General features: G+C 51.6%; 4 protein-coding genes across 4 annotated transcripts; 3 read left to right on the top strand and 1 right to left on the bottom strand.

The window, feature by feature from the left end:
- Positions 1–16339: 16339 nt before the first annotated feature.
- On the top strand, positions 16340–19271 carry FOXF1 (forkhead box F1; the record flags this gene model as incomplete). The annotated part of the gene is made up of 2 exons (XM_082290326.1): positions 16340–17399; positions 19111–19271. 2 exons carry the CDS (start codon positions 16340–16342, stop codon positions 19269–19271), a joined length of 1221 nt encoding a protein of 406 aa, XP_082146452.1.
- Positions 19272–32122: 12851 nt separating this feature from the next.
- On the bottom strand, positions 32123–45163 carry MTHFSD (methenyltetrahydrofolate synthetase domain containing; the record flags this gene model as incomplete). The annotated part of the gene is made up of 7 exons (XM_082290240.1): positions 32123–32692; positions 40463–40588; positions 40800–40912; positions 41686–41776; positions 43457–43570; positions 44299–44412; positions 45008–45163. The coding sequence occupies 7 exons, from the start codon at positions 45161–45163 to the stop codon at positions 32183–32185; spliced, it is 1224 nt and encodes a 407-aa protein (XP_082146366.1). The 3' UTR covers positions 32123–32182.
- A 6841-nt stretch (positions 45164–52004) lies between these two features.
- FOXC2 (forkhead box C2) lies at positions 52005–53474 on the top strand (the record flags this gene model as incomplete). The annotated part of the gene is made up of 1 exon (XM_082290308.1): positions 52005–53474. One exon carries the CDS (start codon positions 52005–52007, stop codon positions 53472–53474), a length of 1470 nt encoding a protein of 489 aa, XP_082146434.1.
- A 6430-nt stretch (positions 53475–59904) lies between these two features.
- Positions 59905–60789, top strand: FOXL1 (forkhead box L1; the record flags this gene model as incomplete). Its single annotated transcript, XM_082289906.1, has 1 exon — positions 59905–60789. One exon carries the CDS (start codon positions 59905–59907, stop codon positions 60787–60789), a length of 885 nt encoding a protein of 294 aa, XP_082146032.1.
- Between the last annotated feature and the right edge of the window lie 9285 nt (positions 60790–70074).

Genomic DNA, 70074 nt, shown 5'->3' with positions numbered 1-70074 from the left:
GTGCTCTGCCATGGAGCAAAGCGAGGGCTGAAATGGGGATGGAATCCAGGGATGCTGCCGTGGGTGGCTCAAGTGGGACAGGGACAGGATGGCAGGGAGGGGCAGCTGGACTGGGTGCTGGGCAAGAGTGATTTCCTGGGCTTCACTTCTGAAAATGAGCCACTCAAAAGGCTCAGAAGGAGTGGGAGTAACTTATTCTAGTGAGTTGTTAAGGAAGAATTCACCATGCACCCCTAGATTTTGGACCCTGAATTCTTACTTCACTGGGCAGTGGATCAGATCCTTTCTTGATACCAGCCCTCAGAGAAAAGGAAATTACGTTTTCCCCTGCATTCAAGAGGGATTTATAGACAAAAAGAAATAGTAACCTGATTTCCGTTTAGCAACTTGAGAAAAAGAATTTTTCTTGGAGCATTCCCTTTTCCCCCTTTTCATTCTCTTGACTGGGAATGGTGTCCTACACGGTCTCTCCCTGGTCCTGATGGATGGTCAGATCACACTCAGTGACCCCTTGCACAGCTATTTCTTGGATGAAGACACCTACTTGGCCCATCCAGCCGAACTCAACAGAGATTTCACAGAGAAACTTCACATGGAATCACTTTTTGTCCTGATCCCAAAGAACACCATTTCCACACGGGGGGGGGGAATGGTTCCTCCACGTGTGCAGAGAGGCCCCTCGCTGTCCCCGCTGTCCTTTCTGTCACCCTTTCTGCTGACGAGCTGGCAGGTGCTGAATCACCTCAACACGACATGAACTGTTCTGGGATGGATGAGGGAAATACACGGAGCTGTTTCTCCATGCATTTGCTTCCATGTGACAAAGCTGTCTCTCCCTTTCTCCCATGTGCCCCACTGCCACCTGACTTTCCTGCTTATTTATCCTTCCCTCTGGCTGCATCATGAGCTAAAAGCAGCCTTGTTGTCCTAGGAAGGAACCAGGGATACGATGATGCCTCACAGGGCTGGCTGCCACATCCCACTCTTCCTTGATCCACCTGGACCCATTAAATCAACCAAGGAAAAAGGTGCAAAGCCACCCTCCTCCAGGACACTTGGAAGCTGGAGCTGTGTCCAGATGCAGATTCCCACCAAATCTGGACAGGAGAAGAGGCTCAAGTCTCCACTCCATGGCCAGTGTAAACATCCCCCTAGTCTCCGTGCAGAGCCAGCCTTGAATCTCTCCCTGCTATTCCCCACTCCCCTTTTACCACCCAACCTCCTGACCTTGCAAAAATGTGGCACTGGAGGGTCAGAGTGTGGGCCTGGAGCAGATGCTGCTTCCTGGGATCAGGGATGGGTGGCCCAAGGGCTGGACAGGGCAACATTCCTGGTCTGGTTGAGATAAGGCAGCCCCACTGTGATTTACTCCAAGGAAGAGGAGCTGAGTCCTGCATGTTCCCTGGCAGATGAGGAAGGGAAAATCCTGCAGGATAAACGCCTTTCAATCTGTCAGTAATGGTTTGCCTTGGAAAAAAACTCGAATTTTGCACAGCTAAAAGCACCAGGTTGGGCTGGACCACAAGCCCAAATGCACTGGGATGCACCAGGATGTGCTGAGCTCATTTATTCCTGGTTTGCTTAACCCCGGCCCAAATCCTTCTGGGTTTGCAATCTTCTCCTGGTTGGATTTCAGTAGCAAAGATGGGACATAGAGCAGCAGCTTTTTCCGACGAGAAAAACTCGTGTGAGATGCTTAAAGTTCAGGGCTTGGTGGGGTCAGAGCTGAAAAAAATGATTGATCTCCCTCACCTGGCTGGAAAAGAGAGAATAAATTCCCAACCCAGAGGTCCAGCATATGGAAAGATAACACACAGTTAAATCCTTTCTCCAGGGGGAATTTCATGGATCAGTTTGGTGGGAGGATCATGTGTATGTCCCCACCAACACATCCTGCCTTTTCCTTCACCTAATCCCTCACATTCCCACCACGCTGCACGCACTGGGAAAGGGCAGAGCCAGCCACATCCATGTGCAATCCCTCTGGCCAGCATCCATGGAGAAAAACCTGCAGGAAAACTCTTCCAGCCCCATGCACATCCCCACTGGATCCCAAACATAACCCTGAGGCTCACAGCTGAGGAGACCTGAAGATATCGATGCATGGCCACCATGAAACCTTCAGATCTTCCCACACCTGCAGTGCTGGTCCCAGCCACCAGCCAGCCGCTTTACCAGGTGGGACTGGTTCTTCCCTGCATCCCATTTGGATGGCTCCAGATCCTTGCCTGGGAAAGCATTTCCAGCATTTTTGGGATGTTACCAAGTGTTGCCAACACTGGGAACTGTTGCAAAATATGTTCAAGGCGGGAGGAGCCCAGATCAGTCTGAGTTAGGACTTCACATTTGAGGTCACCCTGAGAATGTGACATCAAACACAGGATTGAATTCTTTTAATGCATACAAACATTTCACGGAGCACAACAGATGACTTTGGAATTTGACCTTTTACTCCTTTTGTTCCCATATATTTTATTACGCAACTTCTTCCCCCCAGAAGAACACCAAGTTCTCCTCCCAATTTGTGAACCAAAGCAGAAGAGGTCTCTCTCTGATAATCTGGTCCTCAGCCTGAGAGGGTTTCTTTCAGCACTTCCAATGATCTCTATCCCATCTCAGGGAGGTCACTGCAATGAGTCAGGTAACAAATAGAAAACACACAATTTATGCAACAGCCTGAAATGAAGGAATCTCCCCTTGGAAAAACAATAGGGCCATTGTATTCCCCATCGGAGCAGTCGGGAAATTCTGCTCCTGTGGGGCTGTGATGAATTAAAGGCTTTTCTGCAGCTGATGCAGTTGCTGTTTGCTGCTAAGAAAAGCTGTCTGGGTGTCTGCAGCACGTTAAATCCATGAGTTCATGTTCCCAGCACCAGCAGAACTTGCAAAATAGTGCAGGGGAAGGAGGTGACCAGAACTGAGTGACTCAGCTCCATGCTGATCTCTCCTGTTTCATGGGATATTGTTCCTCAATTACATGGTGGAGGGAATTACAGCCAAAACAGCTCCTGCTCTGCTAGCACAGCCTCCCAACCTGCTGGATGGACACGAGGCTGCAGACAGCTCCTCTGCTGCCTGGGCTGTCCATAGTCCTTGTTGTTGGACCCTGTCCTTGGAGGTTTGCAAGGCTCAGCTGAACAAAGCCATGGCTGACCCTGTCTAGAGCTGCTGATGGACCTGCCTTGAGCAGAAATTTGGGCTGGAGCCCTCTGAGGTCCCTCTGGATCATGCAGAGACCTCCTGAGTAGGCTGCAGGAGGGGGTATCAAGGCAGCAGGGCCTTCCCTTGACTATATTCCCATTTCTAGTCCGTCAGCCTGGTTTTTATTGGATGTGCCCTCCTCTTTTGGCTGGAAGAGGCCACCTGGCAGCAGCTATGGGACATTTCCAGTGGGCTCTGAAAAGCTGGAGCTGTTTGAGCACCAGCAATGGCTCAAACTGCTCTGCCAGCACTTCTGCTGTGCCCCCAGCAGCAGTTCAGGCTCGCTGCGAGACTGAAGAGCTCAAATCCTGGGGCTGGAAGTGAGGAAGCAAAATGCCAAGAACAATAAGCAGAACAATGTCATGAATTTCCTCTGTTGCAGGAGAGTGACGGGGAATATTTTGATGGGCCTGAACAGTTCTGAGCATTGGTTTCACTTAAGAAATTCCAACTGGTTGTGTTTTCTTTTTCCATGTTAGCAATGACTGGAATCGCTCTCAGGGGCACGAATCCTTGGAATGGATCCTGGGCTCCTGTCTTGCTGCTCCACGGGCTCCAAACCAGTGAAGCAGCTGGGAAAAGGGAGCTGAAGCCTGGGGAACTGGCTCTGTCCTGCATCCCCTCTCCCAGAGCACACACATCCCACGTGTCATGTGGAAACTGGATGCACCTGCTGGAGGAGCTGTGTGGGGGCAGACATTATCCACCAGTTATAAATCCTGTGGCTATCAACAGCCTTCAGTAAACATTTGGACAATCCTTCCTACCTCTCGCTCGTCCAAATATTTGCATCACACAGGGCTGCTGCCCGTTTCCTGACATGCTGCATAGCTAAGAATATCCTTGGATCCTAGGTCGGTTCCAGCTCGCTGTGATGGATGGACTTATTGGATGAAATAAATGGCTTGGGGAGAAAGAAAGGGGGAAAAAATCTGTCTCCTGATAATAAATCCAGGTCAGAATGGAGTGAAAGAGCTTTCAGTGGGGAATGGTGTTTTCAGGAGCTTTTAGGATCTGATCTGGAGCACCCAAGGGTTAGTAATGAACAGCCATGAGCTCTTTTAGTGGACTCAGAACACTTTGGCTCTTGGAGGAACAGTTGAAGATGCTCCTGAAAGCTCTTCCTTCCTGCTGGGTTGGAAATGGCCTCAGGCAGCTTTGGATGTAAACCAGGAACCTGCTGCATGAAGCCAGGTTTGGTGGCTCTTCCTCCAGGGCAGAGCCTCTTCCAGGTGAATCACACCAGGAATCACCAGTTTGTAACCTGTGCGCAAAACATTTCACGCAGCAGAGTTGCCAAGCAGAAATAAATCAATTTTTTTTCTCTTAACCTAGAGAGAGAAAAAACAACCCGAACTCTCCTGTAGCAGTTAAAAGGGTTTAGCAGTTAATTGGGTTTAGCAATTAAGAGTTCTAAACACGAAATCTGTGTTTTGTGATTTAAGACCGCTGTGCTAAATAACGACTTTAGGAAGATTAAGCCTCACAACACAATAATTTCAGTCTTTTGCTAAAGAACCGATGTGGCTGGGGCTTCAGGGCTGAACACACGCCATAATAAGCCAGTGGATTTTCTGATAGAGTAGTAAAGAAAATAATCAACCCTCAGCTTAACTGCAGGGTAAACACCAACCTGGGCTGGTGGAAGGTGTTGGAGCCCATGGCAGGGAGCTGGAACAAGATGAGCTTTAAGATCCCTTCCAACCCAAACCATTCCACGAGTTTATGATAAAACTGCTCAGGGCTTAAAGTGGCTTTTCCACTGCAGCTTCAGCTCGGACTTTTCCTTTTAATCTTCTCCCGGGTCCGTAAAACCAGCAAACCCACTACAAACAAGAGCAGTGAGAAAGTTGTGCCAAAAATGTGTTTTCTAATCGTGATGTGGGACAAATCACATGGAGGGTTTGCTCACCCCCAGGTAATTCCCCTCCACCACCCCCCAGCGCCTCCAGCATCTCCTCTCTCCCCCCATCGTGCTCATCACTTCCTTCTGGGAAGCCCCAAAACTCCGACCCCTCTTTTGGACAGACTAAACAACATCTGCAAAGCCGCCTGTCTCCCCTGCAGCCCTCCCGGGGGAGCAGAGCCGCTCCCAGATGGCCGGGAGAGAGCCGGTGTCACCGGGCAGGGCGAGCGGCGCTCCCGGGGGGTGCCAGCGAGCGGGGATGTGGCGGAAGCATAAAGCACCTGTTGGGAGGCTATTTAGGGATTAGCCGAGTGCTGACAGACAAATTGGCAAGATTAATAAGAGCAATCAAGGCTGTGTGGGCTCGAGTTGTGAGCTGACATTAATGTGACATCACTTTCATCTGCTCTTGCCTCGCCCCGCGCGGCATCGTTGGGGCTCCCAGAGAGCAGCGCCGTCGGATGCGGGGGTGACAGCCCGGGGGTGTCCTTGAGGCTGTCCCTGAGTGTGCGGCAGGGCAGGGGACAGCCCTGTGTGTCCCGGTGCCCACGCAGGGGCTGCCCACGGGGACCCACGGGGCAGGAGCAGCGCGTTTGGGGGACCCCCCGGCCAGCCCCGGTGTCCCCCAGCCCTGGCACCTCTGCAGGGCCTACCTGGCTCTCACAGCACCGGGTCACTTTTGGGGATATTTGCTTCAAAGCCTCTCGCTCTGCTGGGTTTGGGGTTTTTTTCTGTGCCTCCTACAGAACCGTTTAATGTCACCGAGAAAACGCAACGCTCGGCCGCTCAAAAAAAAAAAAAAAAAAGAAAAAAAAAAAAAGAAGAAAAAAAAAGAAATAAAATAAAAGGAAAGACGGAAAGAAAGCATCAGGGAATAAAGGTTAATTCCAGGTGCGAGGAGAGAACAAAGAAACTCCTCTGCTGTCGCTCTAAGCCCCACACTTCGAGTCTTCGCTGTCTCGGGGGAGATGGCTTGACACCCTAAAGATATTTTAAGGCTGAAAAAGCCGGTTTTAGAGCACTCCTCTGCCTCCAAAACCTAGGGGAAACTCTCCCCTGCATCTCTAGTGCAGCACAGCCACTGCGCGGGGAAAAAATCCTGTAGGGTTTTTTCATTTTCCCTTTTTTCCCTTGTCTTCTTGGACACCTTCCGTGCTAAAATCTCCCTCGCCCCGAATTCTGTTCGCATCCCCTTCCAACGATTTTCTTGGTGCTTCCCTCAATAGGGGATCCTTACAGGAGTAAAACATCTGAATGTCCGAATCCTCCAGGTCTGCCCGGCTCTGCCGCACGGGCTCCTCCGCCGAGAGCTTTTGCCCACAAAAGGAAAGTGTTGAAAAGGAGCGAGATGCCAAAGCCTGAGCGCACGTTCGCTCCCAGAGCTCCTGGGGAGGAAAAATCCTCTCCCTGAGATCTAAAGTGGATCCCTCCGTGCTGGGAATTTATCGAATATGGGGGGTGGGGGGGGGGAAATCTGTAAAAATCGGCTTTTTAGTTATCAGCTGTTCAAACTTTCAAATGCAGATAGGGATAGAAGCAGATGGGGGGGTCAAGAGCAATTTTGGAGAGAAGTTTTATTAAGAAAAAAAGAAAGAGACTGACCCCAAAACCAGACTCTGAAAACAAAGCCACAGGATGATGATTGCTGCTCCAACCTCCCAAAAAAATTAATTTAAAAACTCCCTATATTTTCATTTTAATGTAAATTAATTAATTTTATTTTCTTAGTCGTATTTAAAAGGACTGGAGTTATGTTACATATACAAACTTATATATCCCATTCTAACTGGGTAAATTAACGGGGTTTTTGGAGTGAATTTCAGGTTCCTCCAATCTCCACCGGCAAAGACAAACCCCTGAGCACAATATCCCAGCAGCCGGGGTTTTGGGGGGCATAATTCCATTGCCATTGGGACCCTTTGGGCGGGGTCCAGGTAGATTCAGGGAGGGCGAGATGAACCCCCCTTTTCCCTGCCCTCCCCCAGAATCCCAGGACACGTTTTTGTTGTATTTATGGCTAAATTTTGGAGATTTTTTTGCTTTCCCTGCAATCCTTCTCCATCCCCTCCTTCTACACCGGGAAACCACACGGAAGGGGCAGCCCCAGAGATCCCTAATTTCTCGCCGCTAAAAATCATAATTGCACATCGCTTTTTAATCAGATTTGCTGCCCCAAAAGTGATTAGGTTGAAAGTACACAGCTCAGACCAATCCGGCAGCAACAGCGCGGGCATTCAGGGGTCTGTTTGTAATCTCAGCCTTTTTCGTTAACATAAACACGACTTCAACCCAAATATACACGGCCACCTACGGAGCGAGCGCGGAGCCGGGCGCGCCGCTCTCCCCGCGGGGGTTAAGCCGGGCTTAGCGGCCGCGCAGCCCCGCGTGGAAAGCCCGCGGGGAAATCGCTGCCGAGCCACACATCTCGCTCGTGTCTTTCGTGGGGAAAGAGCAGGGAAAGAAGGAACCGCTGAACGCCATCTCCCCCCTGCCCAGAGCCGATCCCGGCGTGTTTTCCCTTCATCCTCCGGTCCGCGGGGCCCCGCGCACCGAGAACGGGACAGCGGCCGGGCCCGGGCCCCACCGGAGCGTTCTGCCCGCCGGAGCCTTTCCCTCCCTCTCGCACCCGTTTTCCAGGGGAAAAATGATATTGTCTAAGTCGTATCTTTGGTTTCGCAGGAAAATCATTCCCCTCTCCGTACTTGCTGAGTTGCTTTCTTTGGGGTTTTTGGTTTTGGGTTTTCGCTCTCATTCTGCCCTTTTTCTGTCTTTTTTCACACTTCTTTCTTTTCGTCTTTTCTCTTGGTCTTTTATTCTTTCTCATTGAATCTTTCTTCTTTTATTTTTCAATCCTTTCATTTTCTTTCATTTTCTTTCTTTCTCTTTCTCTCTTTCTCCCTCTCTCTCTTTCTCTCTGTCTTTTCTTACAGCTTTTCCTCTTTCTATTTTTCTTTCTCCTAATTTCTTCCCTATTCTTTTTTTCCTTTCATTCCTTCTCCATTTCCCTGTTTCTCCATTTTCTTTCACCCTTTCTCTATTTCTCACTCCCTTTCTCTTCATTTGTCTTAATTTTTTTCCCTCTCAATTATTTTTGTTTCTCTCTCATATTCTCTTTCTTTCTAGTTCTCGATCTTTAGGTAATTTTCTATCTCTATATTTTCTTTCTTTCTTTCTTTCTTTCTTTCTTTCTTTCTTTCTTTCTTTCTTTCTTTCTTTTTCTTTCTCTCTTTCTCTCTTTCTCTCTTTCTCTCTTTCTTTCTCTCTTTCTCTCTTTCTCCCTGTCTCTCTTTCTCTCTGTCTTTTCTTACAGCTTTTCCTCTTTCTCTCTATTTTTCTCTTTCTCCTAATTCCTTCCTTATTATTTGTTTCCTTTTTTGCTTCTCCATTTCCCTGTTTCTCCATTTTCTTTCACCCTTTCTCTATTTCTCACTCCCTTTCTCTTAATTCGTCTTAATTTCTTTTCCTCTCAATTATTTTTGTCTCTCTCTCATATTCTCTTTCTTTCTAGTTCTCGATCTTTAGATAATTTTCTATCTCTATATTTTCTTTCTTTCTTTCTTTCTTTCTTTCTTTCTTTCTTTCTTTCTTTCTTTCTTTCTTTCTTTCTTTCTTTCTTTCTTTCTTTCTTTCTTTCTTTCTTTCTTTCTTTCCCTCTTTCCCTCTTTCCCTCTTTCCCTCTTTCCCTCTTTCCCTCTTTCCCTCTTTCCCTCTTTCCCTCTTTCCCTCTTTCCCTCTTTCCCTCTTTCCCTCTTTCCCTCTTTCTTTCCCTCCTTCTCTCTTTCTCCTTCTTTCCTCCCTTCTGCCTTCTGTTCCTTCTGTTCTCTCTTTCACTCTTTTATCCTCTCTCCTCTCTCCCCTCCAGCACAATCTCTCTCCGTACCCATTTATTTATTGTAGTATTTGGAAACATTTCTGTTTTCCTTTCCTGGGGCTGCGGGACAAACCAGAACCAGGGCTCTGCTCCAGCTCTGCTCCAAACCCTCTTCCCGATGGACAGAAAAAGCCCTTTCCTTCTGTGCCAGCGCCAATTTCCCAGCCCGGTTGTGTTTGGCTCAATCGCAGCCGCTCCAGCTCAGCCGGGAGGGTTCTGATACCGGACCCGCTCCCACTCGGGCAGATTTCGATCGGTTTTAGGGCTCAGCCCCACTCCCAGGTGCCCGCACGCGTGGGGCGGGGGGACCCGGGCCCCGCACCCGCAGCAGCCCCGCGGTTCCGCGTGGAGAAAACTCCTTCAGCCCGCGGTGCTTTGAGCGAAGTGGTCAAATCCGATCGTTTCCAAAGGAGAAACGAATCATCCTGGAAGGGAAATTCTGATGCTGCAGCCGCAGCCCTCGGGCAGAGTCTTTGCCCGCAGGCATCCCGCAAACCCTACGGGAGAAAGGGATTTGAAGAAATTCCTTCATTCCTCGATTTTAAGGAGGTGTAATGAGAAATTATTTGGTGTATTTTAACAACTTGAATTTGAGGGAGATTAAGAGAGGAGCTGCGAGTGCTGCGCAAAACGCCCTGGGGTGTTCTGCAGTTTTGCCAGCGGTTCTTAGAACAGGAAAAGCCAAACCATTTCTGGGTTCATAATTCGAATTTTTAGTGAGTTCTAGGCCAGTTTGGGTGTTCAGTTTTGGTGCGGTTTTTCTTTCTTTTAGGTGGAGTTGTTTTGTTGTTGTTTTCAGTGGATCGTTCTTTTGGGGTTTTGCGGCTTGGGATTTTTTGGGGTTTTTTTACAGAATTCTTCCCAATTCCTCTTCGGCTTCCCCACATGCACATCTTCTACCTCAAAAGCCCCAAAAGAAGCACAGTGGGAAGACGGACACATGGATGCACCCGTTCCCTTCCCGTTCCCAGGACGGCTCTCTCCCAAATTAAAATCAATCCCTTCGCTGCAGAAATCGTTTAATTTCGGGGCACAACAACCCGTGCTGGGGAAAGTTTTCCCCACCTTGGCTCGGGCATGCCAAACACCCACAGCGCATCTTTCCCGGGAACGCCAGCCGAGCTTTATATTCCCTGCAGAACATTCTTTAAAGCCTCCCAAAATCGCTTTTAATATTTAAGTGGGAACTGGTTGTGCGAAAGGGGTCGATTTACGAGGCTCTCTTCTGTTATCAGGAGGTGAAGAAGATGATAAACTAATTTTTGGTGTCTTTAAACTCTCTGCTCCGGCAGCTGCAAAGCAAAGGGGTCCACGAATCTGCACCACCCAGAGCCCGCTGGTGCACAACATCATTTGTCGGGAATTCTAGCGATGGAAAACAGTTTTTGTCGGGAAAGCTTCCAAGGAAAACCATCCCCAGGTCTTTGCAAAGAGAGAATCAGCGAGAGCACAACTGCGGTTGTTTGCAGCGGGAATTTCTGACCGTGTTTGTGAGCGCGTGTCCCGAGCCCCCACTTTGGGCTGGGAAATGGGGGATCAGGGAGTTTCTGTGCGGGATTTACTGTAGAAATAAGGGTAAAAAAATGGAGGCTACCAGGCCGTTCTGCAGCCCAGCCCCTCTCCCGGGTGCTTTTCCTTGCTCCACAGGAGTATTCCGAGCTTCCCTACAGTAAAAGCTGCTTTTACAAGGGGGGGAACTTTCTGTGTCCCTGGGCAGCGTGGGCAGGGCCAAGAGGGTTCTGTGGCACCAGGGACCTTCTCTCACGGGGCTTTGCTCCCCCGGCCGGGCACCGGGCAGGGCGGTACCTCCAGGGGCATCCCTGTCCTCAGCATCCCTCTCTGTTCCTGCCGCATCCTTCCCCACGGGGCACTGCCTGGATGGCTCTGCCACCGCAGCTCCGTCTCCCCGCTCGGCAGGTGACAAAGCACGAGGGGTGGTGGCTGCTGGGGACCGCGGCACCTGCCCAGGGCTGTGCCCAGATGCTGGCACCCCCTCTGCCCCCGGGGCCGGGTGATGCTCGGTGGTTCCCTGTTGGCCAAGGTCATTTCTGCCTCCAAGGAGCCCACCTGGATCTGCACCCCGGGGCTCTCGTGGGTCCCCCCAGCCTCCCCTCGGGGTCTTCCTCTTGGAGATCCCGCTGTCCTCACCCCCAGGGTGCCGTGCACTGGAAAAGGGAGGCCGTTTTCCGCATCTCCCCGCGATATTTAGGAGCAATCCCCGCAGCACCTTGCCCGTCCTTTATCCCCACAATGGACACGCGTGGAATAAAACAATGCTCCTGCTTTATGCGGGACATTCCGTTTTAACTTCTCCCACCTCTCCGTGCAGACGGATTTTGTGGGACACCCCGCAATGGAGCTGGTGGCCTCCGCCTGCCCGAAGTTAAAACTCCCCCTTCCTCTAACACCGGCACATTGATGGGATTTCGACGGGGTTTTGGTTTAAACTTGGGGGGGGGGGAGGGGGGGGGGAAACCCCAACAAAAAAAAGGTTCCATAAGGCTGGAAATAAGGCTGAGCCCCGTGGAATTCCCTCGTCCTCCTCGTTTGGTGGACACCCCCGGCCCGGACTTTTGGCATCGGGAGTCGCCGGAGGCTGGAGGTGGTTCCCGAAGCCAAAAAGCTCAGCAGCGAATCGAAAGGTTTCTCCAGCACAATTTTACCTCCATCCTGAGGGAATTTGGTGCTGGAGCAGTTGGAAGTGGCTCTGCGTTTTGTTTGGATGCCACTGCTACGCCAAGTTGCTGGGAGAGGGGATATCCCTTCCCAAACGTTCTGTTTGCTTTACGAGCATCCCCAGCCCCGGGCCCCCAGGGAAGAAACCTCGTCCAGGAAAGCCTGGATGTCTCAGCAATGGATTTACATCTGGATTTACATCTGGATTTACACCTGGATTTACAATTCGAGCCGCATTTAAAGGCGAATTTGTGGGATGTGGGAGGGAGCATCACTTGCCGGGTCCCAGTTCTGCTCCGGCTCAGCCCCGCTGTTTCTCCTGGTACCCAGTTCCTGGGGTCTGAACCCCAGCCAGTCCAAAAGCATCCCCCGGGAAAGCATTCGAGCTATCCGTCCCTGAGCGGGGATATAAATACCCGGAGATATTTGGAAGATCTCTGTGGGAAGCGATTGTGTCTGAGTGGCAGCGCTCGGAGCTTATCATCGCTGGGACCGATTTGTATTGCAGGGACTGGGTCCTGCCAGAAAACCCGGCAGGGAAAAAAAAATCCCGAGCTGAAGAAGGCTGTAAATTCCTGTGCTGCAATATTTCATCGAAGGACGTCATGGAAAATCTGGGCTTGAAAGGCGGGGGGGGGGTGGGGGGGGGACATTCGGGACGGGCAGAGGGGGGAAAAGTGAGACAAAAAGGGGGATTAAGATTTTTTTTTTCCCTTTCTGACCAAAGCCTGAACTTCTGCCTGAGGCACGGCGGTGACAGCCAGCCCGCACCTCCCCGCAGCTGCCTCAGGCACTTGGGCAGCTCTGCTGCGCTCCCAATTTCGGCTTCTGCCCTCCCAAAATCTCCTCCGCGTCCCGTTCGGCCCTGGAGACCGGGCTTTGCCTTCAGGAATGCGAGAGGCCAAGGCTGGGACTGGGAAAGGTCCCGGGCACACGCACACGCGTGGGGAAAAGCGTTGCCGTGTGATGGACCCGCAAAAAAATATTTGGGGTGTGCGTATGTCTCCCTAAAATCATCTCTCCCTCGGCGCTTCCACCTCCCCCCAGCTCTCCTCTCCTCAGCCTCCAGCCCCTCGCTCGAACGCACCCCCTCGCCTTTAAATAAACATTTAGGGATCAATTCGCCGCGGATTTGGGGCCAGAGGCCACGGGGATGGCGGAGACTGCAAAAAAACCCCAAGGCAGCACCAAGGCTGGTGCTGGGGAACAAGGGGGGGTCCCGCGGGTGGTGTTAATGCAAAACAGGACAGCGGGGAGGGGGACACGGGGCGGTCACTCCCCTCGCCCTGGGTGGTCCGGGCTCGCAGGAACACCCCGGCCCCTCTCGGAGCAGCACCCAGCCCGCCTCTAACAATACCACCTATATCCATTTCCATCCTCGGGTTACACCCGGCCTGCTCGCCGAGTTGACTTCACTTAAGCAATTAGCTAGGAAAAATACCTTCGGCGCAGGAAAAGGAAGAAAGCTCGGATTTGTCTATTTTTACACAAAACACGGCCCGAGTTTCGGGCAGGGGGAGGGAAGGGGAGTGGGTTTGGGAAGGAGCCGGGTGGGAAGCGCAGCGGGGCCGGGGGTGCTCGCGGGGCCGGGAAAGCGGGCTCCGAACGGGATGGGCGAGGCTGATTGCGCCCGATGATAATTTAATTTTTGTCATTTCTTCTTCTTTTTCTCCCTTCTTTTCGTCTCTTCCCGTCGGGGGCTGGGGGAGGACCCGATTCACCCACCCAAACCACGAGCAGACAACACTAAAAGCGAGTCTCGTTTCCCCCTACACCATCCTCCTCCTCCCCCTCGGACTTTTCCTCCCCAAAACTCTCCTGTCCCCGACTCGTGGGGTCGCGTTTAAACCCTCCAACATTTCTGCTATTCCCACGGCGAGGCCTATAGGAGCCGGAGCGATATATTCCCATTTTAAACGTTTGCTGGCTCTGATAAATGCATCGGAAACCAAATCTTCCCACTCCTAAAAGATATTCTGAGAGCGGGAAAGGGCACTCTTGAAGGGACTGATTTTCTTTGAGGGGAAATAGTTTGATTTCCATGGAGAGTTTTGGGGTTTTTTAACTCGGAGACATTTTATTTCCTCGTTCGCTGCCGGTGGCGAACGGTTTGAACGTGGTTTTTCCACGGGTGCTTTGTGCTGTGTTTAGAGCTCCATCCCCGGGTGTTTTGGGGGCAGATCGGGGAGATTCGGTCGCAGAGTGATATAAAGCAAAGAAACTCATTCTTTTCGCGAGCCGGGGGGGGACATTCGATGCGGAGCAAAGCTCAGGGTCAGAGATGCTCTCCCACAGAAAAATAATAAGAAATTCAGCGAGAAGCAGAGGGAATACTCTGCACCAGCCGCCTCGCGGAGGTAAGCCCCGAGGAAGGTGATTGCTTCCCAAAAAAAACCGATTTTTGGGGCGGTTTTCCCCCTTCCCGAGCAGCCACCGTGCTGCACGTTCTGCTCCGCGCCGAGGGAGAGGCGGCCGCCGCCTCCCCAGGCAGCGGGAGCTGCTCGTTCTCCTCCTCCTCCGGGGAAAAGCTCCAGGAATAACTGTCCCAACCCTCTCCCACCCCCTCCCTGGCTACCTGCCCCCGGCTTGGGCTTTGTCCAGCGCTCTCCCGTGCCTGTCCCGGGCCCGTTTGCACCGGGAACGGGAGGGCCGGTGCTTTCTGCAGGATGACTTTTATTTTTTTTGGCGAAGGGGGAGAAAAGAGGAGAGGGGGGAGGATAGAAAGGAAAAAAACCCAAAAAGCCCTGATGTGAAATCCCTCTTGGTCGTACCACAGATGTGACAGGCGCCCCGGAGGCTGCTCACAACTGCTCGCCAATAACGCGGAGGGAGTTTGGAAACCCGATCGGTGCCTATCTTTCCTTTAAAAGGTATTAAATTATCATTAAAAACTTGAAAAGCGAAGCTGGAAGACGGGGGGCTTGGGGAGGGGGGTGTCCCCTCTCTCTCTTCGCGCAGGGATGCACCCACAGCCCTGCGGCGAGGCCTGCAACGGGGTGGAGGGAATGGGGTGGGATTTTTTCCCCCCTTTCCTTTCTCTTTTCCTCTCCCCAGTCTCGGGAGGGAGCAGGCGGCAGCAGCCGGCACATCGGCAGCCCTGAGAGCCCAGGCTCCTTCCCCCGTGCCCACCCACGATCCCACCACCCCCCCGCCGCGCAGCTTTCCACGCGCGGCCCGAGAGAAGGTGACAAAGGTTTCAAGCGACTTACCTCGAGTGACAGCGGTCCCGGTGGCACGATGCTCAGAGAGGAGGTTTTTGGGGGAGAGGGGAGGGAGAAAAGGGGGTCTCTACCTCTCTGCCTTTCTATTCTCCTTCCCCCCACCCGCCGGCTGTGCTCGTGGCAGGAGCTGAGCATCGAACTCCAGGCACGGAGCTGCGAAACGCCAGCACAGATTTATATACACCCCCGTCAAAAAATCCCCAAACAACCCAAAACAAACCAACCCACCCTCATCCCTAAAGCAGCTTCGGCGCAGCCGAGGGGTCCCAAGCCCGTTCCCGGCCCCGGAGCGGCGGCGGAGGCAGAAAAGGGCATTTCGCGAGGCAGCGGGAGTTTTCGCCGATTTCTTTTTATTAAAGCACCCCCGAGCCCGTGTTTACATTGTGCAGTATAAACATCCTGCCCGGGCCCGCCGAGCTTAAAAGAGCGCACGAAGAGGGGGTTTGAAGTGGGTGAAGCTGCGCGCAGCGCTGAGCCGGCGGCCGGGCAGCGCCTCCGCTGCCCCACGCCACGCGCGGAACCTCCGCGCTGCCCGCAGCGCGCCCCAGTCCCTTCCCCGGCCCGCGCGGGGCCCTTCCCGTGGTTTCCAGGGCTGGGAAGGGGGGCAGGGAGGAGATGGAGCAGCCCCGCGGGGCGTCGCGGTCACGCGTGGCATAAACCACACACACACACACACAGAGATACACGCGCGGTGCCCTCCGCGGCGGGCAGGGGTGCGGCGTGCAGCCCCCCCGGCTGGGGCAGGGCGGCGTGGAAAGGGCTCTTTAAACGCTGCCCACCAGCGGGGAGCGGCAGCGGAGGGGGCCGGCACGGGGCGGCGGAGGGGCCGCCCGGGAGGGCGGGGGGGAGCGGGTCGGGGCGGGGATCTCCGCTCCGCGCTTACGTCTGTCAAGGAGCGGCAGACGCCGCTGCGAGAGATAAAGTAGAAGGCGAGCGGCGGGGCCGGGGGCAGACTCGACAGCCACCGCGATGGGAAGCAGCTCCCCGCAGCAGCGGCAGCGCCAGCCCAGCTAAAGCCTCCGGGGGGGACGGCGGCGGCCCCGGGAGCCCGGCCCGCCGAGGGGCAGCGGGGCAGGCGCGGGCGGCGGCCCCGGCTCCTCTCTCGCAGCAGCCGAGCTCAGCTCGCTTCCACCCGCCCCCCCATCCCGCCTCCCTGCGGCCCCCCCCCGACCCTCCGCCTCTCGCTCGCCTTCTGCAGCCGCGCTCGGATTTAGGGATAAAGTGGGAGGAGGAGGAGGGAAAGGGGGGGGTGGGGGGGGGGGGTCGTCGCTTCCATTTGTTTATCCGCGGAGGGGTGAAGTCTCCCGGTGGAAAGCAACCCCGCCGGGGGGCCGGGAGGACGCCGGAGGGAGGGTGGTGGGTGAGTGGCGGCGAGCCCCCAGCAGCGTGGACTTTTGGGGGGGCGCTGGGGGGGCGGCGGAGGAGGGCCGGGGCTGGGGCTGGCCGCCGCGGACCTGGCCGTAGATGACTGCAGAAGCGCAGCAGGCTCTGTCCTCTCAGCCCCCTCCTCCTCCGGTGCAGAGCAGCTACGGCCCCATGTCCTCCGTGGCTGAGAAGCAGCCGCAGAGCTCGGCCATGGACGCCGCCTCCGCGGGGACCGGCGGCGCGGCCGGCAGCGCCCCGGGCAGCGGCGGGGCCCCGGGCAGCGGCGGCCCCAAGGCGAAGAAGACGAACGCGGGGATCCGGCGGCCGGAGAAACCGCCTTATTCCTACATCGCCCTCATCGTCATGGCTATCCAGAGCTCTCCCTCCAAACGCCTGACCCTCAGCGAGATCTACCAGTTCTTGCAGAGCCGCTTCCCTTTCTTCCGAGGCTCCTACCAGGGCTGGAAAAACTCGGTGCGCCACAATCTCTCGCTCAACGAGTGCTTCATCAAGCTGCCCAAGGGCTTGGGACGCCCGGGCAAGGGCCACTACTGGACCATCGACCCGGCCAGCGAGTTCATGTTCGAGGAGGGCTCGTTCCGCCGCCGGCCCCGCGGGTTCCGGAGGAAATGCCAGGCGCTGAAGCCCATGTACAGCATGATGAACGGGCTCAGCTTCAACCACCTCCCCGACAGCTACGGCTTCCAGGGCTCGGCCGGCGGGCTCTCCTGCCCCCCCAACAGCCTCTCCCTCGAAGGGGGCTTGGGGATGATGAACGGGCATTTGTCCAGCAACGTGGAGGGGATGGGCCTGGCGGGACACTCCGTGCCCCACCTGCCCGCCAACGGTGGGCACACCTACATGGGCGGCTGCACCGGCTCCTCGGCCGGGGAATACCCGCACCACGACAGCTCCGTGCCCGCATCCCCGTTGCTCCCCGCCGGCGGCGTGATGGAGCCGCACTCGGTTTACTCCAGCTCGGCCTCGGCGTGGGCGCCCAGCGCCTCGGCGGCCCTCAACACCGGCGCGTCCTACATCAAGCAGCAGCCCCTGTCGCCCTGCAACCCCACGGCCAACCCGCTGTCCTCCAGCCTCTCCACGCACTCCCTCGACCAGCCCTACCTGCACCAGAACAGCCACAACACCGCCGACCTCCAAGGTAAGGCGCGGCCACGCGTGGGGCGAATCCGCGACCGTGGCCACGGGGGTCGCCGGGGGCTGCCGGCCCCTCGTGGATCCCGGCAGTGCCGCTGCCAGCCGGGATCCCGCTCCGTGGGCGGTTTTAATGCTATTCCCGAGGGGAAGCTACCTTGTCCTCGCTCCTCCCTCCTTTCCTGGGAGCAGCCGGGCCCGTCGGGGCTCTCCCCGCTGCGGGGCTGGGAACGGCCGGGCCGGGGCTCCGCTCCCCCGGGCCGGAGCTCCGCTCTTCCCGGTGGCTGCTTCACCTCCAGGGCCGCCCCGGACCTAAGGCCGGTGGGCTCAGGCAGCGGGAGCTGCGGGAAGGAGAGGCCGGGAATGCACCCTTGGGCTCTTCCACCTCCATTGGGAGTTGGAGGATTCCGGAGGGACAAAAGGGGGAAATTCCCCATCGGGTGGCCCACCACCCGTGCCAACCCAGCCCGTCCCACCCCATCCCCTTCCCCGCCATCAGCTGTGTTTTTCACACATCTCAGGGCCGTGTTTTCTAGGCCCATCACCTCCCTCCATCTGTCGCCCCCGCCAAAGCCGGCGGCCCGGATCCCCCAAATCCCCCCGCGCCCCACAGCTGCAGTTCGGTCCCTGGAGCTGTCGGGGCTGCATTTGCCCCGAACCTTGGAATGGAGATGGTGTTTGGCCGGGAAGAGGCCTCGGGAGAGACGAGCCCAGCGCTGGGTTTCGCTTTGCTGCCCAAATTCCCCTCGGGGTGCGGTGGGTGTGGGACTCTCGGGACACGGGGGAGCCCCGGAGCCATGGGCAGGTGATGGGGCAGATTTGGGGGTCCCTGCACATCACCCCGGGCCTTCGGGGGAGCGGGATGCGCCTGACAGGAGCGGGTGTGAAGCGGAGAACAAATGGGTCAAAACCACAAAGTGAAGAGGGGGAAAAGCATCAGCTGGGCCGGGCCGGGTTGGAGCTGCAGAGCCCCAAGCCCGGCCGGGCAGGGGCAGCACCCGCCACGGGCACCCTCCGGCCCCGAGGCAGTGCCCGGAGCTCAGCGCATCCAGGGCCTCTGGAAAACGGAGCTGGGAATCCACCCCGAGGAGCCTCCGGGCCCATGCGCGGCCTTCACCGAAAGGCTCTGATTATCACCCAAACGAGCGGCGGGGAGCCCTCCCGGGCAGGGCACCCCATCCCCAGCGCACCCCGAATTCCCGAGGTGCTTTTCCATCCCGAGGTGGCGGAAGGAGCGGCAGGAACAGCCCCGCTCCCGGCGGCCTCTGGCCCCCGGCCTCCTCCCCGGTCCCCACCGCCGCTCCCGGCACGAACGGGGCTGCCCCGCTCCGCACCCGGCGGATTTTCCGCACGGGCGGAGGCGATGGGAAAAGCAGCCGGGGCGGAAATAAAATCTAAATATTGGGGGGAAAAAAAAAAAAAATCCCTAAACCCAACCCAAATCCCTTCTCCTCGCAGTCCCCTTGTGCCGGGCAGGGAAGCTCCGTCGCGGGGCCGCGGGGGTTTCGCTGCCGCACCTGCCCGCGCCCGCGGAGCCCCCGCAGTGCCCGCGTGTGCCAAAATAGCCCCAGTTCTGCACTCGCACCGGGGCGTGCGGACGGGCCGGCTTGTTGGGATTTTTTTTTCAACGCCATCCAGCCTTTTTCTCCCTCCCCCGCGCTCACTCTGCCCTCCTAAACCTCTTTGCGCTGCTGACCATCTCTCCCCCCGTCCCGCAGGCATCCCGCGGTATCACTCGCAGTCTCCGAGCATGTGCGACAGAAAGGAATTCGTCTTCTCTTTCAACGCCATGGCCTCCTCCTCCATGCATTCAGCGGGCAGCGGCTCCTATTACCACCAACAAGTGACATACCAGGACATCAAGCCGTGCGTTATGTGAGCCGGGGCGGAAAAACCCCCTCCTGGGGCCGGCCGGGCCTGAGGCGGCCGCTGAGCATCCCCCAGGACCCTCTCGGTGGCAGGGGGGTGTCCCAGCCTGGCTTTGGGCAGCAGGAACAGACTGGAGCCCCGGGAAGCGGCGGGAGCGCGGAGTGCGGCCCCGGGAATGAGCATCGGCCGCGGGTGCGAGCCCGCAGCGTCTCTGCCTTCTTCTGCTCGGGGAGGGCTTGAGAAGAAAGCAAAAGCAGCCCCCCCGTCCGTCCCGAAAGCCCCGACTGCGAGTTTGGGGTGAGGCTTTGCCAAATGAGGTTTCGATGCTTCTTTAAAAAAAAATGAAATTATAAACTCAGTTTGGGAATTGGTGGTGAGCGATGCCACCGGCTTGGCTGGGAGGAGCAGAGCCGGATCGGGCTGAGGGGGCTGGAAAAGACCCCGAACTCAAATCCCCTCGGTCCCGTCTCACTTCGAGCCCGGAAAAATACTTTTTAAAATTTTTTTTCCTTTTCTTTTTTTTTTTTCTTTCTTTCCTTTTTTTTTAATTTTTTTTTTTTTTTTTTTGCCGGCAAACACCCAGCGGGCAAAAAAAATCTCTCAGAGGGATTTTTTTGGAACTATTAATTTTGGGGTTTTTTTTGCCTGCATAAAGACTGCAGGATCAGACCCTATGCAGAGAGAACAAGGCACTTTGGAAAGAGACAGCCATGCTCATCCTGTTATTTATTCTACATTTCTTTTTGTTGTTGTTGTTGCTAATAATCGAGACACGAATAGTCTCAGTTGATCAGTATTAAATCGGGGAATCTCTGTTGGCAATATTTGCCATATAGATTTTGGGTTTTTTTAGTTAACCTTTGTAAATTTGAAAGCGACCGTGGTCTCTGTGTAAAGACAATCCTCCATATGCTTTTATAGAAATATATATATAATGAAGGATTATTCCCCTCCTTCCCCTCTCTATTTCCCCCCCCCCTCCCCGACATTGTACAGTTCGGTGACACCTATTTTAATTCTTTCTGCACTGTATAAAATTGTGATTATGTGGGTTTGGGGTTTTTTTTTGGGGGGGGGGGGTTTCGCTTTTTTTTTTTTTTTTTTTGTGTACGTTTTGTCCCTAAAGAAAAAAAAAATCCCGAAATAAAACCTGTATGTTATTTGTACATGGGCTTCACGATTGTATGAGCAGCAAATAAACGAGCATGCGGTGTAATTAAACTTAATTAATGAGGAGTCTGTGGCCTCCGCGAGCGCGGAGGGGCCGCGCAGCCCCGGCCCGGCCCTACAAACCCTCGGGCAATAATCCCCGACTCAAAACCGACTTTTTAGGGCTTTTTCACCTTTGCGGAGTCCTGCGTGCCAATTTCCCTGCTGGGAAATATTTCAGTTGCGGATATTGAAAGGCAGAAGGAGGAAAACCGGCCGTGCTTTTTACTTTTATCTTTTTATTATTAGGATTATTCCATTTTTTTCCCCTCTCAAGGAGAAGGCGAAAGGCGCTGTTTGACAGCTCTTTGCCTCTCCCTCGGATTCCAGGCGTGAGGCTGCCGGGATGGAACCCGCCGCTCCTTTTTCCTCCTCCTCCATCCCGGGAATTTTCCGAGCCCCGCATCCCTGCGGCACCTCCGCGGGCGGGGGAGAGCGCCGGAACTTCCCGTGGGCTTTTCCCCGCTTGAAAAAGAAATTTAAAAGTCATAAAGTTTAGGGAAATTTACCAAAATGAACCCAAATTATTAGGAATTAATAAACAGGAATCAAAATTAAGCAGATAAACTGCACCATCCCCATCGTGCATGGGACAGTGAAAAGTCTGCATTTGGAATATCGGTATTTTCCTAAAAAATTCGGGGGGATTTGGGTTAATTCAGGATCCTCCAGGATCCAGGAATTTTCGCTTTAATTCGTGGGCCAATCTGCCTCTATCAATATTCAATATCAACGCACATAAAAAAATAGATGCGGGCGAATTAATCTGATTACGTGGTTGTGGATTTCTGCCTTTATAGAGGGAAATTTAATCACTGCACGCTAATTAGCTCAGCTCCGTGTAATCAGCTTAATTAAAAGCCAAGTTCACTGTAACAACAAGGGACAAATTTGAAATATTATTGTAATTAAGGCAGGTGGGGAAAGGCTTTATTAGAGTTGGGGGAGACCTTTCCAGAGTGGGGTTTTTAATGTTGTTTTGTGGGGGTTTTTTGAGGAGCGTTGTGGGGTTTTGGGGTATTTAAAAAAAAAATTGTTGTTGTTTTGGGGGTTTTTAAATCTCTGTTTAGATCTCTTGAAGCCAGCAGCAATCTTCCCGCAGCATTATTGGTTTTCCCAGTTTTTATGCTTTTCTGGGCTGATCTTTCCCACATCTCTGCCCATCCCTGCTGGAGGTGAGCGCGTTGTCTCTGCCCTTTTAGGTACAAGCTGAAAACTTGGGTTTTTTTTGCTCCTGAAGCACATATCTGCACGAGGCGTGGCTGAGATAATGGTCCAGGGTTAGGAGTTCAGCCTCTGCCAAGTGCTCCTTGAAATCCCACTGTCACTCCTAAGGCTCCTTTTCATCCCTTTGCATTGATTTTGGATCCTCGTTGGCATTTGGCGCTGCTGGAGGCCGGGAAGGGCAGGCAGCACCTTGCGAGGCTCAGGCCCAGCTCGCAGGGGTTCGATATCTGCTCCCCAACAAAGCCTGACGTGATTCATTCTTCTCCCTCCCGTCGCTTTCCAAACCTGGAAAAACAGAGCCGCCGCATTCCGTGGACGCCACATATTCCTCAAGCCAGTGAGCGCAGTCTAAACAGGAGCTCTCCATCCCAGAGCCCTCCATCAGCGAGGAGAGGCCCAAACCCCACGGGCTCCTGCCCCCAGCCCTCCATCTGCAGAAGCCCAACGGGATTTTTCCCAGCATTTTTAGTCCCAGGGGATGGCAAACCCCGAGCTCACACTTTTCCAGGAGCGGTCAGGCTCCGGGAGGAGGTGAGGAGGGATAAACTCGCTCAGAAATGCTGTGGGAGCTCTGCAAGAGGAGATGAGGCAGGGCTGGCTCAGAAATGGGGGCTTTGCTCATGGAAGGGCCCAGAGCTGGCTGTGCTCAGCTGCTGGGGCTCAGCTCAGCACCGGCTCCCTGCTCCCCATCGCTCACATCCCGATCCGTAGGGGATCCAACTCATTTTCCTGTGGGGTTTTGGCATTTCTCCTTTAGGAAACAGCTTCTCATCGCTGATGCCCTGTGCAGGCCCAGGAGTTTTCTGCAGGGATGAAATGTTGGAGCATGACAAAAACCAGGGCCTGGTGTCTCCAGCCGGGTTTGGTGCCAGATGTCCCCTCCGGATCAGGGGACGTTGGTGTCCCCAGGCCCTGTGCAAGGGTTCTGGTGGCAAAGTGCTTCCCACTGCTCCTCCCAGGATGTTTCCCCCCATCCTTACAATGCCACCATGGAGCTGGAATTGTGTCTGCCACTGTCACCTGCTCAGGAGCTTGTGTCCCCTGGGGTGTTTATGAGGGACACACAATCCCATGTGTGGGCAGAGGTTGAGGGAGCACGGGATGGTGCAGGGATTCCAAGGAAACCCTGGAAGAGGGGATATGGTCCTGGGTCCCCTGTGGGGGGAACACACTTTTGGAGGGTCCATCGGGGTGATCTGTGGCCTTTTTTGGGAAGCAACATCGGGATGGGGATGGTGGTGAGGGGTCTGTTGGGGAGGAGGGGTTTGGAGGGACCCCGAGTGATTGGAGGATCCTGGTGGGATTGGAGGATCCCGGAGGATTGGAGCAATTATGGGGGTATTGGAGGGATCTCAGGGAGTTTGGATGATCTTGGGAGATGTTGGATGAATCACGGGGTGATTTGAGGGATCCTTGGGGATTTGGAGGATCCCGGTGGGATTGGATGGTCCCAGTAGGATGTGGGATGATCCCAGGGGGATGCTGGATGGTCCCGGTGGGAGTGGATGGTCCTAGTGGGATGTTGGACGATCCCGGTGGGATGTTGGATGATCCCGGGGGGATGTTGGATGATCCCGATGGGATGCTGGATGATCCCGGTGGGATTCAGATGATCCCAGAGGGATGTTGGACGATGCCGGTGGGATGTTGGACAATCCCGGTCGGGTGTTGGATGATCCCAGTGGGATTTGGACAATCCCGGTGGGATGTTGGATGATCCCGGTGGGATTTGGATGATCCTGGTGGAATTTGGATGATCCCGGTGGGATGTTGGACGATCCCGGTGGGGTTTGGACGATCCCGATGGGATTTGGACGATCCCGGTGGGGTTTGGACGATCCCGAGGGGATTTGGACGATCCCGGGGGGATGTTGGATGATCCCGGCGGGATTTGGACGATCCCGGTGGGATTTGGACGATCCCGGGGGGATGCTGGACGATCCTGGTGGGGTTTGGACGATCCCGGTGGGATTTGGATGATCCCGGTGGGATTTGGACGATCCCGGGGGGATGCTGGACGATCCCGGTGGGATTTGGACGATCCCGGGGGGATGTTAAACGATCCCGGTGGGATTTGGACGATCCCGGTGGGATGCTGGATGATCCCGGTGGGATTTGGACGATCCCGGGGGGATGTTGGACGATCCCGGTGGGATTTGGACGATCCCGGGGGGATGTTAGACGATCCCGGTGGGATTTGGATGATCCCGGTGGGATTTGGATGATCCCGGTGGGATTTGGATGATCCCGGGGGGATGTTGGACGATCCCGGGGGGATGTTGGACGATCCCGGTGGGATTTGGACGATCCCGTGGGGATGTTGGACGATCCCGGTGGGATTTGGATGATCCCGGGGGGATGTTGGACGATCCCGGTGGGATTTGGACGATCCCGGTGGGATTTGGATGATCCCGGTGGGATTTGGACGATCCCGGTGGGATTTGGACGATCCCGGTGGGATGCTGGACGATCCCGGTGGGATTTGGATGATCCCGGGGGGATGTTGGACGATCCCGGTGGGATTTGGACGATCCCGGTGGGATTTGGATGATCCCGGTGGGATGTTGGATGATCCCGGGGGGGCGGTGCCGTTCCCTTGGCGGCAGCGCCACCTGGCGGCGACGATCGGGCACCGCCGGCCCCGCCCGCGCTCCCCCGGCTTTCCCCAAAATTTGGCTTAAAACCCGACAAGTTCGAGCTGGTTTGGACTCTTTCTCCACCAGGTGGATGATCAAAGCTTGATTTGTTTCTTTAATTAATTATTTTTTTAAAAAAATCTCGTTTAAAATTTCTTTATTTCGGTTTTATTTTTCCCTTCTGGCATCCCGACCTGTGAGGGGGAACATCCCTTTATCCGGATACATCTTCACATCAGGGGAAACTCCTTTATGGAGCACTTCTGGATCAGACCTGTTCCGTGCCCAGGTGGGACAGATGGGAATACGTGGCATGGAAAAGCATGGAGTATCCCATGGATACAGACACCTGGCAGAGGATGCTCTCGGATGGGGTGGATCATCCAGATTTGCAGAAAACTGGGTACCTTGGAGACTTGATCAGTGGGAACAACATCTGGAATCTTAAATAGGTGTTTGGAATACCAGGGGATGAGTCTGGCACCACGTTCTTAGCAGGTAAAGGCTCAGATCCATAAGAATAACTGTGTGCCTGATTTCTCCCTGAAAACCAAGAAGTTTGGGATCTCTGGAACTCAGGGGATCCAAACAGTTCTTGTCACTTTTGGAAGGGGACTTCGATTTCTGCAATGCTTTGCGAGGCCACACCTGAACACCTGTTCCCTTTCCAAGCGTATTTCCATGCAGAACTCCTGCCTGACACTCAGCAGGAAAAGGCAGCAGGATGCTCCTGGAGGCTTTATCCCTGCCAAGAAATCTCTGTCACAAGGAGTCATCCTCAGGGATAAAACAGGTGGATGTGCAGCTGGAGGCTGATGTTATTCCTAGACGTAATTATCAGATTGCCTCCACCAGGGAGGACAGGCACGGGGCTCCCTTGTCCTCTTAAGTAACTTTCCCTGTCAGAATTCATCTCGCCCAGTAAGGAATTAAAATCAGAATATTAAAATCAGTGCTTGGACTGGATTATCCTGGTGTATCTTTTCCAGTCGAAATGATCCTGTGGCTTTATTATTAATGAAAGACAACAGAAGGAATAAATCTTATTGAGCTTCTGGCTCAACATCCCAGTTCCCATTATCACAGGGTGCCCAGAGAAGCTGTGGCTGCCCCTGGATCCCTGGCAGTGTCCAAGGCCAGGCTGGACAGGGCTTGGAGCAGCCTGGGACAGTGGAAGGTGTCTCTGCCCATGGCAGGGGGTGGGACAAGAGGAGCTTTGAGGTCCCTTCCAACCCAAACCATTCCATGACTCTGTGATCAGAGGTGGCTCTGATCCATCAAACTCCTGATAAATATTCCAACTCCAGTCTTAAAATGAACTAAATTTTTGCAAGGGAGCTGCAGATCCTTTGGAAAATTTCACTGAGGGAGTCACTGTGGCACAAATAAAGATTTCCTTTCCTCAGACACTTCTTCAGGTCCTCTGAGAGATCCCCAGGATCTCTGGAACAAGCAAATGGCAATTCTAGAGGTCAAACCACCTCGGTTTCATCATGGAAAGGGATGTGGGGACACCGGCAGTGCCACTTGGCTCCAGCAGAGTGAACACGAGCCTGAGCACAGACCTTCCTTTATTTAAAGCAGTGGGACTCAAAACCCCTGGAATGGCACAGAAAGTGCAGCTCTGTGGCTCAGCTCAGCTTCAGGCTAATTACTGCAAAAATAAGCAAACACACCTGGGAAAGCAGGATGACACAGCCTGGAAAGTTTTGCAGGGACTTTGGGGTACCAGGAGTTCACTTGGAGCAGAACTTGCTGCAGCAATTGTGTTCCTCTGTGGGGGTGAAGAAAAGCCACTGCAGAGCAGCAGCTCCAGGCGCTGCCTCCTCCAGAGGGATGGAAATGCCACACTCCAGAGCCTGAGCAGTGCAGGTGCCTGGAAACACTCGGAAAACACGACATCCCTCTGGAAAAACAGGAGTATTGCTCTTGTCTGAACAATTATTCACTCCAAAATCTGCAGGAGTGGAAGCCATGGGTATGGTAATGCTTCAAAATGTGGCAGCTTTTACCACATGAATGTTTCCCTTCTTTCCCTGCCCTTTTTTTGATCCCATCTAACTGCCCTGTGTGTTTGCTTTACTCCTTAAAGAAAGCTAAAGCTGGCTTAGCTCAATGTGTGGGAAGGATGGATCATAACACATTTGTGTGACTTGGAGACCTCTGGAGGTGGCACATTTTGGGAAAGAATTCTGTTTGGTGTCTTGTCTCCCAGCACAGGAGCTGAGGTTTGTCCCTGGAATGTGCTGGGTGCTTTGATGGGAAGTTCTGGAGCAGGAGGACCAGTGGGATTAAAGGCTCCCCAGAGCCACCACGATGCTCCAGGTATCCACTGGGAGACAAAATTCCTGTTGGGATCATTGGTACTGTCACACAGAAAAGCCCAACAGGGGCTTGGTTGGGGGTTTTTTGAGAGCTTTTGCTGGGTTTTTGGCCTGTCCTCCTGTTGTTTTCCAAAGTGCTGGGAATCACCAGTTGCCTGCAGTCTATCAGGAGCCATCTCTGCCTTCCCATCTGTAAAACGTGGATGTTCCTGGGGCCGCTGCAGAGATGGACCAGATAGATCCATATCCTGAACTCATTTCTCCCAGGCACTTCAGTGGGATGCCCAGCCCAGAACAATGGCAGGATACACGACCCTAAACATTTCTGCAGGGCTTTGAAAGATGAAAAGCAGTGACTTTGCTACCTATGTCAGAGGAGGGGCAGGGAAACGTTCCATGATGTTTATAGCAGACATCACGGACATTACACATGGAAACATGGGAAATGCTGCCCTTTTCTGGGAGGGAGATAATCTTTAAGAGATGGCAAGGAGGAAATCAAAGCATTTGGTACACAACAGCCTCCCAAGCAGGGGGGTTTGCCCGAGGAACGTGGCCACAGCCACAGATGTTTCCTCCAGAGCCAGAAGTGCTGCGAGGGGCTGTTCCTTCAGAGGAACCGGAACGAGAGAAATCCCTGCACACGCTTTTCCTCCCCCTCCTCGCCCCTGTGGAGAAAAAACACAGCCCCAGTGCTGGATTTTTCAATGGAAACATTCCCCTAAAAGCCATTTGTTTCTCCCTTTGGAGCACTAGAAGAAGATGAAATAAAAAAAGCACACACCAAAAAAAAAAAAGGCATGACTTGGAGACAGTGTTTAACCATCCCTTTCCTGACATTTTTTATTGGTCTCCACAGATAATGGGATAAAACCTCTGTCCTTTCAGGCTGCTGGTTGGGAGGGGATCAGGGAGATGCTGGAGGGTTGGATGTGGACCTGGAGGTGAGATCCAGGAAAGAGCCTGATGGTGAGAGATTTTCCCCCTGCCCTTTTTCCCTCCCTGGAAACAAACAGTCTCTGACTCTTGTCACTCAGAGCCTACCCAGCAACCCAGCTTGTTTACTGTTGTCTTTGGTGGCTTGAAGCTGTGTGGCCTTGTCCCTGTTCCAGGAAATGCATGGACACGGCTGGCTGAAGGAAAACCCTCACGCCCGTGCAGTTTTGGGGTGGCAGGGAGCCACCTCGGCCTCATTGTTAGCAGATGCCAGTGCTGCCTCACTGCTCTGTGCCACACACCACGCTGTGACCGATGGCCTCCAACAAAAACCCCTCCAAAGTCACCCTGCTCGCCATCATGGAGCTGGTGGAGGCTCCGTTCATCCCATCCTGGTTTCCCTCTGCATCCCTCCCACAAATGAGGGTAGGAAGAAGGGGAGAATGGCCCTGGGAAGGTCACGTCCCTTGTGGAACACCTTGGAGGTCACTGCTGATCCCAAACGCTCCCAGCTCCAGGAGTTCACTCCAGACCAGCACTGAACCCTCAAAAGGAGGGGAGTGCAGCAGCGACAGCTCAACGACAGCATCCCAAATGTTTGTGCCATGAAAGGAGCTGGAAAGAATGTGCCCCACCACATGACAGGCGAGGACATCGGGCTGTGTAGAGAATAGAGAGCCCTCAGCTTTAATTCTTTTGAACAAAGTTGGCTCAGGACAGCGTGTCCCATTGTACTGCTGAACGTTCCTTCTCATCACACAGCTCTGCTGCTGCTGCTGCTGCTGCACCCAAGGCTGTGCTAGGCATCACTTCACTCCCTATTAGAAGCAGAGTAGGGACCTATCAGCAGCATTTCAGACTTTTGTGCAGCATCCAGGCACTGCTTTGCCACTGTTGATGATTTTATCACGAGTCTTACGCAGTAAAAGCAGGCCAGGATCCACCTGAGGTGAGGCATGCTTTATATCCATGTGCACAGCCCACAGCTACAGCAGGTACAGAATGAGGAATTATGACTTGAGTAAATATTCTCCTCTTTAGGCTGCTCCTTCAGACAGAAAATTCCCCAGGGTATGGATTTTACGGTTTGATTGTTGGTATCTTGCATAGCCTTGGGCCAAAGTAAAACATAAGCAGGCTTCAATTCCTCGAGATTTCTTATGAGATCAGAGCCCAAAGGATTCAATAAAATCTCTTGCCTTTCAGAGTTTTGAGGACTTAAAGAAATCCCTCCCAACTTTGCTCTAAGTGATGCCTTCCTGAGCATGCAGAGAGCCTGGAACAATAGATCTGAGAGGGGCAGACTGCCCCATTCACTTTTTCTACACGATCTGCTGCTTCCTCCAGGAGGAACTTGGGTCAGCCCACAAGAGACAATCCACATCAGACAGCTGGAGACACCAGAAGGCTGGGCAGGGCTGTGCCCCGGGCACTCTCGTGTTATTTAATTCAGCAGCAGCTTGGCCTTCAAATGTCTTTTAGGTGGAGAGGAGCAGCAGCAAGAGCCCCATCCCTGCTGCCCTGACTCTCCGAGGTAGAACTGCACTGATTTCAGAGAGTGATTTACTGACTTTGAGATGGCAGCAGCTGAAAGACCTCGACATTTTTTAATAGCCTGGATCAAAAATACAAGGATCATTGCAACATTTTTCTAGTCCATTCAAAACGCTAATAAAGTAATTATTTTTCTTAAATAATTACTTGAAGTAGTTATTTTTCTTCCTCAGTTTAACTACAGCTCACAGAATCATAAAAGTTGGAAAAGAGCTCCAGGATCATCAAATCCAAGCTGTGACCCATCCCCACCTTGTCACCAGCGCAGAGCACTGTGTGCCACGTCCAGTCCTTCCTTGGACACCTCCACCAGCTCCCTGGGCAGCCCCTTCCAATTCCTGACCTCCTTTTCCATGAAGAAATTCTTCCTGGTGTCCAACCTGCTGCCTGCCCCTAGGTAGCATCTCCTCCCTAGTGTGGAGTTTATTTCCCAGCTGGGAAAGCAGCAGGATATTGGGTAAATACAGTGGAATACATGACAGAAAAAAGTGACAGGCTGGAAAGAGCAAAGACTTTGGACACTGCTCACCTGTGGAGCTTCACCCAGAACCACAACTGCAAACAGAAAAACATCCAGATGTTTGTCCAAACAAAACTGGCCCCTGGCTGCAGGCTGGGCTGACAGGAAAGTGAGCAAAGTTACCACATTTACAGAACACATAAACAGATCTGCACCAAAACTTCAGATGGGAAGAAAGGAAATAAGGCAGAGGATGTGATTCCCACAAATTTGACCAGAAAAGGGTGGTTCCATCTGTAGTGCAACAGGGGAAGTTTGAGATGCTGGAAGTTTTCATTGGCAGAGTCACTGGCTTTTAATTGCTAAGGTCACCTGGACATCTTCAGCAGAGCAAGAAATATCCCAGAGTCAAAAGGAACAGCAAACGCTCACATTACTCCATTTGCCATCGTTTGGAAGGGGCAGGCAGGGCTGGATAATTATTTTTTTGCTTTTCTTTCCCCTGCTTTGGAAGCTGATGATGCAGTGAGTGTGTTTGGGTAGTAACATAACCCCTGACTCAGCCCTGAATGCACAAGCCCTGAAATGAGACCCAGAGGGTTGTGCAGTGCTTGTTTGAATTCGGACTGAGTGATCCTGGAAATCATTTGGAGCTGTAGAAAGAATGGAATACTGATTTTTTCCAGAAACTTTTCCTTTGTTGACCTTACAAGAAGTTCATAGAATGATAGAATGGTTTGGGTTGGAAGGGGTTTTAAAGATCATCTTGTTCCAACCCCTGTGCTGTGAACAAGGACACTTTCCACTATCCCAGGTTGCTCCAAGACCCGTCCAGCCTGGCCTCGGACACTTCCAGGGATCCAGGGGCAGCCACAGCTTCTCTGGGCAATCTGTGCCAGGGCCTCCCCACCCTCACAGGGGAGAATTTCTCCCTAATATCCCATCTAACCCTGCCCTCTGGCAGTTTGAAGCCATTCCCTGTGTCCTGTCACTCCAGGCCCTTGTCCAATGGCCCTCTCCATCAGGAGGAGGAATCACTTCCATTTGGAAAGCCACAATCAGGTCACCCCCAAGCCTTCCTTCCTCCAGGCTGAACAATCCCAATTCTCTCTACCTTTCCTCCTCCCAGCAGAGCTGCTCCATCCCTCTGCTCATCCTGGTGCCTCCTCTGGACTCTCTCCAGCAGCTCCATGTCCTTCCTGTGCTGGGATCCCAGGGCTGGATTCAGCTCTGCTGCTCCAATGCTTTCCTTGAGCCCTTCCCTACAGAGCCACATGATAACGATGAGATTTCTTTATTTAATACTGAATAAATGTCTGACCCTTGAAGCATAATAACCTGCTTAAAATATACTTAACAGCACTCCCTGGCTAAAAAAAAAAGTTTCCAACTCTTACTTAAAAGAAAAAAAATCCCTTTAGATGCTTACTTTGACTACGTGCCCAGCATCACTGGCAAAAGAGCTTCTGTTTAGAAGGGATGGCTGGGCCAAAATTCAACTTGTTTTTCAGGAATAGGAAACCAAAAGGGAAAAGAGAAAAGGTAGTAAGAGGCACAGCAGATAAATCATTACTGGCCATTACACTGGAAGGGAATGTTCATGTCCAGGACAGTGCCTGGGAGCACTTTCACCTGGAGCAGTTGTGTGGTGCTGGCTCACCCTCATCACTGATGTCGTGGAAGAGCCACAGGGATGGTGACAAAGGCACAGAGGAACAGGATCTGCTACAATGTCCAGCAAATTCCCAAAGAATTCCATGCCAGACTAAGCACCAACGAGTTTTGACCATGGTGTGCCTGCTTTTCATTTCCACTCCAATAATTAATATAATTTCACAGAGGCAAAGGAATCACATTGTAGGAGACAATCAGGAAAAGCAGCTATTTTATAATTATCTGATCCATCAGAAAGGCACTTTTGGGGAAAGCAGAGGAAACTGGGCTTTGCTTTCCTCTGCCACACTGAAATAAGAAATGTAAGGTTTTCCAAGGGCTGATTTAGCAAAAAACTGAGCTATCTCTCCCACCTGATCATCACAGCTTTTACTAAGACTAGAACTAAGCCAGTGTTCCCACAACCACTCTTCAAGGCACAAAAAGGACAATCTCTCTCTGCCTGGCCATTTTTATAAAAAATAAAATTACAAATCCCAACAAGCAAAGCCCATTTTTCAGTAAACAGAATTGTAACCTTTAGGACAGATTTCCTGCTGCTGGCTTTTAACCTCACAGGTATAAATGGGCAGGTCTAGCCTTCAATGACTGACTGTAATCACCTTACTGCAGGTGCCAAGGGGCAGGGCTTTAAGCCAGGCTTAACAAAAACACCAAACAGCACCAAAACCAGAGTGTGGGTACTTTGTGGGCAACTGTTTATAGAGAAATGGCTCCTCTGTCACCTGTGGGGACAAAACCTTTGCATGCCCAAGTGCAGGAGTGAGGAAAGTTGTGCAGAAATTTGTTTTTTTTTTACCTGCAGAAACCTCAGGGTTACAAAAAACCTTGAAACCTCAGGTTGGCTTCTCACAAAATAATGAAAGCATCTTTATTTTTCTGTTGTTTTTCTCCTCCCTACTCATTTGTGACTATTGATTTCTCCTTGCCCTTTGTTCCTCTGGCTCTTGGCCAGCTCCACTCTCAGAGTGTTGCCCCCAAGGCTCAGGCCTTGCAAGGAGGACACGGCTCTGTCTGCAGTGCCTTTATCCCTGTACTCCAGGAATGCCCTGTGCTGTGCTCCCTGCCAGTTCAGTCGCACAGGAATCACCTGGAATTCCCTCAGAGCACTTTTCAGCTCGCTCACTCTCAGGCTGCCAGGCAAGTTCCCCACATACACAGTGGTGATTGTGTCGGATCCCTCTAATCTGGGATTTACAGGATCACTTTCCACATGGGATTGTCCCACTGGAGCTGAGCCTGGAGCAGCTCGTGGTTGGGTATTTGCAGGCATCACCTTCTTGTTTGAAAGTGCTGCTCTTGTTTGAAAGGCTGGGTGTTCATCTTGGAGGGTGACATCCTTGCCAGCCTGCTTCTCCCTGGATCGAAGAGTCTTTAGGATGGGGATTTTTCCCAACATCTCAGAGCTGACCTAAAAAGGAGGAAGATGGATGTAATAATTATAAAAGGATTTCTCGCCTTCCAGAAAAAGATGATGAGCATCAGGGCTCATTTGTGCCATAAAAAAGAGAGGAACCTTATTATCCTGCTGCCATGCAGAGTGCCAGAGCATTCCAAATGCTCCTAATTGCTGGCCTGATTGGGAAGTCTCTCCCTAAATACACACTGCAGGACAAAAATAAACATTAGTGACTCTTGAAGCGAGCAGCACAATGTGGATCCAGCGGGCAAATCCCAACCAAAGTCAGGACTATTCCAATTTGACATTTATTTATCCCAGTGCTTTCAGATCCGCATTCTCCTTGTTCTCCCTCTGTGTTTGCTTTGACTGAGGGCCTGTGCTCCTGCTCTGGCAGAATCCTACACAATCCCCTGCTCTGGCACAATCCAACCCAATCCATCAGACACTTCCATTCTGCAGAGCTCCTGGTGCTCTCTTCCCCCAGAACAGGATATCCCATGGGCTGGGTCACACAATGGTGGGAGCTGCAGCGGGAGCGTGCCTTGGAGCAGGGTTCCTATGGATGTGGGCCCAGCTGGAGGCACATTCCCTGCTTGGGGCACATCCCCTCTGTGCCATCCGACCTCACACACCACCCACAGCTCCTCAGATCCCACATGGATCTGCTGGGCTGGAGCGGGGAACGGAAGCGCTCGGACACTGCACTTCACACTGTGAGCCTGTTATTCCTTCCTTCCATCCATCCATCCATCCATCCATCCATCCATCCATCCATCCATCCATCCATCCCCAGTTCCCAAGGAGCTTTTCTGGAAGGGCTCCTCCTTTCAACAGCTGAACCCCATCCATGTGAGGCATGAGATGCCCCAGGCTGCACTCAGAGACTGGCAGGAAATGCAGTGGTTCCCCAGCTAATGTGGTCGAGCTCTTGGCTTGCACACTGCGCTTGGAAGGAGGAGGAATTCCTGCTTGGCTGCTGGACAAGCCCAACATCCATCAACTCCAGATCCAATGCTGAAATTTAGGGAGCAAAACAGAGACTGGGGAAGCGATGCCTGAGCTAGCAGAGACTCAGGCTAGTAGCCCAGAATGTGAGCGAGCCACTCTAGCAGGGTACCACCCTCAGCACGCTCGACTGGACCAGCAGCAGCACATCCCACCCAGCACATGCCTGCAGATCTCCCAGCTCAGACCTCACTCATCCCAGAGCCTCTGAATTCTTGCTCCTCCAGTTACAGTCACAGCCAGTCTGGATCTGCACAACGTCAAGCACAGCTCTCTGGGGACAGGAGCCCAGCTCTGCAGTGACTCGAGGAAAAGCCAAGCAATGAAGGCAATGTCAGGATTAGGTGACAGCAAAGTCACTCAGCAGAATTCTCTTAATGTTTCCAGGGCTCATCTTCTGAAGAGCAAACAAGCAGGTTTTATTTCAGGCTGGAATTAAATAAAAATATAATTTCCATAAAGCCTGTCCTAGATCTGCTAACACAACACCAAACAGCAAGGCCTTGCTCTGGGGCTCCAGGAGCCTCCACACTCAGAAAGGTGCAGATCATGTTCAGATTTTACAGTTATTACTCTGTGGATTCTGGGGCTGATTTGTTTTTCTCAGCCAAGAATTCCAACTGCTGTGTTTGACAGCAAGCTCTCCTTCCCCGAGTGATACAACATCAAACCAAGGGCTGAAGGATCTCTGTTTGTACTGGCCAACAATTAAGAACATTTGCTGTCCTCTGTCAAATTTCAATGTGAAATGCAAGCTCCGTGCTAATTAAACCAAACAAGAAAAACATTTTTCTGTTCTCATGCAACCAATCACTCCTGGGCCCAAAGCACCACCTCAGCCTCTTCCCAAGAACAGCTCCTTTCATCCCCAAATTAAACTCAGTTGCCATGGCATGGGCTGGGTGTTTGGTTAGAAAGGGAAATGCTACCAAGGGCATACCCTCAGGGTTTTGTAGATTAGGACAACCCGAGATGGGCACTGAGAGGAGAAACTCTGGAATTCCCAGGCTTTCAAGGACAATCCAAGGGCAGGATTTAGATCATCCAGGGAACAGCACAATCTCTAAGAGACTTCCACAAGGCATCTCCTCTCACTAAGCAGATTTTGGCATCAGTCTGGAGCTCTTGGAGCTACTGTTTCAGGCTGCTGGCAACCTCAGGAAGATGCAGTGACAACAGCATTTATGTTTTAGGAGGAATTTCTGCACAGAAAGGGGGATTAGACATTGGAATTACTGCCCAGGGAGGTGGTGGAGTCCCCATCCTGGAGGAATCCAAGGAACAACTGGATGGGGCTCTCAGTGCTCTGCTCTGGGTGATCAGTCACAGGTTGGACTTGATGATTTTGGAGGTTTTTCCCAACCTCAGTGATTCTATGATTTTTGTAAGGGCTATGAACTGTTTTCTTTAAAAGTCTGGTCAAACACCACCATGAAGTGATTCTGTCATTGCCTTAAAATCCAGCCTGTGCAGACACAACAGTAACAAACCTTCACAGCACCAAAGCACCAAAGGCAGCTGATCCAGGACTTGCATATTTTTCTACTAGGAAACACTTGTAAAAAACATGAGACAAGTTCTGACACTGCCAGCTGACACCCTCCTGTCACAAGAGACACACAGGATTTACCTGAAGGGTTTTTCTTCTCTGGGGTCTAGGAGAATATTTCAGCTGGGCCAAACCTTCTAAACCCTTCCCTATTTTCTCACACTTTTATGCCAAGGAAAGGCAGAAACTCGGTTTGGGGTTACAATTCAACAGACAAATCCATTGGGTTTTGGTGTGAGAACTAAAAGGGCAAAGGGGGCAGAGGGTGGCAGGGGAGAGGAAAAAGCTTGTTCTGCTCTGTTGCAAAAGAGCAAACAAAAGAACCCTGTGCTAGTACAATGTGTTGCTCATTACAATCATGCAAAAAGTTCCTTTTGTCCTGTGAGCTGTGGAGGATTGCAATGATTTATTTCCATGTGGAAAGAGACCAAAGATATTCCTCCTCTCTTTCAAACAAGATGCACACTTCTGGATGCTGTGCTGGATGGTCAGTCCTCCCCAGCCTTGCCTATCCCTGTCCCTATCCCTACCTACTGCTTTAGGCTAAGCCAGGATCTGAGGGACATTGCACCTCGAGTCTGGCTGATCCAGCTATATGGACATGGGCAAACCCAGCACTGGAAGCTTTCCCCATCCTTACAAAGTCAAGGTCAAACCACTTATTGATGTTTTTAAACTTCAGATTGAGTGTTGGGATTTAGCTTTGGTAGCGAAACCAAAGCTGAAGAAGTTTCCCATTATCCCTTGGCCACCAATTCCCAGAGCAGTTCCACACTTCAGCCCTCCGGGGTTGGCCAACAGAAGAGCTCGTGGGTCTGTGCCATAAACTCTGAAGTGATTTGGGTTAAAAATAACTCCACCAAAGGCAATTAATCATTTAGTAATCCTGCCTACTCCCTGCCATGGCTGGGAGAGCCTTAGGGAAAGAGGACAGCAGGCTGAATAAATTCTTCTGGCACACAATTACTGGGAAAGGAGCTGAGGAGGGAAATGTGGCCCCTTTCTGACAGAAACCTGAGGAAAAAAATCCTGGATGCTGAGTGCCAACAAAAATCTCCCAGCACTTAACCCACAGCACCCATTCCTATAACGCCTGGTTTCATCCCAAAACGTGGTGGCAGATGGACTCCTGCAGCATCCCTGTGGAACACCAGGGCTCTCCTCACCCTCTGCTCCCCCACAGCTGTGATCGGAGCCACACTCAATACTCTGCTGGGGAGAATGAAGGATGTGTTTGTCCTGCCAGAGTGAGTAATGCTGACCCCTGAGCCAGCCCAGGCCAAGGCAAACAGCACTGTGATTTCCCTGGAAGCACTGCATTCCTGGAGTCAGGCAGACAGGGAAGGGCAGACTGGAATTGGATTGGATTGGATTGGAGGGTGTGCTTATCCTGCTTTCATTCTGCTTCCCACAGCTCCTCATCTCACTGACACAGGAACACGTGGATCTTGTGAGACCCCACCTGGAATTCTGTGCACAGCTCTGGTGTCCCCAGCATAAGAAAGACATGGAATGTTGGATCAAGACCAGAGGAGGCCACCAAGTTGGTAGGAGGACTGGAACACCTTCCCTGTGGGGACAGGCTGAGAAAGCTGAAGCTGTTCAGCCTGGAGATATCAGAGCAGCTTCCAGGATCTGAATGGGCTACAAGGAAGCTGGAGAGGGACTGCTCAGCAGACAGGACAAGGGGGAATGGCCTCAAAATGAAAGAGGGGAAAATTTAGTTCAGATATACAGAAGAAATTCTTCCCTGTAAGGGTGGGGAGGCCCTGGCACAGGGTGCCCAGAGAAGCTGTGGCTGCCCCTGGATCCCTGGCAGTGTCCAAGGCCAGGCTGGATGGGGCTTGGAGCAGCCTGGGATAGTGGAAGGTGTTCCTGCCCATGGCAGGGGGTTGGAATGAGATTATCTTTAAAATCCCTTCCAACCCAAACCATTCCACAATTCTGAGACTGATGCTGCTGCCCTGGCAGGCTGCAAACACCACCAAACATCTCCTGTGCTGCAGATCCATCAGCCCTTCCAAGCAGGTGGGCAGAAGGTGTTTGAAGGGTTCATTTTTGGCTCTGACCTCCAGGATTGACCCCACTTTTCCTGTTGTTGTCCTTGTTTCCAGGAGCACTGAGCAAACAGGGATTGAAGGCACAGACAAGGCCAGGACAGCAAGGCCAGCACAGTTGAACATTTTATCATTCATTTGCACAAAATGTCCAAATATGTGCACACAATCCAAGGGCATATTTCTGGGAGCTGGCAGCCCGTGGAGTCTGCTGGTGTCCCTCAGGAGAAACTTATGCAAGCCACATTTGGAATCCATCCGTGGAAGCTGCATTCCGTGGACTCTGCAGCGAGGGTCAGCTCTGCGAAGGTGTGGAGATGTGTAACCACGTGTGGAAGCACTCCCTGCTCCCACTATCCCAAAAACCACAACAAACCCAACCCTTGGCTACACAGACTGCAGTTTCCTTCTGCCAAAGGATTTGCCAGCTTGGATGGGTGCATTTTTTTGAGCTTTCCTTTCCAAAGATTCTGTCACAGACCCCAATCAAAGCTGTTATCAGAAGGTTTCCATCTCTGCCATTATTTCAGCATTAGACCCAGGGATTCCCCCCCAGTTAATTTCATTTCAGGAAAAATCTTTTCCTGCTGCTATGAAATTCTCAGCAAAAGAATGATTTCAAAGCCAGAAGGAAATGCTTGCTAGAATACAGTGATTTTTCCACCAACTACTCTCATTTCCCTCTTCATGAACCCAAATATTTTAATTTGTCTGTATAGTTTCAATTTAAAATAAGCACAGCACAAATAACTCGATAATTGGGACAAATATAATAGCCAGTGTCCCAGATAAAGATCACAGTCACCCATAGAAAATCTTAAATGAAAAAGCAAGCAGTTTCATGAATTTAGAGTTCCCAGAAACAATGGGTTAGATTTTCAAGACAGATGAAGCCAAATAATTCCAAGCTGGCATCCAAATAAAATTTTCCAGAGTGCTCAGCTCTCAGCAGCTCTTGCTGTCCTCCAGTAACTCATACTGATGTCCCAAAACTCTGCCCTCAGAGGTGCAAAACTTCCCACAAACAGCCCCCAGCACTGCCTGTGGATTTAGAAGTGTTTCTGCAGTGCTTTGTGCTGATGTTGGTAATGATCCTTTAGTATTGATAATATTGTGGCTCTTCCACTTCCTTGGAGTCTTTAAACAGTACAGAACACACCAGAGCACCCAGGAAAATGCAGCACCTCCTCCAGCATGGAAATGGAGCCTGGAGCCATGGATTTGTTTGCTGGGAGAGCACCTCCTTCCCTCTGGAGCTGCAAACAGTGTGTGCATTACTGCCTGCTCATCCTGACAGCAACCCTCAGCTATAATCCCATGTTTGCAAACACCTGGAATTCCAGTTCCTAAACATTGTCCTGGCCTGATCCAGCCCTGTTCCCCAAGGATCAACTTTTTTTACAATGTGTTTTCCACCTCACACACCTTCACAATGAAGTTAAGCTACTTTGTGTTGACAAAACCCCGTATTTAGAAGTGGATGATTTATTTACTCACTGCCTCTTGGTTCATTTAGTTTTGCTCTGAGGGACAGGAATGCACCAGCAAAGCCAGGATTTGAAGGAGAAAAGGATGAAGAGAAAATGATGGAGAAGTAGCCAGGAAAATCCAAAGGACAAACACTTAAATAGCCCCTATCAAATCCTGCCCTTTTCACACCCTGGTGATTAACCAGACCTCCCACCTCCAAACCCCTCTGTGCAAGAGCTGAACATCCAGCTACCACCACAGGCACAAACAAAATAAATGTCACTCATTTCCCTGGGGAATAATGGTAATTTCTTCTTCATATAGACACCACACCTTGTTCTGGCTCCAAAAAAGACAGAAAAGTGATGATTATCCCTGCTCTGCCTGGTCTGCTCCAATATTCCTATTTCACCCACATGTGCTCCAAAGAACAGCCAAACCCAGCTTGAGGTGTTAAATCAACACTCAAATATTCAAATAAAGGGTCAATCATGTGCTCCATTCTCAGTGAAAGCTGTAGAAAATTCAGTTTCTTCTAAAGGCACAGAAAAAGAAATAAAAAAAGTGTTAGCAGGGCCACTTACTGAGAAGTCTGACACCAAGACAGACAAACTGATCAAAAGTATGTTGGCAAGATGGATGGACCACAAGGGGTAGGCCTTCAACACAATTACATTCAATAATATCCTAAAAAAAAATTACAATTCAAAAATAATTCAATGGAAAAAATGCACTTGGACAGACAGAGCTGTTATTTATTTATTTATAACCTCAAATCCTCAACCACAGGCAGCGTAAAATGCTCTCCCACCATTGGAATAAAAATAGTCCTGGCTAGAATTTGTTTGTTATAGATACATTACCTAAAGAAATTTAACTCTCTTTGCTGGTTGGTGACTTTTAACAAACAACTTTTGATTTCCTTAGGAGTATTCCCTTAGAATTCCTCGGTTTCTGCAAGATGCGGGTGCACAATTCCTCATTTCAGCATTCCTGCTGTACTCACTCATGCAGGATTGTGTCTGCTCCCTAACTGGAACATTTTAGGAGTGAAAATCCAATGACACAAAGTTTTCCCAGCAGGAACCTCCAGTAAAACAATTCACTGAAGGCTTTTCTGAAACCACTTGGGAAGCTGAGGAAGTTTCTGACCCTGGGAAGGGGGAAAGGCCAAATTCATAATAGAGGAGCTCTTAATAAATAAAGATTCATGTTTCAAGTCACTGTTCTTCCACCTGAAATCGAGCTCCAGCCACAGATTTATCCCTGGAAAGTGAATCCACTACAGAAACAGCCATGTACCACCAGCAGGTTGTGCTTTCCTTTCACAGAGGAGCACATACTGTACAGTTCCAACCCCTTGGGACACCTCCCACTATCCCAAGTTGCTCCAAACCCATCCAGTCTGGCCTTGGGACACTTCCAGGGATGGGCAGCGTGATAATCCATTGGCTACAGCAACCTCAGCTCCAGGGAAATATTTCTCCTCATCACCATTGCCACTTAAACTCCACTGCACACAGATGCTGCTGTTTTGTTTCACCTGACAAACACATTTGTTCTTTTCCCAAGTATTTTTATAAACATAAAAAATGTGTTTATATATAAAAATGGAGGGGTTTATCAGCAGATTATTGGTACCAGTAAGCCACCAGCAGCAGAGGTTTAAGATATAACTTGAATTAAGATTTGACTTGCCTTGTGCCACATTATTCCCTGAGGTTTTGGTCGTTTGCAGTTAGTCTGGATAGTTCTTGTTGGAGTGAGGATGTAATCCACAGTTAAATCATGATCATCCAGGAGCTCCTCTGCTATGTCAAGCACCTACAAGGAAGAGATTTGGTTAAGTAGCTAAAAAAAAATTCCCTAAAACTGTGCCCCATTCTTGATGTCTTGTCACATGAAAATCCATCAAAGACAATGGGAATAAAGATGCCAAACCAACATCATTCCATGTCTCCTCTCCAGACGGAGCAGGAAGTGTCACAGAGCTCCTTCCCCACTGGAGAGGGGACATTTGAACATCTGAGCTCACCTGGCAGTCGTGCACGATGGTAACTACGGGTGTGTCCTCCTGCACTGCACCCATGGACACCATCATTGCATATTCCATGTCTGCATAACCTTCCCCTTTGCCAATTCTCCAGCCTAAAGCACAGAAAAGTGGAAAAAAAACAAACAGCAGAGCAGAAAATTGTTAGAATAATGTAATTAACTGAGCAGCCTGCAAGTTGTAACTGTGGAAAAAATCAGGTCAGCATCTCTCACAGAATGCAACTTTCCTTGAAATCAGCACTGAAATGAAATAAAACATCAATTTCAATGACTCCTAAAAGATCCCAGAAGCTTCCCATTCTGAATAAACAAACTTGATGCAGTTAACACAGCAGCTTGTTTAGCCATTGTATTTAGAACCTTCTATTCATGTCCAACACAGGTTAATGTGGGTAAAGAGGAGTCTGGGTCACACATAAAAACTGTGTTATTTTAGGCAAGGGATAAAGTCAGTGGAAAATTTTTCAGCACTAGCAGGTTTCCAAAATACTAGAAAATGCAAAATCTGATCCCCAAATAGGTACTGAATCAGCAGGTCTAACACATGTCCTTTCACACACCCCGTGTGAGCAGAGCAGATCTCTGACCAGGGAGCCTGCTTGGATTCTTTTAAAACAAAAATAATTGCTCGCCTTAATAGTTCTCCTGAAGGCCAAAACATGCTCTGACCCACACTGCTGTGTGCCCACCACATCCTGGAGGCATTGCTGCTTCCTGCTTGGATTGGAAGCAGGGATTTGTCACACACAGAGGCAGAACCCAAGACCACAATTCAGCTCCAAGGATAAATCTGTCTCTGCCACGTGGTGTAGCCTTACTGACACTGGATTGGGATTGGGACCCTTCTGCTGGAAGTTCTTCCTTACCTTTTTCAGAGACAGCCACTGATCCTACAACAACCAGGTCCACTTGTGCTTTCCCATCCAGCCCCACAGGCACGCTGTATTCCTTTACACCCTGCAGGAAAAACAGCCTTGGAGGTTTGCAGAGTGCACAGTCTTCCAAGCACCGAGGCAGAAATCCAGGATATTTCGATAAATCCAAGTAACTCCCCACGTTTCAAAGTGTCTCTTCCATGTATAGCCAAGCTGTACATGTCTGGGAAGTTATCCCCTAGGGAATCCTAGAATAGATTCCTTACTACAGTGACAAGAATTTTGGCACACTGCAAGGAGAGCTGAGGGAGGTGGGCACTTTTATAAGCAAGGTTATTTATTTAGGATCAAAACCTGATATTTTGAAACACTTTTTTTGAAATCTATTCCTAAAAATGAGGGCAAGTGACACTTCTTATCTACCCTTCTTTATCCTACTACCAATTTTAGGAATAACAGAGCATTACAAATGCTTGGTTTAATTCTCACACACAAATCACAAAGTTAACTTAGACAGTTACAGCACAAAGAAACCTGAAGTTACACAAAGTGACACAATGATTTTTCTTCTACCCTGCTCAACCCCACCCACCCCTCTTCAATCTGTTCCCAAAATTCTGTCCAGATTGCAGAAATTAACAATTATGTTTATTTGTGCTTTTAAAGATCAGAGGTTTCGAACTTTTAAAGAGATATCCTGTGATCTTAATATGTGTACAGCACAATGTAAATGCTCCTCACACCAACCCAACTTCGTGCTAAGTATAAATTACCAATATTAAAATCACAATAAAGAGCCAAACTTTTTCTGTGCAGAGCACAGAGCCCAAAAGTTGAGTTATTTGTGGCTGCCTATCAGCAATAATGCCCGTCAGGCACTTCCCAGCAGTGTGGTAAGGATTGTTTGCACAGCGCTGTGTAAATACAAACTGCCAACAGCATTTTTTCATTAGTGGGCTGGGGGAAAAACCAGACACATAGTGGTAAGATCCCAGATCAGACAGCAGGCCAAGAGAAAGGTCTCTTTCAGAAGTGCTCTTCAACCCTGAACAGCTTAATTAGTTAATGACTCCAATAGAACTTCCAACAAAGAAAGTCACTACTAATTACCAGCCATTTACAAGCTCAGTTGTTTATGGGGTTACTGCAGAACTTTATTGCCTTTTGCAGGAGATTAAGGAGGAAATAAATCGATATAGTGAGCTATTCATTGTGTACCAGCTGGGGTTTCCTAGCATGAAGATGGGTATAAAACCTGCCAGGTTTCTCTGGCAAAATCCTTCAGCTGTACAGTGTGAGATTGTAACACGAGAGGGCAGCAAGAGACCGCGCTGCAAACCCAAACCTCACCACGTGTCTGGGCCTCACTGCCTGCAAATGCCACAATTCGTGTTCCTTTGGATGTTGTATTCCAGACAAACCTCATCTTTCCTACCTGGTAGCACCTAACATTCTACTGAGATTATGCAAAAAACTGTGAGCACTAAAGTATTTCTCAGAGGCTTCAGCAGCTCAAAACTGCAGAATGTAGGAGCATGAATAAAGATCTAACTCACCTCAAGCTGCTCATGATTTTCCAAAAAACACTGAGAAAATAAATTTTCTCCTGACTTAAAAATGATTAATGGCAGTCGTGTGCACAAAACCCAGGAATAACATCCTAACAGGAAAATATTTCAGGTTTTCCAACTTCCAGCTAGTCCATCCTAACACCACAGTGTCCCACAGGTTAATTCAGCCCTCCCTGATCCCTCACTCCTACCTGAGACGTGGCACATTTTCTCAGGACCTCCTTGGTTGCACCTGGAGGAGGAACAATCCTATTGAACAGCCCAGTCCTCAGACGTGGTGTGGGAACCAGCAAAGTCTTCCTTGCCTGGGGAACCGCAGGAAAAGGTTCATTTTACACTAAAGAAATATTTTTACTGTCACACAGTTAAAAACTACATGGCCAAACATTTAATTTGTTACGTTGCAGTTAGCGTTGTTGATTGTGTAGTGCTTGTACATTAATTCCCTCCAATATGGGAAAAAATCCATTAAAAGACTTATTGAAGAAATAAAAGGTAAGGCATACATTTGAAGATATTTAGGGACAGAGCTTTAAAGACATCCCTCCCTTTAAAGCTATGTCTCTAATTAGCTTTATAAGTGATAATGGCTTCCCACTGACAGAGGGCAGGGTCAGATTGGATATTAAGAGAGAACAGAGTGGATATTAGGGGAGAATAGATTGGATATTACGGGAGAATAGAGTGGATATTAGGGAGAAATTCCTCCCTGTGAGGGTGGGGAGGCCCTGGCACAGGGTGCCCAGAGAAGCTGTGGCTGCCCCTGGATCCCTGGAAATGTCCCAGGCCAGGCTGGATGGGGCTTGGAGCAGCCTGGCTTAATGGAAGGTGTCCCTGCCCATAGCAGGGGCTAGAACTGAATTATCTTTAAAATCCCTTCCAACCCAAACCATCCCATGACACCTATTGATCCAAAGTCCACAAACGAGCTACACACAAGAACTCTTGAAGATGCAGTGCCAGGTGTTGCTGAGATGCTGCCAGGCACTGCAGCTCCTCCCAGCTCCTCCTCGGAGTGCCGAGGTGCCATTACCTGCAGAGCCGCCAGCCGGGCACCTTCCAGAGGTTTGTCAGGATCCACCTTCAGCTCCCGTGCTCTGCTGAACACATCCAGCTCCCTAAGGGAGCAGCAGGCCTGGAGAGAGCCCTGAGAGAGGGAAGGAACCAAGAGGAGAATGTTTGCACTTACTTCCAGCGTTAGGAAGCGAGCGTTCCTCTGGGGAGCATCGGGGTTTATTTTTACTGTCCGGGCAGCCTGGAACTCCTGCAAGCCCAGAAGCCTCGTGGCAGCATGGGGGGCACCCTGTTTGCATAAAATATCAGTGTTATCATCGAGGAGCCCACAGCAGAGATGGGCAGTTGATCACCTTTCACCCTCTAGGGAGGCTGATTTCTGCAGATTTTAATTGAGGGGCTGTTAATTTTCTGTTAATCCCTGGAAATGTCCAAAGCCAGGTTGGATAGAGCTTGAGGCAACCTGGGGTAATGGAAGGTGTCCCTGCCCACGGCAGGAATGGGATGAGCTTTAAGGTTCCTTCCAACCGAACCATTTAGGGATTCTGTAACTCACAAGGCAGTTTTGTTTTCTTTCCTTCGAGGGCTGCGGGGCGCTGGCCCGGGGAACTGGGGGTAACTGGGGGCCCCTCCGGGCCTGGGCTGCGGGCTGCAGAGCGGGCGGGACCCGAGGCGGGTGAGGGAAGGAGCAGCAGGAGGAGGCGGCCCAGCGCCGGCAGCCGCCGTACCTTGAAGTTGGGGATGCGGCCGTGCACGGGCCGCGGGAACTCGGCCAGCCCGGAGGCCTCCAGGTGCTCCCACACCTTCTCCCGGATCTCCCACTTGGAGGCGGCCCCTGAGGGGAGCCCAGCGAGCGCCGGGAGCCGCCGGCCCGGCCCCGCCATTGCCGCCCTCGCCCGCCCGCCGTGACGTCACCGCCATCACCGCCCTCACCCGCCCGCCGTGACGTCACCGCCATCCCCTCCCGCTCCCTCCGCCGCGCCGTGACGTCACAGCCGCCACGCCCCTTCGCTCTCCGCGGCCGTGACGTCACCGCCACGCCTCACGCCCACCCCTCCGAGCCGTGACGTCACTGCAGCCGCGTCCCTCCCGCCAGTCGAGAGGCGGAGCCTCCGCCCTAGCCACGCCCCCTCCGGGTCGCGCGGCCGCTACGGCGGCGCTGAGGGGTCAAAACGCCTCGAAGGCGAAGTGGGGGAGGCAAGGTGAGGGAAAGTCTCTCAGGGCCCCGCTTGTTTCTGGAATTAAACATAAAAAAGGCTGAGCTGGGCCGTTAATGTGAGACTGCTGCCCGCATTATACAAACACCACAGGCTTTCCATCATGTCTTATGGCTGGGGGTAAAAACCCGCCCTGCTTTTTGTAAAATAATCCCTGCCCATTAATTATTTTTCCATTTAAAATTGGCTGGTGGTGAATAAAACAATATCCAGCCTCTTCGTGGGTTTCCCAGACTGCCGGCTTCCCGAAAGTTCACTTCTTGCTCGCCTTTAATAGAATAATAAATGATTTGTTTGCATGATTTATTATTTCTAGAATTAGTGCATTCGACAAGTATCCCAAGAAGAGGGAGGACGTTGAGAATCCCGACATTCCTGAGCGGAGTGGGATGGAGGGGTCATGGGAACAATGAAACAAGGAAGGTTTATTTTAAAGTGTGGCGGCGAAGGGGGGAAATGTCCTTGGAGTTTGCGCTTGGCTTGGATGCTGCGGATCCTCATCCTCGTCAGAGCCGACTGTGGCTGTGCCAACCCCAAAAAGCGGAACAAATTCGGATGCTCCTCTCTGAACACTTGCAGACGGAGCTGGGCAGATGCAAACTCCTTTTCTCACTGTTGAACTGAATTTTTTTTTTTTTTTTCCCCACAAAGGCCAAGACTGCTGAGTTCAGGGAGTTCAGGAGTCTTTCCCCCTCCAGCGCTGAGTGATATCCAAATTTGGATTAATATCAGCATATTGGTGTCAGGAAAATCCACAAACGCCAGAGGTTTTTGTCCAGAAAGGAGACAGAGGAGTCCTGCAATTTTATTAAAATGAAGGGAGAGAGTCCACTGTGCACATACCAGTGGGGTTTTCTCTCTCGAGGTTTCGGAGGGCGCAGCCTCCCTTTATCCCGAACTCCCGGCCGCACGTTGCCCTCTTCCCTTCCCCCCCTTGGCTGAGGTACCAGGAAGGTGCAGCCTTCCCGAACCGCCTGCCCCATATCCCCCCTAGAACCTGGCATTTTACCCCAAAGGTCAGAAGTTCAGAAGGTCTGCTTGTGCAGACCCACTTGGCTATTTCAGGAGCCAAACTGTCTGGGCTCTGCACCCAACCGGCTGCCCAAAGTCAGCAGAGACATGAAGACCCATTCCAGAGAGTTCAACACCCATCAAACTGCTTGTGAAGACACTGGCACACATCTTTCCTCTCATTGGGATAAATGCTGTGGTGAGGCTTCACCTTTTCACTCGTAAGCATCCAAAAAAATAAAATAAAATAAAATAAAAGGTTTGGAGTCCTGGTCCTACAACGGGGTTTGGGAAGAGCCTTTCCACTCGCTCTCCGAGTGCTGCTGGAGCCAGTGGGAATCCTTCCAGGCACAACAGACCACCCATGTGGAGCTGGGCCGAAATGTTTGAAGCTCATTCCTGCACTTCCTACTCACGGAAAACTCCCAGTGACTTCGCCGTCTCTGCGGGGAGTTGGGGATCAGGCCTTGGGTGAGCAATTTACGCTGCTGGGGCTGGGCTGGGAGTGCCAGCACTGCCTGTCCACTATCACCCAAAGTCCCCACCCCAGCTGGGGCTTGTTTCCACCCCAACACACCCCCCTGTGAGGAAGGGAGAGCGAGGGGGGGAGAACAGTGCTGGTAATTAATCCATTAACAACCAAGCAGGGCTGAGATCCTTCTAGACCACCTACATCTCTCTCCAGCCATGCTCAGCAAAGCTGTTCCTTCTGTGGATTTGCTTCCAGAAAAGAGGCCCTGAGCTGTTTGCTACAAATCAGGGTAGTTTGCCTTAAAAAAAATGAGGGGTTTGCTGACAGGTGGCATCTTTTCTGCTGGTTCAATTCTCTTTTTTTTTGTCTCCACAGGGCTGAAATTTGCTCCAAATTCCTTTTGCAGGGTCTTTTCTGTCACTGCAGCCTTTAGCATCAGCTCCAGCAGCCTGGAGCAGCTCATACGGATGGCACGGGAAAGCCTCTTTCCCTTGGGAAGCAGACAGAGCTACCACATCTTTAGAAATTAAATTAGGCTTTGGATGTGCCTGAACCACTTTTAAAATCCATTTTTACCAAGCTGAATCAAATATTTCAGTGAAAGAGGTGAAAAAGATCCGGATTTTGAAACAAACGAAACGCAGCTTGAAACACCCACAGTTTGTGGAAACACCTAAAAAAAGGGAGGGACATATGAATCAGATTAATCCAGACCCTGGGAAAAACGCAGGCAGAAACATCTTGTGCTGTAGGAATCACTCCTTGGAACTGCAGGCTGAACACACCAGGCCAGCCACAAAAATCAGCCCGAATTCACCCAGAAAGAAGCATTAAACCAGCCATAATGCCCTGCTTAATAATACTGAAATTTAAAACTAGGCTACAGATTTTAAAGGCAAGAGGTTTTAATGAAGTTTTCAATAGTCAGGTACTAGAAACTGGTTTATGGGCCACTGTAAAGTGGATTTCCACGTGTGAATAAAGAGTGTGTGAGTGAATTGTTGTGCTTATGGAATAACCTGGTGAAGGAAGCACCTTAGGGCAGCTGGAGTAGGTCTGGGCCAGTTTGAGCACAGCAATGGCTCCTGCTGCTGGAAAATTGGTGTGGATCAGCCCCCTGCAGTCAGAGATTCCTGCCCTCTCCAGTACAGACGCTCACCAGTACAGATGGAAAACTGGGGAAAATTTATGTGCATCAATGGGTCTTGATTGCACCGGTGCCAGACAGAGCCTGCCTTTCTCTCTTTCCTTCTTTCTTTCTTTCTTTCCTTCTTTCTTCTTTTCCTTGCTCTTCTCTCTTTCTTGCTCTCTCTCCATCTTTTTTCCTTTTTGTCTCGTTCTCTTTCCTGCTTTCCTTCTCTCTTCTTTCTTGCTTTTTCTCTTCTTCTTTCATTCTTTCTTCCTTTATTTCTGTCTTTCTCTTTCTTTCATTCTTTCTCTTCTTCCTTCCTTCTTTCTTAATCTTTTTCTCCCTCTCCTTCTCTCTCACTCCTTTCATTTTTCTTTCACGCTTTCCCTCTCCTTTCCTTCTTTCTCCCTTTATTTCTGTCTTCGTCTTCCTTCCTTCCTTCCTTCCTTCCTTCCTTCCTTCCTTCCTTCCTTCCTTCCTTCCTTCCTTCCTTCCTTCCTTCCTTCCTTCCTTCCTTCCTTCCTTCCTTCCTTCCTTCCTTCCTTCCTTCCTTCCTTCCTTCCTTCCTTCCTTCCTTCCTTCCTTCCTTCCTTCCTTCCTTCCTTCCTTCCTTCCTTCCTTCCTTCCTTCCTTCCTTCCTTCCTTCCTTCCTTCCTTCCTTCCTTCCTTCCTTCCTTCCCTCTTTCCTTCCCTCTTTCCTTCCCTCTTTCCTTCCTTCCTTCCCTCTTTCCTTCCCTCTTTCCTTTGCTGTTTCTTCCCTACTTTTCCTCTCTGCCCCCTTCTTTTCTCCACTCATCCTCTCTCCCACACTTCTCCCTCTTTCCCCTTTTCCCGCTCAGTCTCTCATTTGTCCCCATCTCTGCCCCGTGTCCTGTCCCCGTCCCAGGCCGGCCGGGCGGTGCCGGGGAGCGCTGCAGTCCCCGCGGTGTCCCCCGGGGGGCGACACACGCCGCGCGGAGCCCCCGCGGGCAGGTGAGCCCGGAGCGGCCCCGGGAACGGCCCGAGAACAGTCCCGGGAACGGCTCCGGGAACGGCCCGAGAACAGTCCCGGGAACGGCCCGAGAACAGTCCCGGGAACGGCTCCGGGAACGGCCCGAGAACAGTCCTGGGAACGGCTCCGGGAACAGCCCGAGAACAGTCCCGGGAACAGTCCCGGGAACGGCCCCGGGAGCGCCCCGAGCGCTGCGAAAGCTCCCCTGGCGCTCCCGGTAAAGGCTGCGAGAGGAAAACCGGCGGCTCCCCCGGGGAAGCGGGCGAAGGGAGCCCCGCGGAGGGAATCCCGCTTTTCCAAGCGCCTCCCGCTCTCCTCTCCCTGCGCTCCCCTGTTTGGAAACTGCGTATTTTTCATAGTGCCGGTTTTTTTTTTTCTTCTTCATGCCATTCGAATTTTAGGGCTTTTCCGAGCCCGCTGGTTCAGTCTCTGCTCGGTGCCCAGCTGCAGCAGGCAAAGAACTTTTGCTGCTGCCGGGGGTTCTGTAGAAATTAATCTCGGTAAAGTTTTCAGCCGAGGGGAGGTAAGATTCCATCAAGGATATTTCTCCAGGCTTCTAGGAAGGGACAGCGCTGGGACACCGCAGGGGTGGCTTTGCTCAAGCTCTGCATTTAAAAATTCCTGAATTTTCAAAACTTATATCGTTAAAGAAATCCCATGTTCTTGTGTACGCCAAGACACAGCCCAAGTTGTAAGGAGAAATATGATTTATTTGAAAACCGAACATAAAAGTGTGAAGTCGTTCTCAAATTATTCCAGAAAAAAAATAAAAGTTTTCTCTTATGACCATACCTTTACATGAAAAGTATCAGCTTATCTCGCTGAATTCACTATTTTTTTTTCACAAACAAAATATCCCCGGACGTTTTCTCGGAGGATGATACCCTCCCCGAACATTCCAAATTATTTCCATCAAAATGAAATAACAGTTTTGAAGTGCCCGGAGAAACTTCCCAATCCATTTTTCCATCGCAGATCATTTTTAACCATCCCTCCTTGTAGAGGAGCTGCCTCATAATTTATTTTTTTTCCCTCCCCTCAGTTATCGCATAAAATCGTTTCCTTTCTTATTAAGAAGATCTCCGGTAATTAACAGCCTCGCCGGGTTCCCACGGCCGGAGCCGGCTGCGGTCTCGTCCCCACCGCCCGGGCTGCGAGCGGGAAAGGGACCCTTGGTCTCAGCAGCCAGCCAAAATCCCAGCCCGACTTTGGGGGAAAAAAATATCTTTGTTTAAAGCCTTACGAAACCACACAAATTGCGAGGAGGGAAAGGCAGAATTACAGTGTAAGAAACCCAAAAAATCACCGCTTAGGAATCAGAGCGGCAGCAGCCAGGCTCGGGGGAGGCGGCGGCAAGGAGCCCGGCCGAAGTGACAGCGAATTCATTTCAACCTTAGCTTGGTCTTTTCGGGCTCGAATCGATTTTGCAGCGCTATTTTTGATTATAAATATATTTTGATTTTTTTTTTCCCTGCGGAGCGGGGAAATCGCTGGTTCCCCACCTTGGTTCCTTCACCCTGCAGATCCGCTTTTCTCTCGGGTGGAACAGAACAATTCGCAGCGCTTTCCCCCAACACTTGAGTTTACACTTGGTCACCATGCGTCCCTAATTGTCCCACTCTGATTGCCTCTAATGAACTCATTAGGGAGAAGGCAGAGGGGCGGATTTCACAGGCACAAGAAAATCCGCCTCAACGCCCGGAACGAAAAAAAAATAGACGCTTAAATGTGCTCTCTGTTTATTGTTGGTTTTGTTGGTTTTTTTTTAATAATAATAAAATATCCCCAAATTGCCCCAAAGCGGCAGAAGAACCTCTGAACCCGCAGCGACGGCGCCACCGGGGCCGAGGAGCGCCGCGATGTCACCGCCACCGGGCGAGCACCTCGGGACGGACTCGGCGGCCTCTCCCGAGGAATTTCACTTAAATACATTTAAAAAGGCGAACGCAGGAGCTGCCCGGCACAGGGACATCGCGATACCGGCACTACGGGGCAACAAGCGCGGTGTCTCCGCTCCCGCCATCCCCGGCATCAACCTGCCTGCAAAAAGTGCTTCAAAACTTCACCGTTGGCCGCGGCACGGGTAGCGGGCAGATCCCCCGGCCGGGGCGGCTCGGCTCGGGGCTCTTTTTGGGGCCAAATCGTTAAAACCTCAGGGCGGAGGGGGCTGTGGGTGCCCGGCGCGGGGCTCGGCGCGGCCCGGGAGCGGCGCGGCCCGGGGCGCGCGCGGGGGCCGCTCGCCAGCGCCGCCGCGTCCCGCGCTCCCATTGGCTGCGGCCGCGGCACCGCGCGCTCCCATTGGCTGGCGGCGGCGGCGGGGGGCGGGGCCAGCGGGGAGTAAAAGCGCGGCGGCGGCGCGGGGCGAGTTTTGAAGCTGCGCAGCGCGGCCGGGAGGGAGCTCGGCGGCTCCCGCACCCCTCCGGGGGCTCCGGAACGCTTCGGGCCGTTGTTGTGACAAGGACTGGGTTTTCCGCAAGGCTGCTTTTTCTTCTTTTTTCTTTTTCAATTTTTTTTTTCCAACTTTTTTTTTTTTTTTAAAAATTCTTCATTTTTGTTTTGTTTTCTAAAATTCCCTTTTCCTGCGAGAACAGGCCCCCCCAGCCCAGCTCCCCGCAGCAGTGCCCGCCGCCGCCGCGGGCCGTAGGCGTGTGTACAAGAATCACAGTCATACAGAGGGAGGGAGAGGCCGCCAGAGACCACCCTGCCCCCGGCGACCCGGAGGATGCCGCTGCGGTGCCGCTGCTAGAGGACACGCTGGGATTGAGCTCGGCTCCGAGACTCTCTCTCTCTCTCTCCCGCTCTCTCCCTCTCTCCCTTCTCCGCAGAGGGGTCCCGGACGGGGGTGAGGCCCTTCCACCCTCCTCCTCTTCCTCCTCGCCTGCCCGGCCGCGGGAAGCCCCTCTCCATGATGCAGGCTCGCTACTCCGTCTCGGACCCCAACGCTTTGGGAGTGGTGCCGTATTTAAGCGAGCAGAATTACTACCGGGCGGCCGGGACGTACGGCGGCATGGGCAACCCCATGAGCGTCTACTCGGGCCACGCCGAGCAGTACGCGGCGGGCATGGGGCGCTCCTACGGCCCCTACCACCCGCACCAACCCACCGCCCCCAAGGACCTGGTGAAGCCACCTTACAGCTACATCGCCCTCATCACCATGGCCATCCAGAACGCCCCCGACAAGAAGATCACGCTCAATGGGATTTACCAGTTCATCATGGACCGCTTCCCTTTCTACCGAGAGAACAAGCAGGGCTGGCAGAACAGCATCCGCCACAACCTCTCCCTCAACGAGTGCTTCGTCAAGGTGCCCCGCGACGACAAGAAGCCGGGCAAGGGCAGCTACTGGACCCTGGACCCCGACTCCTACAACATGTTCGAGAACGGCAGCTTCCTGCGCCGCCGGAGACGCTTCAAGAAGAAGGATGTCTCCAAGGAGAAAGAGGAGGCCCGGGAACGGCTGCTGAAGGAGCAGCCCAAGCCCCCCGGGCTGCCCGGCGCCGACCTCCCTAAGGAAGCCTCCTCCTCCTCTTCCTCTTCCTCAGCCTCGGCGCCGGCCTCCGAGAAGAAGGTGGTGATCAAGAGCGAGACGGCGTCTCCCGAGCTGCCCGTGATCACCAAGGTGGAGACGCTGAGCCCGGCCAGCGGCGGGGCCCTGCGGGACAGCCCCCGCAGCGCCGCCTCGCCCCCCGCCGCCGCCTCGCCGGAGGCATCGCTGCCCGAGCATCACCCGGCCGGCAACGGGCTGCCGGGCTTCAGCGTGGAGAGCATCATGACCCTGCGGACTTCCCCCGCGGGGGACCTGAGCCCGGTGAGTGCCGCCTCGGGCAGGACGGGCGGCGGGCTGGCGCTGGGCTACCCCGCGGGGCAGCCGTCGGGCTACAGCGCGGCGTGCAGCCAGGCGCTGGACACTAGTGGGAGCTACCACTGCAGCATGCGGGCCATGAGCCTCTACAGCGGCGACAGGCCGGGCCACATGTGCGCTCCGCTGGAGGACGGGCTGGCCGAGCATCCCACCGGCGCCCCGTCGCCCCTCGGCACGCTGAGCCTGCCCGCGGGGCAGGACGGAGCGCTGGGCACCGGGCATCCCCACGGAGGCGGCGGAGGCGGAGGGGCTGCGGGGGGACAGCCGCCGGCCTCCTGGTACCTCAACCACGGCGCTGAGCTGAGCCACCTGCCCGGGCACACTTTTGGCTCTCAGCAGCAGACTTTTCCCAACGTGCGGGAAATGTTCACGTCGCACCGGCTGGGGATGGAGAGCGCGGCGCTGAGCGAGCACCAGGTGAGCAGCAACTCCGCCTGTCAGATCCCCTACAGATCCGCGCCCTCCCTATATCGCCACGCCGCCCCCTACTCCTACGACTGCACTAAGTACTGAGTAGCCGCCACCCCCCGCCTAGGCCCATCCGAAACAAACAAACAAAAAGCTTAAAAAAATTATTATTAATAATAATTATGAAAAAATGATCGGGAGAAATAAACCCACACCAAACGCAGAAAAAAAAGATGACAGCTTCCCCATGAACCTTGTGGCCACCACAGTTTTAAGATCCCAAAAGCCCCGTTTTGGGCCTCCTTAAATCCGGACAAGTATGTTTTACTTGAAAAAGGGGGATCTCTCATTTGAAAAAGGAAAAAAAAAAAAAAAAAGAAAAAAAAGAAGGAAAAGGTTAAAAAAATTATATATATATATGTCTATCTAAAAGTGGCAAATTTTATATGCTAAAGTATAGGGGGTCTCAGAAAAATAAGTTATGGACCAATATCACAACGACCATTTATACGTTTTAAAAGGAAAAAAAAAAGTTTATAAATATATATATAAATATATGTCCTGGGTATTTTTGAAGTTCTCTGTTGTGCTGTAAAAAATGTGTGGATTTCTAATCAGGCTGATTTTCAGAGCCATTAATATAATATTTAAAGTTGAGTTCACTGGATTATTTTTGTCTCGCCCAACGGTTCCTAACTTCCAAATTAATGACAAGTGATTTCTTCTTCTGTGTACAATTATGCAATAGATTTTCTTTCCTTTTAGAGCTGTTCTTTTCGCAAGATGAGGAAATAATTTATTTTTTGCTGGTGGATTTTTTTTTAATGAAAAAAAATAGACAAAGTATCTGATACTTTTTTATTATTATTTACGACGTGTGATGTTTTGTATCATAGATTTCACCTTTACCATTCCTAAGGACTATTTGCTTTAACCTGCTTCGAAGTTCGTTTGTCTTATGTGGTCCTAATTGTTGTACTTACCTTAAAATAAATCCATGCTGGTTTTTTCTGCTCCAAGTCTGGCGCTTCTCTGTGTATTAACTGGGGGTTTCGTGCAGGTTTTTTTCTTTCTCCCTTCACCTTTCCTTCACGCAGAAAACGCGGCGCTGGTTGTTTTTAAAACAAAGTCGTTTTCCTGAAGGTTTCTGAGGATTCTTTCTTGGAGAAAAGGTTGAATTCACGTGAAGAGCCGGAATTGTTCAGCTGGGGAGGGGGGGGAAGGAAAAGCACCTCGGGGGCAGCCGGGGCTGAGCCCCCTCAATCCCGAATCCCTGCTGCCTTGAAATTTAGGGAGTTTTCCCCGGCCTCCGATGGGGAAAACAGGAGGCACAGGGAGGGGAATTTCTGCTCCTCTCGCCCCGTCCTTGCGAGCGCGGCCCTTGCGCGGGGCTCGGAGTCTCTGCGCCCGGAGCCGCCTCTTTCCAGGACAGAAAACAACCCCCCCCTAAAAATACGGTTTATTTATTTATTTGCTTTTCTTGAAAGGAATCCCGAGTGCCCGGGTGTGAGAGCGATCACTTAAACCCGGATTCGCTGCGGCGTCTTAAAAAACAAGGTGGAAAGTTCACTCGAGAATCATTTCACAGTTTTGAAGTGCTCTCTTGTTTGAAGGATTGGCTGATTTTAAACTTCCCTTTATCTATTTGAGCTCCTGTTCGCAAGGCCGGGCACTGCCAGATATTCTTGTTTTTCCCAAATCATCCTTTAACCTGTCCGGGGAACTTTAATCCAGGGCAAAATGCAGGATTTAGCAATCCTGAAAGCCTGGGAATGCCGGCAAAGCCTGAAGCAGAGCTTAGGAGGTTTTTGAAACTTTTCAAACCCAGCTCACTGGAGCCAGGCTCCTTTCCCAGCTTCTAAAATCACATCCATCCAGCATTTCCAGGGAATAACTCCCAACCGTGCCCCCACCCCAGCTCCCGCAGCCCTCCAGTGCTCCCCGTAGCCCTTTTTTTTGGGTTATACCCACGTCAGGCTGTTCAAATCGATGATCTAAATTGGTTTTGACCGGTTAAATTTCGCCTGCGCTTGAAAGTTGGCAAAAAGCACCGAAACTCTCGATTTAAATGAGAAAAAAACGTCTGAGCCTCACTTGATCTGTGTTTTAAGGAACGTTCTTGTAAAAAAAAGCTCCTGCAGTTTTTCCTGGCTCTCAGAGGGTGGTTTTTATTTAATTTTATATTTTCTTCTTTTTTCTTTTTTTAATGAAATAAAATCTGAAACGCTATCTTAATAAGAGAAAATAAATAGTGTAAAGGATAAAAAAAAAAAAAATAGGGTGAAAGGGAAATAAAGAGAGTAAAATGGTGAGAAGAAAATAAATAGGGGGGAAAAAACCTAATTGGGAAAGAATTCTCCCCTGGTCCAGACCCTCTTCCCGTGGGATTTTTTCCTGCGTGGATCCCGGGGACGCTGGCGGGGAGATGACTGAAGTCAGGTGCCTGCTGTGGGTTTTCCCACACTCGTCGAGAAATCCCGGGATCGCCTCTGCTCCCACATCTTCCAACCCGGGCGCTGGGCACCCTTTTCCTCAGGCAGGGATGGGATGCCCAGGGGATGCGGTGCCGGCATTCGGGACACCGCCAGGGCTCTGCAGCCTCCCCCCGGCTGCTGCTGGACACTTCCTGGGGATCCCCCTTCCCCTCAAAGCTCCTTTTTGGTGTTTCTTTCCGCACCTCGCCCCTGTAGGACGCTCCCGCACGGGATCTGCGCCGCTCCCGTCCCCTCTCCCCTCTTTCCCGTCCCACTGGAGAGCTCCTGCCGGGGCTGCGAACATCGTCCCTTTGCTGTGCCCCGTCCTGCCCCTGTCCCTTGTCCCCAGTCACCCCCAGCACCCCGCGGGGAGCCCTTTGGGGTGGGCCGCTGTCCCGGGGGAGGCGAGAGCCACGTGCGGGACGCGGGGATCCTTTTGGGACTGTGTTTGAAAGCTGAGATCGGCAGCTCGATAGCGCGATCGGAGTCTGTCGCGACAGGTGACTCCAGCCCTGCCGGAGCAGAGGGGAGGGAAGGAAGAAGTGAAGGAAGGAGGAAGGCCCAGGGTAACTTTTGAAGGCGGCAATGAGCAGATTTAGCTCTGCAGCCCCTCGAAGGATAAACCCCCCCATAGCCCCTCTCCCCGCAGGTCAAGGGGGCCAGGCTTCACCCCGGGGACTGGCTGATGCTGCTGCGTGGCCGGTGGCCCCAGGCCGGGACTCAGGGTGGCTCCGGGTAAAGGATGAGGACGGTGGATGGATTTCATACATATATATGTATATATATTATTGTATTGCCATTCACCACCGGGTTTCCAAACCTGTCCAAAACCCCAGACAGTTTCGGTTTTGGGGAGAAGAGCCAGCGGTTTTCCACCTCGTCCCCCCCGGGAAGGTCCTTCCAGTCAAGGAAGCGTTTCCCTGGTGTTCCAGGCCCCGGGTGAAACGTATTCCCTTCAGGAATTCCCCCGGGCCTCCGCACAGTCCAGCAGGAGCTGTCTCGTTCGTCCCAATTAATCCCACCTTCCCTAAAGTTCATGGGAAGGCACCGGCCAAGAGGTTTTTGGGGAAGGCCACGAGCTCTTCTGTCATTTTGGAAGGGACTTTGCAGAAAATCCATACTCGGCACTGGAAGGCCGGGAGAGAAGGAAATACATCCCTGATCCCGGGGCAATACCGGGCGACCTCGCATCTCTACAGCACCGGGCTCGGCCAGGGGGCGAGGGGCGAGCAGCTCCCGCCGGGAGCTCATTCCTGAGGGAGCCCAGGCCGGGATGCAGCGGGGAGCACTGATTTACACCCCTGCTCCCCCCCATCCCGGGATGCAGCAGGAGTGGGGAGTTCTGATCCGCACCCCTTCTCCCCTCCAAGACTGGGATGCAGCCGGAGTGTGGAGCACTAATTTTTGCCCTGTTCCCCCATCCCGGGGTGCAGCAGGAATGGGGAGCTCTGATTCACACCCCATCTTCCCTCCAAGACTGGGATGCAGCAGGAGTGGGAAGCACCGATTCGCACCTCTGCTCCCCCCATCCCGGGCTGCAGTAGGAACGGGGAGCACTCATTTGCGCCCTGCTCCCCCCCGGGGCTCCGGGAGGGACCTCTCCTCGCTGCTGCTTTAAAAGGGGCTCGTCAGCTGCAGAGGAGGGGAAACCCATCCAGGAGCGCCTCCATCGCCGGCTCCGCGTTGTTTGTTTTTCTTTTTTCCGTTCAGGGAGAGAGCGACGGTACCGACAGCATCAACGAGAACCCCGCTCTGTCGCTTCCCCGGCCCCCCCGCAGCCGGCGGAGCCTCTCGGAGGGCCGATCCCGTGCGGATAATGCAGCGAGCTCCAGCGATGCCGCCGGCAGGAAAGGGATAACAGGGATAACAGGGATAACAGGGATAACAGGCAGCACATGAGCCGGGAAGAAGGAACGGAGAGAAAAGCCGCATCCCCGCCTCCAAGGATTTCCCACCGCCAAGAGGGGAAAACAAGGGAGGAAGCAAGAATTTTACTGGGGGAGGGAGCTCAGGGAGCGCGCGGGAGCCCGTGCGACTGTCCTGCCGTACACGCGAGTATTTATTATTTCACTAATCCGTGCCTGGAGTGTCTCAAGGAGCGGGGCACTCCCCGAGGTGGGGAGAGGAGGGGGGCTGCTCTGAGGATGCGCCGGGCGGGTCAGAGCAGCCGCGCTCTGCTCCATCCCTCCCCGGCGAGGATGCTCCAGGGGCGGGGAGGCTGCCCGGGGAGCGCTGGTCCCCGGTGTCGAGAGGCGGGGAGCCCCCAAATCCCTCCTTTTACACATCTCTTTTTGTTTATTTGGGGATTTATTGCGCTTTTGGCAGGGCGGCTGGGTGCTGCAGCTCCCGGGGGCCGGCGGGGGTGCGCAGGGCGGGGGAGGGATGCGGAATTACCGGCGAGGGCGGTGTTAGAGGGGGGAATTCCCCTCCCACGCGTGGGCCCGGCCAGTGAGAGGGGAGACCCCCACACCCCCGCCCGAGAAGCCGCCTCCCTGAGCACCCCGGCTGCGTTTCCCAGGCTCTCCTGGCTGCTTGCAGCTTTCAGGCCTCATCTGCAGCTCCACAGCATCGCGCTGGGTTTTACCCCGGGGATGAAACTCCTTCTCCCGGCGGGGCAGCGGCAGTGGGCGAGAAATCCCGCGGGTGAAGGGGAACTTTCAGGGAAATCCGGGCGTGGGGAGGCGGAGGCATCGCCAGGGCCGGGTGCTGCTGGGGGACACCCCGGAGCTCGGCTTTTACCTCTTCCCCCGCCAGGTAAAAATCCCAGCAGGCTCGTGGGAGCTGCGCTGTTGGGATATCTCTCTTTCAAGGAGAAAGGATCCCCCTCAGGCCTCTTCTTCCCTGCCCCGGAGAAAAGATGCTTCACGGAACAGAGGCTCCCGAAGGTCTCAGCCCGCGGGGGGCCTGGGGATACAGGCGACACCTCCAACTGCATCGGAATCCCTCGGGGCCTCGGATTAAAGCTGTTACGTCAGTGAATTAAAAAAAAAAAAAAAAAAATCCAACAACAGAAAACACAGCCCCAAACCTGGACGTTTATACAGAAAAAGAGCATCACAAATTCCTAATGTAAGCACCGGCCAGCTGTGTGCACTTGTAAAGTTGTTATAATCCCCCTCCTTGTTATAAACAGGAAAGTACATAATATAAAGCAACAGGCCCGCATTCACAAATACTGACCCTCCTCCCCGCGCCTGCCAAATTCCCCTTTTTCTGCAGTCTCCCCCGGCGCAGCTCTGCCTGCTCGGGGGTCTCTTTTCGCTGGTCCCTGGGGGTCTCCTTGGGGTGGAAAGCCGGGTCCCTGCAGCGGGAGGTGCAAAGGACCCCTCCACCTCTGAGCCCCCCTTCCCTTTTCCTTCCTCCCGATCGCAGCTCTGCCTCCTCCTCTCATCCACCCCTTTCTCTCCTTTCTTGATTTTTTTTTTTTTTAATTTTCTTGTTGTTTAATGTCCCAGTTTTGCTGCGGGGATCCCTGGGCGCTGCTCCCCAGCTCCAGCAGTGTACATCCTGCTCTGCTGTGTGTGCTTACAGCGTCAAAGGGTGGACGTGATATTTCAAACATCAGATCAGTGCGTTTATATATTGGGTGCCCGGAAATTTTTCCAAATAAACACAGCTTGATTCGACTTGGGTGGGCAGACTTATCAACAGACTAATTCTATAAACAAATGAAGGAATAACCCGGAGACCATTGGCTGGTACCAGAGAGACACGTGGAGAGTGCTCGGAGTTTTGTAGCAATGAAATTTTAATTAATGTGGGTGGGCTGAGAACACAAACGACTGTTTATCAGAGACAATTTATTTTCCAGCGCTAAGTCAACATATAATAGCAAACTTACAACAATTATTTAACTTTTTTTTTTCCTCCTTTTTTTTTTTTTTTTTTTTTTTCTTAAGAGCTATGAAGCAGGGACAGAGGCAGAGCGAGCTCCTTCAGGCAGGGCTGGGAGCTGAGCTCGCACAAACAGCTCCCCGGTGGACTCGTCCCACGTTCTTGCACTGCCCCGTCCCTTCGCTCGGCTCCGAGGGGGAAGACGCGGAGCTGGGAGCCCGCCGGCGATGAGCCACATCTACGGCAGCCACCTCTCCCCCCTGGGCAGCCCGTCCATGGTTTACCTGCCGGCCGCGCTCGGCTTCGCCCCCGGGGGAGCGATGTCCCGGCAGGACCCCCCGCAGAAACCCCCCTACAGCTACATCGCCCTCATCGCCATGGCCATCAAAGAGGCTCCGGAGCAGAAGGTGACCCTCAGCGGCATCTACCAGTTCATCATGGACCGCTTCCCCTTCTACCACGACAACAAGCAGGGCTGGCAGAACAGCATCCGCCACAACCTCTCCCTCAACGACTGCTTCGTCAAGGTGCCCCGCGAGAAGGGGCGGCCCGGCAAGGGCAGCTACTGGACCCTGGACCCGCGGTGCCTGGACATGTTCGAGAACGGCAACTACCGCCGCAGGAAGAGGAAGCCCAAAGCCGCGGCCCCGCCGGACGCCAAGGGTGGCGAGCAGCCGGGGCCGCCCGCTCGCCCCGTCGAGCCCAAGCGGGCCAAGGGCAGCGCGGCGGCAGCGGCGGCCCCGGGGGACGCGGGGGTCCCGCGGCCGGGCGGGGGGACAGCGGCTTCCCCCGGGGGGCCGCCCCCGCTCCCCGCCGCCGCCGCCGCCGCCCCGCCGCACAAGAGCGGCCCGCGGGGCCGCAGCTTCAGCATCGAGAGCATCCTGGCGCAGGGGCTGCGGCCGCCGCCCCCCGGGGCAGCCCCCAAGGCGGCCCGGGAGAGCCCCGCCGGCTGCCTCGGCGGCTCTCTGGTGGCCAGCGGCGGCTTCGGGCCGGCCCTCAACGCCTCTCTCATGCTCGACTCCCAGGTGCACGGGAGGCTTTACCACATCGGCATCCCCTTCCTCTCCTGCTTCCCTCTGCACTTCTCCGAGGCGGTGTTTAATTTCCAGTAGTAGCCCCACAATTAACGCCCCGCGGCCCCGAGCGCTGCTCCGGGGGGCGCGATGGGAGGGAGAGATCGGACTCAGACCTCACCACGCGGGTAAAGACCTAAAAAAAAAAAAAACCCAAAGCGATGTTTTAAAGGTGACTCAGGATTTCAGGGCATTTTCAAGGCGCGTCTTGCTGCGGACTCTCTTTAGCTGTTGCCTCCCACCCCCTGCCAGAGCGACTTTTGAAGGTAAAGCGGCTTTGTTTTCCCGTGGGCGGTGGAGGTCGAGGCAGGCACGGGGGAAATGCCCACGCTGGCCCCCAAGCCCCGTGGGGTTTGCTCTGCACCTTTAGTCTTTGCATCCCTCAGGTTCCTCAGACCAGGTTTCTCTCGAGCCCTTCAGGTCTCTGTTTTCTTCTTTTATTTTCCATTTGAAAACCAAGCCCCATCCCGGGGGAAGGAGGCTGAGATTTGTTTTGCCATGAATACCCACAGGTATTAATAATGCCCAGAATTTTGCCATGAATACCCACAGGCACATAATAATTCCTGCTGTTCCCCACTGGCCTGGTCCTCCCGGTGGGGAAAGGCAGGTAACTGGAGCTGAACGAATGGCAGATCAAGCAACCCAGGCTCATCCTGCACATTCCTGCTTGCTTTGATCCAGCACGGTGTGGAACTGGTTTCCTGCCCAGCACTGGTGCTTTGGAGTATCTGCACAGAGTTTCTCCTCATGGATGTGGCCAAAAAGAGGGGGATGGATGAGCAAACATGGAGATTTGTCTGCTTTCCATATCTTGCTAGGATCAGTTGCTTCTGACCAAAAAAGACTGAGGCAGGGTTGTGGAGGCTGGGACAAATACCAGGGAAAAAAAAAAAAAGACACATCAGCTATGTTTCTAAAGTTTTCTTTTTTCATGAAGAAGGAAGAATCCTGACACATTGCAAGAAATCAGGAATATTTTGTATTTTTGTTTGCCATAAATAGAGGCTTTTTGTATATTAGTGGATAAATGCCCCTTTGGAAAATAAATTTATATTCCCAATTTTCATTATGAAACCAAACCTATATCCAATAAAGGTATTTTTGTTCAGGAGTGTGGCTGGTGTGATGTAAAACACTCCTTGGCTTGTGCTGGAGGATGAAGGAATGGGGCCTACTGCTGGAGGCAGCAAATATCCTGGTGCTGGACCACAAAAAGATGGGAGAGGCTACAAATGGGCTGCTGGGAAATTACCTGTTCCTTGAAACTGATGAAATCTTTCCCAAAATGATTGTTCCTCCTTCTCCATCCAACCCCATCTCAAAAACAAAGCCTGCTCTTAAATGAGCACCTGGATATTGGAAATGTGGGGTTTTCAGGTGAGTTTTGATTCAGTTTTGGCAGAGGAAGGCTGACATCAATTCCTTGACATTTGAACCAGGGTTGCTCATTGCAGCCCAAGGCAAGGAGCTCTCACATGGGGAAGGACAGAAAGCCTCCAAAAGGTGGGAATTGATATTCAGCTTCCCAAAAAAATGATGCTCATAGGCAGATCCCTGGATAGGCCGAGCTGCAGCTTCTCAATGTGAAAAAAGAGAATTAAAAAAGAGCTTCTATTTTTTAAAAATAGATTTGCAAAATAGACTTGATTTTAATAAAATCCTTTATATTCTTCCTATTTCTGACAGCTCCTGCTTGAATATCTATTGAGTGCATTGTTCAAAGCTATGGCACTGAATTAGAAAATGAAGGAACGTTTGTAAAAGGTTGTGAAGGTGTCACTGCTCAGTCCCCACCATAACTCCAGGGCTGGCTGAGTGCTGAGAGGGTTAAAGCTCCCTGTGTGCCACCCCTGGCCCTGCAGTGCCACTCCTGGGTGGCATTAGGGACAGGTACCACTTACAGAAGTGGCCACCTGGCCAGGAGGTTTCAGTTCCGGGCTGGGCACTGACATCACCGGCCTGTTTGGGGTCTGGGAGGTGACATCACCCACAGGAAGCTGCAGGGGGAGGAACGTGAGCCCAGCAGAGACCTCAAATCCTTTCTCCACCCCCTGTGTGGTGATTTGGCCTCGGGGGTGAGGTGGGAGGTTGATGCTGCCTCCCAGGACTTGCCTGAAGGATCGGCATGGAGCCCCAGAGCCTGTTCCCACAGGGATCCTGCATCCCTGGTCTCCCCACAGCCTGGCCCATGGAAGGGTTTTACCTCCCAAAATTGGGTATTTATGCTCTCAGCCACCACTTCTAACCTGTGTCTTCAGCTCCTTTGCTTCCCTTTCTCCTAACTTGGTCCCCCAGCGGTGACCCCCAGTTTTGTCACCTCTCTGCTCCTATTCCAGCCCTCAAAGTACCTTTAGGACCTGAAAACAGGGCTTTTATTCCTATCCCACTCACACACGTGTAGCCTCTCCCCCTCTGAGCCCTTTCTGCACAAGAGCAGTTTTTTAGTGGTCAAAACCAGTGAGTCTCAGTTTAATACACGATGCATATTTTTATCACAGACACATTTTTTTGGAAACCCAGCTTTTTCTGTGCAATGGGAATTCGTTTCTTTGTGAAGCTTTGCTTTGACATTTGATCTTATTTCTGTTTTGGTGGAGTGGAGTGGGACCGAGTACAGCTGCAGCGTTTAAAAGCCACATTGAGCTCGATGTTGGTTTCGCTTGAGAGAGTGAAATTAGTAAACTTAACATGCTCTGCACAAAAGTGACACTAACTCCAGTGAACTCAGAACCCAGTGAACAGCTCTGAGGGGCAATTTGGAATTAATTGGGATCAGGCCAGTGCTGTAACTGGGGATGAATAGCAAGAGAAAGGGTCCTACTGCCAGCAGGCTGGATGAGTAACCACACACGGCTTTTGCACGTCATCTGTTTATAGAGAGGGGAGAAGCCGTGGTACAATAAAAACATACAGTGAAAACATAAAATAAAAACATAAAATAAAAGCACGCAATAAAAACAGCAGCAGAGCAACGAGTGTGCAGTCAATACACCGATTCCTGCCCTTTGGATGGGGCTGAGCATCCTTTAATCCTGTCCACATCCATGTGGATTTTGGTGCTGCGCAGTCAACGTGCCACGGAAATATCAAGGACCTGACAAGCTGCAAGGAATGGGTGCCAATGGTTTCACACCTGCTTCACAAGCCAAAAAAGCAGCTGCCAAGCACAGAACTGCCACCCAGCATTTCACTCATCCCTGGAATCTTCCCCCTCCTGGCTTTCCCAACCTCTCAGGGCTGGCTATAAACACCAGTCTGGAATACTGGGGAGAAGTGGAGAAAAGAGCCTGGGATGCAGAATAAACAGCACACTCCTTGTGTGGGCGATGGAGATGCCTTCCCCTTCCTCTGCAGAGGAATGACCTCTCCCAACACAGCAAGGTTTCCCGTCTCCAGGCTCTGCAGGCAGCTTTACCTCCTAGGAGCAGGGGAGATCACAGAGTGGAAGAGGCTCACAGAGGACTTGTTTGGTTCCCAGAGCGGCTTTGCTCCAAACTCGAGTTTCCTATGAGGGGAACTGAAAACCGGGCATATTAAAATAATTCCGGAGTTTAATTTCTCATAAATGGGGCTTCCAGTCTTTAAACAGGCTCAGTGTGTGTTCTCCTAAAGTTGGTCCCATAGCAGGTATAAAATAGAATCAGGTATTTATGCATGAGCAGAAGACACTTTCAGGATTTGTCACTCGAGGTGTGTGGCTGTCCATGCCTGGTTCTAAGGTGACATCAATCTGAGGGACTTGGGAGCCTCTTATCCTTCCCCCCCCCACCACCCCATTTTAAAAGTTAATTCTCTTTCCATTTTTTACCACAGAATACACATAAAGGAGGGAGCATCCCTTTCCACACCCAAACTCACTGGCTTCCTGCTGACTGCTCCTAAGCCTGGTGTGAGGAGCAGCCAATTCCTGAAGCAAAAAAGGGAAGAAGGATCTGCTTCCTCACTTGATTCATAGCCCCGCACACCCAGAGACGAGATCTCCCAGGAGACAGCGTTCAGGATATTAAACAGATCACATATTTGATTTGAAGTGAAAGACCAAGAAGACAAGATCACAGAATGAGAGGAGTTACAGATGGAAAAGGTCTATGGGGTTATGCAATCCATCAGTCTGGACGTTGCATAATTGCTCCCCACAGTATATTTTTAGTGCTTTATCCAGACAAATCATTAAGTGCTTTAAAATGGGCCAGATTCCTCAAACTCAGTGCGTGCTAAGTCACAGCTGATTTCACTGAGCCTCGCAGCTCCAGCATCTAACAAGACACCAAAAGGAAGTTTTGTGTGGTCAGAGAGAAGAGAACGGGCCCTTCCAAAAGTAATCCAGGCCTGGTTCACTATCCCTCACAGGAATCTTTCCTAAATTGACTGAATTAGACCTCTAAAATCTCATTTTCAGATTATAGCGAATAATACATTATTACTTATTCAGATGTTCGCTTAGGCCAAAGTAAAACATTGCTCATGTTCATGCGAACACAATTTGTTTTAAGCCAGCTTCAAAGCCGGCTCAGCAAAGCGTAAAGAATGTTTATTTAAAATATAGTTGCTAAATTTAGCATGAGCTCAGTTAGCCTAAATCTTCGCGACATTTTTAGAGAGCACATTGCAAATCAGGAATGCATGGAGAAATAAATAAACTTTCCCACATTTTTGGAAATCGAGGAAGAATTTGCGAGCTCTTTCTCGCACGGGCGATTTCCGTGGATTGGAAAGCGCCGTGGAGGACACAAATTTCCCACTGAACAGACAGTTGGAAACACACAACGCTGATCATTTTCACTGCAGTTTCGTTTCAAATAGTGCTCCCGCAAGGAGGAAACAAAAGCTGTCAGCCTTTTTTATAGAAATTACGCAGAGCCACCAACATGTTTCAATATTTACTCAAGCTCTGTGTGAAGCACCGAGAAGCAAATGGAGCTGGGCTTGGCCACGAGCCACATGCAGAGGAAATCTCGGGTCTAGATTAGGTCTTGTGACCTTTCCCAGTAATTCTGATACTGGATTTTACACCCACCTCTTGCACATTGGTTCCTGACATCCCCCAGCTGCATCCTGGGCCGGGTAAAATGCCAGTCTGACTCTGGGCTGGACATTTAGACAGAAAATTTTTATGATTTTCCTTTTCACCTTCCTAAGCTTACACAGCTTAAAGAGTCACATCTGGGCCACCTTTGCCTCAAGTGACATTGCCTCAGAGACACAAGCAAACCCATGATGGGAAGATGAGCAGACATGTGAGGATAAGCAGTTAAATTCTCTTTCATCAGGTCAGTTTTCATCACCTCCCTCCGTCCATCCCATCCTTTGGCTGGTGTGAGTGGAGTGTTTCTGCTCCTAAAGTGGGGGAATTCCAGCTGTGCCTCTCATGGGGCTACAGGGCACAAGGGATGTGTCCCAGTATCCCCGATTGCCTTGGGTGGGATTGGCATCAGCTCCTCCCCAGCACACAGGTGAAATAACGGGACATGGAACAAGACACGGGGTTGATTTTTTTCCTTCCGAAGACAGAGCTTCACCACTTCCACTGTTTTTGGCAGCTTCCAGCATCCTCATCCCGTGACTCAGCTTTCCATGCCAGTGCCAAATCCCACCTGCAGACCCATCCTTCCCAGCCACCTCAGATCTCCCCCAGCTCTCCAGATGAAGCTCTGCAAATCCACTGGCCCAACACGGTAATTCCCAAATCCACAGTGAGCTGGACCCCTTAATTCTTCACTACTTATCTCCAATTGCTTACTAAGGTTCTGTTTTCGTTAGAAGAGCAATATGTAATAATAGTTGTTAAAATAATTGTATTTCTGTTTTTACATCTGTAAAGATTAAGTTAAACAGTATGAAGCCCATTAAACTATTTCATGTCATGCTGCCATAAATTTCCTCCATTCCCATTGCTACTATTATTCCAGAGTAAACTCTGAGATCAAGCTGCTGCCACAGAGAGTTATTTATAGGAGCTCATTCATCAATAAAAACTTCAAAAGAAATCTGTTACTCTTCTATTGGGAAGCCAAAGAAAACTAACATAAAGACAACCCTGTTAAGAAACAAAGCTAAGGAGACCACAAGACATTTAGTTAAGGAAAATCCTGATTTCTAACAAATGCCATGCAAGGAGGGGAAGAGAGAGAGAAAAAAAAAGGAAAAGACTGTTGGCAGCATGAATCCTTTTAAGTTGTTTCACTCTCATTGGATGGTTAAAATAAACTGTTCAACAGTTGTATTTGGACTGGCTCAGCCCCCTCATTAGGCTCCATGTGATGGATTTGGGATCTCACAGTGCGTAAGGAGCTCTTCATCCCTTGCAAAAGCTGGTGGTGTCCTGCCACGTGTCCCAGCTGCTGCTACACCCATCCACCAGCACAGCAGAAACCCAACGAGAAATGATGACTGGGCATCAGAAAGCGTCCACCTCCCTCAAGGTAAACAGATAAACCAGAAACAGTTGTGTTTCATCATCTCTGTCTCATTTGTTGCTGTGCCTTTCTCTGTACACCTGAGCTCTGCAGGGCTGGCTTTGGTGGTCACGATGGTCCTGCAGAAGCTTAAATGTAGGAGAGCTGCAGTGCTGCCCTTCCCTGCTCCACCTGAAAAACAACCTGAGAACAGGTCAAGGGAGGGGATTCTGCCCCTCTACTCTGCTCTTGTGAGACCCCACCTGGAATCCTGTTCTGCTGCCACAGTATGAGAAGGACATGGAGCTGTTGGAAAAAGTCCAAGGACGGCCACGAAGTTGATGAGGGAAAAAAAGTGTTTTCTCTATGAAGGAGGCTGAGAAAGCTGGGACTGCTCAGCTTGGAGAGGAGAAGGTTGTGTGGAGATCTCAGAGCTCCTTCGAGTATCTGAAAAGGCTGCAAGGAAGCTGGAGTGGGATTCTTCATCCTGGAGTGACAGGACAAGGAGGAATGGCTTCAAACAGGAAAAGAATAGGCTTAGATTGGATACGAGGAAGAAATTCTTCCCTGTGAGGCCCTGGCACAGGGTGCCCAGAGCAGCTGTGGCTGCCCCACCCCTGGGAGTGTCCAAAGCCAGGCTGGCTTGGGCTTGGAGCAACCTGGGATAGTGGAAGGTGTCCCTGCTCATGACAGGAGTGGAATGAGATGATCTTTAAGGTCCCTTCCAACCCAAACCATTCCATGATCCTGTGATCTCTCTCCTTTTGGTCCCTGTCTCATTAACAGCTCCACAACAGTGAGACCCACCTGGAGGTCCCTGAAGGAGCAGGCGCTCTGTGATCAGCTGCATCACGGCAACACCCGCCTCGAACTGTGTTTTTCAAGCTCACCAGAGAGAGGCTCCCTCATTTCCATCAGAGGGATCTGAATCCTGAGGACAACATGGACACAGAGCTCCTGGCATGCACTGCACAACATTTCATAATCACATCCCCAAACATGAAAGCTCAAAGGTGAGGATTCTGTTTCCCAGGGATCTCTTTCCATCCTTACTCATGCAAAGCTGGGCAGGGCGCTTTGCATGGATTCACCTCCATCAGCACTCAGCACACAGCAGCTCAATTCCTGCTCTGAGCTGGCCATCAAAATGATCTCCAGAATCTGCCAGGACACAAAACACCTTCAGAGCGCTGAAACTCCCAACCACCTGAGGCTTTAGTGAAATCACCCTTTGGTTACATGTGGAGGAGCTGGATAAAATCTGGTTTAGGGAACTGGGGGAGGTGGAATTTCACTTGCAGCAAATGCAGCCTTTACCTAAACTGTCCTCTCTAAACTCAGCCAAAAGGCTGCTTTTATTTTCCTTACAGCCTCACAGTGCAGGTGAGACATCCCTGGTTTCCTCGTGCTGAGGATTCACAGCAAGAACTCCCAAATCCCCACCAGTGATGGGATTTAAAAGCAGCCCAGTGAGGTAAAAGATAAAGAAATCTGCCAAAACTCCTCAAATTAGGGCCTGAATAAATCTCTTTGCCCACGACATCTGAAAGAATTACCCTCAACTTTGTTCATCTCTGCTTCGCTCCTAATTGAGATTCGTGTAGCCAGCTTTAAACTGATGTAATTATGGTTGTTCAAAAAGAGTGGCAGAGCCAAGTCAGTCATGGTGACTCAACCATGCCAAGAGAAAAGTTTTTATACATTGCTACAGCTCAGATTTGGAACTGGTCTAAACACTAAACACAATGATTATTAATAAACATGCGATGTCTCTGTGTACAAACCAGATTTATTCCCATCTAACTGCAGTTACTGTTAAATATAATTGGTTTGTTATGAAAAGGGCAAAGAGAAGCCCTCAATTGTTGTGTCTGGTTTCAGATTAGACGCTACAGAATTTCTGAGCAACAATAACAGCAATTGTGACCCACTTCTCATGGAGTATTTTCCACTGATTTCTCCTAAAGTGCTTTGCAGGGAAGGTCAGTAGAAAGACCCATTGTAAACACAGGGAAATCTCCTGATTATTTGTTTTGGATGGTTAGAGAGGAAATTGCATATGCTTTCATGGAAAAAAAAAAATCCTCTATTATTATCCTCTGTCCTAAAGAGGTGGTGGAGGGGGAAAGCCTGGTGACTCTGATCTGAATTATCCTAAAGCAAATTTCTGGCAAACCAAATGAAGCCAGACGACTCTGGATTTAATGAGGGTAAATAGTAGCAGACTAAGTTAAAGCTTAAAACAGGGCACTCAGCTGCTGCTCTGCTCTGCTTTGCTGCCTGTCTTGAAGCCTTTGATTGCCCAGTTTTATTTTCTTAGCTAATTTCAGAGATATTTTACTTCGCTTGAGCATCAACAGGTCACAACTGTTGGCAAAAACAAGTGGCAGAAAGCTGTAGGCACAGTTTACATACAATTAAGAAAATAATTGTGTTCAGAGTGTGAAATGCAATCACGTAGCCAAACCTGCCTGATAAGGCTTGAGGCTGAGCAGAGCCAGCCCAAGAGCAGACTGAGATGTGATTCAGCCCTTTGAAGTCTCTAATTCTTATTGTACCCATACATGATTTCTGTTGCTGGGGAAAACAAAAATCCTCATCCAAAATCTCAAAATCCCAGGTGCTCTCCTGTCTCTCCAGAGGGCTCCTGGCTGTGGAAGCTCCTTCTGGTGTGACTTCCTCGGAGCCAAGGGGAGCAGGAGGGGATGTTTGGAGGAGGTTCTGTCTCCCAGGGCTCAGCCAAGCTTCGCTGAGTGTTTAATTTGCAACACTCAGGCTTTGCCTGGGCAGGCACCTACCAGGGTTTGTTGGGTTGGCCTCCCAACCTTGCCTTCTCTGCCTTGGCTCTTGTCAAGTCTTCCATCAAGACAGGACTAGTCATACTCCACCCTGGTGTCTCAGCAGAGACCTTTTGGCCTTTCCTTGA

This window comes from Coloeus monedula (genome assembly GCF_965178545.1).
Source record: "Coloeus monedula genome assembly, chromosome: 13".
Taxonomy (NCBI): Eukaryota; Metazoa; Chordata; class Aves; order Passeriformes; family Corvidae; genus Coloeus; species Coloeus monedula.
Note: the sequence above shows the minus strand (reverse complement) of the source record. Positions and strands in the feature narration are given on the sequence as shown.